Below are 71,882 nucleotides of genomic sequence, written 5' to 3' on the forward strand. Positions count from 1 at the left end.
ATGGGTTTGTGCTTTTGAACACCCTACTATCTACTTCTGTTAGGTCCATGTTTTGAAAAACTTAGAAGTTCATCATTGTTCATCAGCTGCTACCAGAGGTTCAGTAGGAATTCTCTCACATGTTAGTTGGAAACATTAAGTGGATTTTTTCCTGAGTAAAGGGTGGAAGGAGACATTTTATTATTCTAGGGAAATCTTATGAGAGACAAATATAATGGCCTAGGATCAGAACACCTGCATTACAGTCAGGCTGGTGTTCTACCCAATGCAAGGCATGTACTATTGGGTCGGGGGTCTGCCCTTGCCCAGCCTCGCATGCCCATCTGTCCGCTGGGACAGTAAGGCCTGGGGGACACAGGTTGGGTGTGAGGATGGCAGTGACTGCGTGAGCTACGCACGTCTGAGCAAATGTCAACAGATCAGGTGGACTTCAGATCAGGTGGACTTCTGTGCCCCTTAGGTTATTTTATCATTATAGGCAAATCTCACATACAGGATATTATTGTAGGTAAGAAAAGAGTTTGCAGTGGAGACAGAATCACCCTGGCTGTGTAAGGTTGGAGACGCAGGATTTTATTAGTATTTGTTCCTTAAAATTACTCTGAGGGATAGAGTCTTCCTCTACACAGCCCATATTAGGTTCCAAATATAATCTGATTGGAAGACTAGAAATACAACATCAGCAATACTCCTTGAGGGTTCTTGTCAGTTTGACAGATTTGACAGGCAGACGATTTAAATTTATTAAAACATTTTATTGGGCCCAGTCGGTGTGGCTCAGTGGTTGAGCATCTACTCATGAGCCAAGGGGTCCCTAGCTAGATCCCAGTCAGGGCACATGCCTGGGTTTTGGGCTCCATCCCCAGTAGGGGTTGTGCAGGAGGCAGCTGATCAATGATCTCTCTCATCAACATTTTTATCTCTCTATCCCTCTCCCTGCCTCTCTCTCAAATCATTAAAAACATATTTTTCAAAAATTCTATTGGGTGTTTTAAAAAGACAAGGGGTTTTTATACTGTAAGTGGACTGTTTTCACCAGCTTATTAAAATAAATGCATAAAGTCAGTTTTTGTTTAATTCATTAACATGAGAATCAATACTTAAAAATTTCAATCCAGTCACTGATGCCTGTATTCCTGGATAGTTAACCTGTTTCTCAATCTTTGCATATAATGTGGGATTTTTCCTTTTTAAAGCAAATGAGAAGGCCATACAAAATGGAAAAATTTGCCTGCATTACATGCTAATTTTCATGGCAGTATTTAATAAAGTACTGGCAACTTCAGAAAGCTGATGCATTGTGCTAGAGGCCATTAGAAGCATCTGAGCAAATTCAGGGTTTCCTTAGACAAGAAGCTTAGATCTGTTTTTCTTCAAAGAAATTCTATTATTTTTATTGAAGGAATATTGTCAAAGTTAATAGATTTCCGTCTTTTTTCAAAGGCCATTTGAAATTAAACACAGTATGCTTTACCACTGAAATATTTACATAGACTGCCAGCCAGTATCATATAAGAGATGCCAATTTTCCTCTTTGCAATAGTTCCACCTCAACTGCTAATTCTACCTGGGAAAATGGTCTTAATCTGGAAACGTTTTGCACACTGCCTCTGACCACTGTCCTCATGGATTCTGACTTCTGGCTATGTTATTTTTATAGCTCACCTTGCCCTTCAGAAATAACCTGTGGCCCTGGCGGCTTGTCGGTGGCCTTGACCTCTTTCCTTGAGTGAGAGCGCCTTATCTCTGAAGGGCTAAGACCATCACTCCTTCAGGCCCAGACCAACTCCATGAGGCCCCTGAGCTGCACAGCTTCCTGCTGGAGAAGGTGTCCTAACCCTGTGAACTGAACTTAGGCAATCAGTTCACCTGTCAATCAAAGAGCTTGCCTACACTGGGAGGTGAATTAATGGGTAAATTAAATGCTAATAACCTGCCAATCTCCAGGGTTCTATAGCAAAAAGGTTTTACTACAGTCTTTTTAAATACCACTTCTACAGAACTTGGAGAACAAAACTCACTCTAAAAAATTCTGTACATAAATGATAGAAGATAAGCTATTACCTTTAAATCACACGAAGAAATTGTCTATTTTTCCAACAAAATTGTGTATTTGTCTTACAAACTTCATTCAGCTCTTCTGTGGCAGTCAGTGACTTTCATTTCTTGAAACTGATGTCATTTCCAAATGCTACTTCCTTTGACCTTAACAGTATTTTTTGAAATGATACCTTGGTAAGACCCATATTCCAGACTGTCGTGAATTAGGGCTAATCGCGTGCCTGTCTTCTTTACCAGCTTGGGTTCTTGACGGTTAGATGACCTACATGGCCCAAACAAAGGCCTGCCTTTACTAGGGACCCCACACATGTTTAAAGAGTTGAACTGCCATTAGAAGATTAGTTTAAAAATAGCACTTTCCTGTTCTTGTGGAAGGATCTTTGCTTTGGAATTAACTGAATTGAAATGATCCACAGACGTAGAAGCATGGAACAGACAGGAATTTCAAAGGGAAGGTGGGGGTGGGTGGGGAGAAATTAACCAGGGAATTTATAAGCATATATGCATAGCCCATGGACTCAGACAATACTGTGGTGAAGGCCTGGGAGGGGCGAGTGCAGGGTGGAAGGGGTCCATGGGGGGGAAAAAACAAAACCAAAGGGGACAGCTGTAATACTTTGAACAATAAAAATAATTTTTAAAAAATAATTAAGTCAGCATTAGCTGAGCATCTAATATGACCAGATATTCGCTACTACGGAACCAAAGTTCAAAATGCCAAGATTAAAACCTACTTCAGAATGCAATCTGCTTATGATACCCATTAACTTTGTGTCTGACATAGCTTAGGTGCTGAAAATTGAAATGTGAAGTGATTAGAGTGAATGGTAAGTATTTGCATAAAGAAGCTCAGTGAGAATGGGTCAGTGTGTCTGCTGATGCTGTTGAAGTCAAGGGCCTTGTGGGGGTAGAAGCACCACAGAACGGCTGATAAATAACCTCTGGGTTGCAAAGGATGAGGCAGCTTTTGGCCTGTGGCCCAGGAGGGACGAAGGATGTTACACACACACACACACACACACACACACACACACACACACATGAAACAGGTCAAGTGAAGGCCAGCTGCTAGAGGCAGGTGGTTCAGGGCAGATGACATAGTGAGAATGCCCTGCGATGGATCAGGGGATGAAGCCTCAGAGGTTGGGGCACAGGGGGCAGAAGGGGCAGCAATGACTGATGCCACACGGCCTGGATTTTATCTGGCAACGTATAGAAAGCCCTGGAAGGCATTCAGGAAGTAACATGGGCAAAACAGATCTGGGCTGTCAAGCAACCTATTTTGTTAGTCGGTAGAGGACAGAATAACTACCTCTCCTCCCATTCCCTTGGGTAGATCCTGTCTCATAAAATTTGCACAATAATACAGATGCTCATGGGGGAGGAGGGCACTGATTTTGGGTATAAGGATGTTTCAAGGGTTGCTTGGGATATACTTATACTGAAACGACTATCCCTTGTTTTTCTGACATGCAAATGCAATTGAGTGGCCTGTACTTTTATTTGCTAAATGGGGCAACGCTAGCCTTGGATTCTCTCTGGCTCAGACCCAGAGCGGACACTGCCTCTGAGAAGCCGGACCAGGAGGAAATAAAGCTCATGCTATTAGGAGTCGGGAGATGTTTTACAGGATCATGGTCAGTATGATCTCCCCCTGATCTGCTCATTCCCCAGGAGAATCTGAAATCTGAAAACAATGGGCTTGGCAGTGAACAAAGAGCTGGCGTGTTGCGGGACTGCTGGAGGGGAAAATAATTGAACTTAGAATAATAACTTATCTGTTCAAGCAAATGCCAGTACACTTAAAATAAGGAAGCCCTGGAGTTTCCCAGCATGCTCAGAGCGCTGATGTCTGTACCACAGGTTGATGGCAAGAATTTCCTGAGGAAGTATGCAAGCGGTGGCCTTCTATGATCTTTTCTGGTTTTTGAACACTGGCTGTAGCTCACAGTAGCTTGTAGAGCATTGATTTTGTGCTTGGCATGTAGGACGTTGCTCCTACTCACACCTAATATTTTACAAGCCTCTCCCCATTGGACCAAGTTAAGTTCAAAGCTCATAAAAAGTTAAGTTCACATAAAAAATAATTGGATCATAACAGCCACTGGGCATAGCAATTATTTGGAAATTTTAATATATAAGTGAATAATTTTTATTTAGAAAAACTTCCATGACTAAACGCCATCAAATCTAATTTTCCCAGAGAGGTAAGCTCGTATTCTAGTAGGTTTTCCCCTACATAACTGAAGAGAATTTTTTAGCAAGAGCTTCAATAAGCTTCCTTCTGCAGGAATAATTTTGTGATTTCATGCAAGGAAAATCTCTCCTGGAGGTAAGTGAGAGATGAAGCTGTGAGACGTTCTACTCGGAATCATTAGTTTTCTTTCCTCTTCCAACCAAATGGCCAGAGGACATTTTCTCTTTGGATTCTTTGATTGTTTTTTTTTTTCTAGAAGCAAGCAGAATATTCACAATACACTTTAACTGAAATTTGCCTTAAGCCTTATAAATTGTATGTCCGTGAGCCTTCCGAGGTGGGAAAACCCTAACAATTTCAGTTAGAGAAATTTAGGCTCCCCTTTACTTAAGCTGGGTTGTGGGATTCCTGGTTTTCCTGGGGATAAAGTATTGCTGAGGACCACTTCTAATAGACTCCACAGCCTGACACTTACTGAGCACCTACTAAGCGCCAGAGATGGATTACAGGCCACACCATGGGGAATCCTTCACCTGGGCCCTGCTAGTGAAAAACCCACCTTCAGCAAAAAGGGCAGACAAGACTATTTTTCCTTTTCTCCAACATACTCAAATATTTAAATGTTTCACATTGCAAGCTCCAATGAGGTAAACATGCAACATATGAGCTATGATATTATGAAGAATTTATAAATTATTAAATGGCGGGGAAATAAGAGCTTTACTATCTTATTCTGTTAGAATGGAAAACAGGAATCCTGTTAAAAAGCTTATTAGCTTATTCTCTCATCGCCTAATCTCCGCACATCATCTTGCGTCTTATTTTTCAATTACTTCCTAATCTTTACAGCTTTCCTTTGGATCTTGTGTCTTTTTGGTTAGAGAAACAAGGAGAGTATTTGTCTAAATGTGAGACTAAAACTATCTGCAAGTCCCGTATTTTCTTCTTTTTATACTTAGTTTTAGGCATAGCCACCTTGCTGCCCCAGGTCCTCCTTAGCGCTTTGACCCCTAAAACCTTTCCTCTTGTTTTTCTATTTTGTTTTAAAATAGTCCGTATGCATGCATGTACATATCGAGATAAATGTATCTCTGAATGATATCACAATTATGAGCTGTAGTTAGAAATTTTATATATATATATACGTACACATATATACATATGTAAGTATATATGTACATATTGGCAGTATGTACATTATATATATACTATATATACGTATATTATATATACACACTAGAGGCCCAGTGCACAAATTTGTGCATGGGTGGGGTCTAGCCGGCCCACCCTGATCTGGCCGATTGGGCTGGGCCAGTTGGGGGGCAGGGGACACGGAAGTTGGCCCCACCCCGTGGTCGAACTCCCAGTCGAGGAGACAGTTTGCATATTAGCCTTTTATTAGATAGGATTGCTGATAGTTAACAATTGTCAATGACATTGAGCTGGGCTTTAGACATTTCCTAAACACAGTTCTTGATGTTTCTGGAAACCAGAAAGCCCGTACTTTCACCTGCAAACCCTTTATGTGCAGGTGGCAAAACATCTACGAAAGGCAAACCTAATCCAATTTTCTTCATCTTTTTAAAAAAGAGAAAGCAAAAAACTTCGAAGATATCCACGTGGGTAAAAGGAAATTAGGTTGCTCTGCTTTGTTTGTGCAATTCATTTAGTCGCAGTGAAACTAGACCCCATCCATTTATAAGAGGACTCAGACACTCAAGTCTTAGGCATGTTGGACACACACAGAGAATGTAATCGTAAAGGTCATCTGTGAAGACCCTCAGGGTATACTAAGTACTCAGGTAATGCATGAGTTTGCAAACCCCAGTAGCATGCTTTTCTGGAAAAAAATCATTCTTCAAACAAAAGTGTTCATTTTAGAAACAACACAGAGAGGATGAAAACATCAACATTTTAAAAAATCTAATCCCATCGATTAACATCTTTGAACTTATGGCTGCTTCTGTGTTTGATGTTCTGATCTGGCACACATGCTTTCTAACCATAAGTGAATCTATATCGCTCTTTCTGGTAATGAAACAGTCATGACAGGTACTTCTATTTTAAATATTGAGGATATATATATATATATATATATATATATATATATATATTTGACTCATTGATATACTTTTAATTATTTTTGAAAAATAAATGCAATACATGTAACTTCTATAGGATTTCTTTTTAAAAAATAAAGGAATACACTTTGGGAATAACAGCATTTCAGGGCTGGTTCATTTAAAGTATGCTTAGCCACCCTCCTTCCCCTCCCGCCCCCCCACCCCCACCCCCCAGCATTTAAAAAAAATAACAAGATGTGTAGCAATGCAGTCCTTGGAGAAAAATATTTTTTTTGTAGTTTGCTATTTCAGAATCATGCTCTGAAAGTGGAGAGAAGGTGGAGGTGTAAGGATAGTTTTCATCTTTACTGGAGAGGGGGCAGGACCCACCCCCAGCTCAGCCTCACTCAGCGCATCACCAAGCTACTGGGAAGTTCTGTTGCTTGGTGATAACTAAAACCCAAACTAAATGCCTGGCTTCTCTTCAATGTTAAGGGGCTTCAGGCTCCATTTCTCTAACCCTGATAAAACCCAGCGGTATTATATTCGCTTCTGATAAAAGTTAAGTGTGCCCCTGCCACCTTCAAAAGGAATGTCTAGCTTCTTGGTTTCACTCCCATCGTTAACAACACCTTAAAATATACATATTTTTCAGGATAAAGTTATTAGATGATATTTTGATAATATCTTATCCTATGATTCACTATGATTAGAATTATTCTGACACTGGCTGTTATTAACACTGGCCCACAGATAATCAATGATTATTTCAACAGGAATCTGAGAAATCTTACAAACTTTTCAAATTCCCTGTGCAACCAGTGTTACTGTTGTGAATTTGTAGAAGTGTCATCATCAACCCAATTCTTAACAGGCAATATAGTCCTGAATGCTATGTTGGCTGCCAAGCCCATTTTCTTTCTTTTTCTTTTTCTTTTTTTTTTTTGCCAGTCTAGTCTCGGCAAGTGTAGACCCAGTAAGCCATTCCTCTGTTGAGTAACCCACTTCATAAGAGACAAATCAGCCCCAGCTGGTGTGGCTCAGTGGATAGAGCATCAGCCTGCCTACCGAAGGGTCCAACATTCGATTCCAGTCAAGGGCACATGCCCGGGTTGCAGGTCCAATCCCCAGTGGGGGGCATGCAGGAGACAGCCAATCAATGATTCTCTCTCATCATTGATGTTTCTATCTCTCTCTCCCTCTCCCTTCCTCTCTGAAATCAATAAAAATATTTTTTAAAGAGACCAATCAGATTATGTGCCATCAGAGGAAGTGAATCTTAGTGCTAGTGCGATAGAGACCGATTCATTTCGTTTGCTGAAGTCCCACCCTCTGAGTGACAGCTGGAGGACAAATGTCAAGAAGGAGTCCTATTGGAGCAGTTGCTTAGGATGGTGTTTAATACAGCAGAGAGCCAAGGTACAGGAGGAGGGCACAGAAAGAATGCAGAGTGTGCGGACACAGTAACGGACCGCGGCTGGGGATCTGCCATCTGTGACTTGAAAGAGGCGTAAGTGAGGGGACTCGAGGACTCTCAGTTCTCCATACATGCAGAGGTGAGCGCGCTAGTACAAAAGTTTTGCCATTGTATGTGCTGAAAGGAAAGCATATGCATTTAAAACATTTTCTTAAAAAATAAATCACTCGATAGCTGTAAGAAAAATACTCTAGTTCATAGTCCATTGACCTGACCTTTTGAGTCAAGATCAGGGAATGACTTCAGGATGAAAACCAAAACACAAAACAGAAATGAGTCATTGACCACGGAAGAGGCAGTTCCAGTCTCAGCTAACCTCGACTAGTGTTTATTGCATTATTTCTGAAATGCCAAGAAACTGGCTTTGGCCATAATATTTGCTGTCCAACTAAATCACAGCTGTCAATAGGCAATTGCTTGCGATGATTAGCTAAACACCATTATTTGACAAGTTCCCTGACAAGGGACGCCAGATGCTGTCGATGTCTGACACACACGGAATTAGTAAGTAATAGTCCACCCGGCTGGGCTGCCGAGCAGGGAGAGAAGGTGGTACATTGTTGCCCAGGGAAGGGGTTTCAAACAGCCTTAATTTTTTGAAAAACACACGTTTATACAGATCCTACAAGTCCTTTCTGGTGTTTCAGGAATGACTTGTGGGACGGACCACAGAGAAGGGGAAAAGCCACTAACTCTAGATTCATTTTTTAAAAGGAGATTAAGGGAGGGAGGAAGAAAAACAGAAATGGGAACGTGGGATGGTAATGGTTTCCACCACCTAGAAAAGGAACATCATGGAACCTGCTAGCAACATCCACCAAAGCAGTAAACCCCTTCGCTGGCAGAGATTCAGTACAACATTCACATGAATTAGCAACGCCACCAGCACTTAGGGCTGCTGTTTAAAGAAACAATATTCAAAAACAGAATTCTCAGAGGATTTGAGAACAGAGTGAAAAGGCAATGCTAGCTAAGCTCGTAGCTAAGTCCACTCTTAATGGCCCCCAGTATTTAAACTATCATGGAGTAAAGCCATGAAAATAAAAATTTCAATTTGAAATTTTATTAGCATGTTGCTAAAATGGTCAATAAAAACATCAACACGATATGCTTGGTTGACATAGTTGGAGCACTGCCCCCTCGTTGTTTAAAACTTTATTTGCACTTCCCCACCTTCTAAGATTTCTGTTAGGAAAAGCCAAACTAAATAGACCGGCGCTGGCATTGTCATAATGCTGGTTTCTGGAACACTGCCTGTCTTCTCGCTCCCTCTCCTCCAACCCCTTTAGAAATAGGATGATTTTTGAAATGCAGCCCAAGGAGGGAGCAATGTAGGGTGAAGAACAACAAGCGCCCTTCTCCTTGCCTGGGCCAGGCCTGCGCCATTTCCCTCCTGGGAAGGGGACCGGGAAGGCTTCCCTCCCGTCAGGCTGGGGGGCCTCACAGGGAATGCGGGGTGCGAGGGGGTGGCGTGCGCTTCCCTGGGTGGAAATCATAGGAAACAAACACTGTCTAGCTTAGCCCGCAGCCTGGAATACAAAACCCGCAGGCCTGGGGGCTGGAGAGCTGGAACAGTCCCGGGCAGCCTCGGGGTGACCCGGAGTCCCGAGGTGCTCTCTCGTGGTGGAATGATTCACAAGTGCTTAAGGGACAGGCTCGATTTCTTGGAAATCCTGCAATCTGGGTACACATCCATACCGGAGTGAACTGCGCCCTGAAAAGATCCACCCTCGCCTCCGACAGGTCTTTCTGCGCGTTGGGGGCGGGGATGGTGCCTCTCTGGTAGGTGGGGAGGTCGTTTCTGAGCAGTGACTCGTGGGGGCAGGCGAGTCCCTGCTCCCCTCGGCCCATCCTCCCTCTCCCCCTTCTAACGCGAGGGGAAATGCACACTGGTTCCCAGCAGGATCGCCGCCACTGGGGGTCTCCGCCGCGCGCGGCTGTCCGTGCAGTCCAGTCCCGTGGCCGGTTCCTGAGACTTCAGGCCACTGGCTAGAGGGGTGCGCGGGGGCCGCTTGGGCGCTGGCCCCCGCGGCGGCGGCAGATGCAGGAGAGGACTGAGGTGGTGGATCCTTGGCCGGGGAGCTCTGGCGCTGGGAAGGAAGCGGGCGCGGGGAGACAGGGGCGCCGGCGGCACCCGCGGCTACTCCTTGTCGTCCACCAGGTCGGCGAGCTCCTGGAGCACCCGCAGGCGGCCGCTGGCGTCGATGCGGCGCTTCTCGCGGATGAGGTCCTCCAGGCTGTGGAACCGGGCCGTGTGCACCTTGTTGTCGCCCAGGTGCACCTTGAGATAGTACTGCAGCTGCGGCGGCGGCGCGCCGGCCGGCACCTCGCCCCCGGCCTTGAACTCCCGCTTGCCGAAGCGGCACCAGGCGGCGAAGCTCTCCGAGTTCGTCCAGCAGATCTCCTCGCTCTTGAGGCCCAGGTGGCCGCAGGCGTTCTGCACCACCAGCTCGGCCAGCAGCGGGCGGTAGCGGTACCAGCTAGTCACCACGCGGCCCACGTTGGCCGCGCCCGCCGCGTACAGGCTGTCCTGGCGGATCTCGCCCCGGTGCAGGTGGATGACCTGCCCGCCGCCCACGTACACGGCCCAGTGCGGGGCGGGCGCCGGCGGCTCGGGGGCCGGCTGCAGCCACAGCAGCTCCAGCAGGTCGCCCGGCTCGCAGAGCGCAGGCAGCGCGCTGACGGCGCAGACTCTCAGGTCGGCGCCCTGGGGGCCGCCGCTCACTTTGGAGAAGATGCATTCCTGGCCCCGAAAGGCGGAGAACTGAGTCTCGTTCAGGACCAGCTGGTGCAGCAGGTGGTGGTGGTGGCGGCTGGGGCTCTCTGGGCAGGGCGTGCACCCCGGGGGCGCTTTCACTCCAAACTTGTCCGGCTGGCCGCGCTCGTCCAGGTCCTCCTCCTCATCCGAGAAGAAGTAGGCGACCCCGACCCGTAGCTCGTCCTTCTCGATCCCAGAGGGGTCCCCCGTGGGCAATTCGCTGTAGTTGAGGTGGGTGATGCGGTCCAGTTGGTTGCCCATCAATGACGCACGAGGCAAGGGCCAGGAGCGGGGATCTGCGAATCCAGAGGAGAGGCAGAGACGCGATCAGTCAGGCTGCCCCTCCCCCGCGGGACGTGTGGTGCCCCTGGGACTTGCCCGCCCACCCAGGAGACCTTACTCTAGTCCCTGCGAATCTCCCGTGTCACCCCAGGGGGCAGGCCTGGCACGGAAGTCACCGGGCCGAGGAGCGAGAGTGGACGCCACCAGACAGCCTGGGACTCCTTCCGGGAACTGGGTCCAAGTCCCCCGAGAGAAAGGCAGGCAGGCTGGAGGGTGTGCAGGGTCCCGGTGGGGAGGACAGCGTGGGTTGTGGCGGCGTGGGAGACCGACTCCCAGGAAAGGGCGGAGGGGTCCATTGGCAGGGAGAAGGGGCGCCCAAGGCCCTAGAGCTGCGCTCACATTTCGGTCCCCGCCCTCTCCAGCCCACCGCTCAGTTTTGCACCGGGTCGCACGCCTTCCCTGCCGGCGCGGCGCACAATGACACTGGGACAGACTCCCGGGCGCTTCCTTGACACACCAGCAACATTTTGCACACTTGGGGTCTAGACACAGGCTGGTACCCTGGTGCGATGTTGCCACATAAGCACACAAAGGCAAACCTTCACGATGGCCCACTCCGACCCCCACATCCGTACACAGTCCCAGGCCCACGCTGGCACGCACCCTATCTGTGCACCTACACCCCTGCACGGCACATCTGGCCACCGGGTGCACGCCGCCCCTGACTTCTCGCCTTCGCCCCAGCACAGTCGATCGGGCTGCGCCAGGGCGAGGCTGCTCTGTCTAAAATAACCGAACAAAGAGGCAAGGGAAGGAAGGGGGAAGCCAGCGCGGTGTACGCGTGTGGGTGTGGGTGTGGATTGTGTGGGGAGCCCACTTTCAGCCCCCCAATCCCTCTCCCTCCTACCGGGCACAGGGTCCAAACCATCGAAGAGAAAACGTCTCCAAGGCAAAGAAAGCCGCCTTTCCGTACCCGTGATTTCCCTGCTCCCGAAACCCCAAACTCCTTTAAAGTCTCCTGGTCCCCATGGGTACTGCGAGGCAGTGGTGGCAAGTGGGTCCTGGGCGGCGCGTGGGGCTGCGGCGGCTCCGCTCTGCCCCTCGCGGAACGGTGCTGTGGGGCGCCCGGCACGGAGCCCCTCGGTCTGCGGTCGCCGGGCTGGGGCGCCCGATCCACCGGCACAGTCCCGACTGGATTCTGGTTTCCCACGGCGGAGGCGGCGACTCTAAGTAGCCGGAGCCCGGCGTTCCAGGGCCCGCCCTGCGACGCGCTCATTGGTTGGGGCAGGTGCCCAAGGTCTGTCAATCTCCGCGGGAGGGGGCGGGGAGTGGGGGGCGGGTCTCCAGCGCGCGCTCCGCCCCTCCCGCCCCGTCCCCCGCGCACCCGGGCGCGCGCCACTCGGGGAGCGGGGGGCTGGGGGCGTGAGCGCTGCGGGAGCGCGCGAAGGACACGCCGGCACCCGCGCCCCCAGCTGCAGCACCCGCTGTACCTGAGAGCCTGTCCGCCCGCGGTTTGCGTTCAGGGAGTGAGGACTCCAGCGATGAAGCTGAGCCTGGGGGTGGGGATGGGGAAGAGACCCCGGTGCACTCCGGGCGCTGAGGCAGCCAGTGGCTGGGAACCACATTGTCGGAGGCAGGCACCTGGGCCCTGCTGGGGCCCCGGGCCTGGGTTCCTGATGGCCCCGGGGCTGGTCCTGGTTCCCCAGACCTTTCCCTGCCAGGTGCATTCGCCTTTGAAATTGCACCTATGACGTGAGGCTCCTCTCCGGGCATCGGCGCTGGGTTTAAAAGGAGCCCCGTGTGAAATGCCACGGGAAAGTGAGCCCTGGCCAGCCCCTTCCTGTCTATGAAAAGGGTGATCACAAACGCCGAGGGTAGGACATCATAGTGTTTCTGAGGCCCAGCACCATCTTTGCTAAAGAAGTTTTTTTAGCTTTCGTGCGAGAACAGTGTCCAGCAGTAACTAATGATTGCATTTCTGGATGGAGAGTTCATGAGTGAATGTGCTCTGACTGGGTACTGGATGCCAAAAGGTAACTTTCATACAGATGGAATTCTAGATCGACGGTTTAAGGAAGCTTGTAAAGTTCAGCCTTAAAGAGTTCTTAGGCATCTGGTTGCCCTTTCAAGACGACTGGCTGCAGCAGCTTTGCTGCGAATGCCCCCTCTTTCCCAACAGAGAGCAGGGGCTTCCTCTCTGTGCCCCTTGGAGGCTGTGCCCGCTCTTGGGTCTCTTACCCTGTTTAAGTGCCAACCTGTGCTGACTTCCTTCCTCTGCACAAAGTGAATGCCTTGTGGATTGGCTTGTGCTCTGCACAACTTTGCATCCCGGGCCCCTTTCACGTGCCAGGGACAGCAGGCTCCAGCAGCAAAAATAAAAATGGGAATAGCCCATGTGGATTGACCATGGGCAGGTGGCTAGGCACTGTGCTCAGAGGGTTAAGCAAATGAGTTAATCTTCACGCTTCTGGGGGCGGGGGGGGGGGGGGTGTTCACTTTTGAGAATGTAAGTTGCCATCCTTGGAACTGAGCACAAGTTGTGATGATCTTTAATATATATATTTGTTGTAAATAATAAACAACTTATTTTGGCCCTGAAGTTAAAAGGATTGAACAAATGGCTGCAACGATCAAGAAGTACAGTACATATCTGCCTATGACCTGGACTCCCGGGGTCTCTGGGAGGGAGGATCTGAGAGTTCATTGCTGGGGTCTGAGAGGAACATGTTGAAACCAGCTCAGGATTTATTGTGGAGTAGCTTTTTAAAAAAACCCTCTGTCCATGTCCAGATCCAATCTGTACACAAACATTTACAATGCATCTGCTCGGAAGGCTGTGTTCTGTCCTACCTGTCCTATCTCCCTGTGCCCCGGGGGACAGAAGAACAGGCTGTTCTCAGCATTCTTGAGGATAATCAACACACACTATTTCCAGGGCTTCCAAACACAGCGTCAAAAGGTTCAAACATCAACATGCAACTTTGCGCATCTCCTTCCCAGCCCTCCCCTGTCTGCCAGGATAAAAGACTTACTGCTTGAGCAGCCACCAGGGAGAATAAGTTCCCTGACATCCCTCCCCGCTTTGAAGTATAAGGCAGAGAACACCTTGACTCTGAGACACTGGAAAGAGGAGCTAAAAGTAAACAAAGGAAAATGCACCTGCTGTTGTAGCCTTTTGGCAATTACGACAAAGAAGGAAGAAAGGGGCCGCTCAGCGCTCAGCGGAAGGTTGGTGATGAGCCTAACTTTTCTTTTCATCACAACATATTGTTTGCTAATTGTTTCATTCGTCTGTTATTTCCCACCCCTCCTGCCTGCTTTTGCACTGGAAAAACAAACAAACACAGTATCACCAAAAGCAGAATATATTCATCAAAAGCAAACTCTGGAAGCCAGCTGATTATAATTCGTTTTCAACGCTTTTGATCGGGGTGAGCAGGTGACCAAGTCTGGCCAATGGCATGTGGGTGGAAGTTTGGTAAAATGGGTGCCAGGCTGGGCCCCTGAAACCATTAACACGGTTTTCAATGGACACGCCATGTGAAGATATTCCATGCACCCTCATTGCCCACTTGGCCATATGCGGGGATGCATGGTAGAGCTCCCAGACTCTAAACGATGAGGAGCCCCCAGATGGAAGGAGACACGGGTCCCCGAATGACTGTGTAGAGTAGAAGTTGTCCCCTCTCAAACATCCGCATTGGACTGTGATGTGAGGGAGAAATGAATACAGTTGGGTAAAGCCACCAAGAATTGCTGTGGCTATTTGTTACAGAGGTTAGCCTACCCTTTATTTTAGAACGAACTCAGAGCACACAGTACCCCACTCGCCTCCGTTGCTCTCTTGGTGTCTGTTCGCACTGGTAGGGTTGACTTTCCATTGATGCACAGCTGATGACCTGTTCCTTGTTGTGATAAGTTCTTCTTTCTTTCCCCTCCCATCTACTGCGCCTCCTGGTTTCCCTTCAGCTCCCCTGGCTAGTCCTCTTGGCATGTTTTGTGGGCTCACTTCAGTCAACCTGTGCCTTCCATATGGGTTTTCTTTGGATTCTGTTTCCAGGTTCTTCCCAGTGGATTGTCATGGTGAGATCTTGTCTGCTTCTCTGTCTTTCATCATAGTTCCCTGTGACAACTCCCTGATGGAAATCTCCAGGCTGCATTCTCTCCTGAATTACAAACCCAAACCCAGCCGCTTGGAAGACGTGTCTTCTGGCTGTCCACAGGCCCCAAAAGGGCTGGCTGTCCCAGGCCGAGCTCTTCTTGTACCTGGGAACGTGCTTCCTTTCAGGTGTTTCCTTTTGTGAACAGGCCCCGTCACGTCACCCTCCTGGTTTTGTGAGCCAATGCCTGGGCACTCTGGGTCACTTTTCCCTTGTCCCCAGGCCCAATATCACTGTTCCCAACGCCTGTTGTCTGTCCCTTATGAATATCTTTCTCACCTGTCTATTTTAGTCCATTCCTACTGGGGCACCTTAGTCCCAGTCACCGGGAACTCCCATGGAAATTGCTGCCGCAGCCCCCTCATTGTGACCCCTGACCCCAGTGTTGCTCCCACGGCCATCTCCTACCGGGAGCCGGTCCATCCTTGCTGTTTCAAGGGGCCTGGCATATATGGCATACTGTTCTTAATATGTTTGTTCACCTTCTTGGCACTATGTGTTTTAACCAAGGTCACCTCTCTGAGAAAGGTTGTTTCCCCAGGTAGGGATTTTCCCCTGAAGTTAGGGAGGGAATAAAACCCCTTAACTAAGTGCCAGGCAGGTAATTAATCACTTTAACTACGAACAATCATGCTTAAGCTACATAATCTTTACTCCCTGGAATGGCGATAAGAAACACCCTAACCTTTGTAATAGAGATTGATAGGATTGAATCAACTGGTATAAATACAGATGTAACAAGACAGCAAGAGACAGAACTTAGAAGACAGAACCAAGAGACACAGAACCTAGACACAGAACCTACACAGAACCTAGAGACAGAACCTAGCGAGAGAACATGGCAAAAGATCCTGGACAGAAACTGGCAACAGAACCTAGAGACACAACCTAGTGAGAGAACCTGGCTGAAGAACCCGGCTACCGAACCTGGCTGGAGAACCTAGTGAGGGAACATGGCTACAGAACCTGGCTGGAGAACCTAGCAAGAGAACATGGACACAGAACCTGGCTGGAGATCCAGAGCAGAACCTGGCTAGAGATCCTGGCTAGGCTGCTGATCAACTGAACGCTGCCTCCGTGTTGTTCCTTCTTCGCCGACTCCGTCCACACCTTTGGGGACCCCTGGACCTGCTGGGGCTGGACCCCAGCAATCTCCCACTGTTGCCAGAGGGATTTCTAAAATGTACATTCTGGCCTGGACAGTGTTGCTCAGTGGTTGAGTGTCAACCTCTGAAGCAAGTGGTCACTGATTCGATTCCTGGTTATGGTACATGCCCAGGTTTCCAGCTCAATCCCCAATAGGCAGTATGCAGGAGGCAGCCAATCTATGTTTCTCTCTCATCATTGATGTTTCTATCTTTCTGTCTTCCTTCCTCTCTCCCTAAAATCAATAAAAACATATTAAAAAATAAAATGCACATCTGGGGGTGCCTTCCTGCCTGACGCTGTACCCTCCTCAATCACTCTCACTGATGTTAGGAAAACATCTGAAGTCCATGTGCTACATCAAGACCAAGGCCTTGTTTTTCTGCTTCCCCTCATCTTAGACTACTCAGGGGGTCTTGCTTCTTGCTTCTGCCTTACTGATTACGCTGATTTGTTTGTTTTGACCTGTTTCCCTGCTCCTGTGATACCCATGCTCTTTCTTCTTTAAATATATTTTTTTGATTTCAGAGAGGAAAGGAGAGGGAGATAGAATCATCAATGATGAGAGAGAATCATGGATTGGCTGCCTCCTGCACACCCCCTACTGGTGATCGAGCCTGCAACCAGGGCATGTGCCCTGACTGGGAGTTGAACTGTGACCTCCTGGTTCATAGGTCGACGCTCAACCACTGAGCCACGCTGGCGGAGCACCCAGGCCCTTTCTTGTGTTATTGCTCTGTTTCCTCTGCTAGAATTCTTCCCTGCCATGCTCCCGGGCAGATTTCCTGTAGATTTCTTTTCCTCATGGCAGCCTCCTTCACTCACCCCCAGCTCCCACTGCATCCATTCTTTCAGACTGTGTTGGCGTTGCCCAGTTCCATGTCAATATCCATGGTGAGCTCTTTAGGAGGAGGGACTGCATGCTCCCGCCATTACCCCAGCACTCAGCTCTCTCCCGGCTGCAGGCAGCACTTTCATCCATAGGCACTGAATACACTGGAATTAATAGCAACAGCTCTTGGGGTTGGGAGGATCTCTCTCTCTCTCTCTCTCTCTCTCTCTCTCTCTCTCTCTCTATCTCTCTCTCTTTCCTCTACTCACCCTTCCATATCCCACTTAAATTTCCCTAGACCAGTGGTCAGCCAACTGTGGCTCGGCAAACTGTGGCTCGCAAGCCACATGCAGCTCTTTGGCCCCTTGAGTGTGGCTCTTCCACAAAATACCAACTTCTGCGCATGGGCCACGAAGTTTCAATTGCACTGTACATGTGCGCCTGCACATGGTATTTTGTGGAAGAGCCACACTCAAGGGGCCAAAGAGCCGCATGTGGCTCGTGAGCCACGGTTTGCTGACCACTGACCTAGACCTATCCCAGAGGGCAGGACGTCTGTGGTAACCGTATAATAATAGGGAGAGAGACGCTTTAGAGTTTAGTGAAAAAGGAAAAGTGCTTGTTGGGAAACAGGACAGAATCAAGTATTCGCTTTGGTTTGCATTTCACTTGTTCTTCGAGGCGTTCCCTTTGGTGTCGTGTTTTTTTTTAAAACGACCGGTGCTGATTCATTTTGTTTTCCTTGCCCAGGCCTAGGTTTATCGCAATGAGGTATTTATTTATTTTCCAGTTGTCAAACGTTTAGATCTAACTACACACATAGCACACAGTTAATGAAGTATGGCTTCTATTTAAAAACATGTACTTAACATACCACTCACATACTCCACCTGTTTCTAAATGACCCAGGGCGAGGAGCACTGGGGCTGGGTGTTCTCATGCTCCTATTCCATCATCCCTCTTGCTTTAATGTTGTCCTAATTGCTATCTGTGTCTTGGCCTTTGATCCTAATACCCCAGCTTGTGCTCTTCTCATTGGGCAGCTTTCCTGTGTGGGTTCTGTGTCCGAGGGCCTGGATTCAGATCCTGCCTCCACCATCGCCAGCCACGTGGCCTTGGGCAAAATGCCTGACTCATTCATCTGTAAAATGTGAGTAGTAATCGTGTTCTTCTTTAAGAGATTTTGATGAGTATGAAGTGAGATACTATATTAACAGCACCTTGCACAGCATGTGGTCCAGAATAAGGTCTTCATAACTGTCAGGTAGGATTACAGATTTCTGTCCTACTGGGTCCGACATTTTCCTTTGCCATATTCCTCCTTTGTAATATTCTGTATTATTATTATTATTATTATTATTATTATTATCATTATCATTATTTATTCCATTGGAGCACATAGTTAAGCCTGGAGATCAGACCCAGAACACAGCTTAGCTAATGTCCATTACATTAACTTCACATAAGCTCACAATTCATTGAGCTGATACTCTGAACCTGACACAGGGCTTGAGGCCTGGGGCGTCAAAGGTGAAGAGACACATTCCCTGTTCTCAGTGGAGCTCACGTTGTGTGTGGAGTGTTGACCAGGATACGATGCTCTGCAAACACGTAGAAGCAATAAATGAACACGTGAAAGTGAGACCGAGGAGGAAAGCCTTCACTATGGGAGGAGTGGGAGGCGGTCTCACAGAGAGGCTCTGCATGAATACAATGTTTCTGACCAGAAAAGAGAGGAGTCCTTCCTGTTAAAAGGAGCAGTGTATAGAACATGCTAGAGTCATGAACAATCTAATGTTCTCAGGAAACCTCACCGTGGTTTGGTGTGGTAGCATTGAACACAGACATGCATGGCCAGGAGGGAAAGGGGCCCTTCTGCTGGAAGGGGCTTTAGGAAGGCCCTCCTGCCCATGGTGCCAGTTCACACTGAAGGGAAAAGAGGCCAGAGACCGAGATCATTGGCGAGGATGTGGCAAGAGAGCAGGCGTCTGGGTCAGCTTGCAGGGCTCTGACAGGTGCACAGAGGGCGGCTCCCGGAGCAGACGTTTGTATCTCACAGACCTGGAGGCTAAAGGTCCAAGATCAGGGTGCTGGCTGGGCAGGCTCTGGCTTGCAGAAACTGCTTTATTGCTGTGCAGTCACGTGGTAGGGAGGAGGAGGGAGAGTGGGGGAGAAAGCAAGATAAAGAAGGGAGAGGAGGAGGAGAAACAGGAGGAGAAGGAGAAAGGGGAGGGGGAGGAGGGTAAGGAGGGGGAGACACTGGAGGAGGAGGAGGAGGAGGAGGAGGAGGAGGAGGAGGAGGAGGAGGAGGAGGAGGAAAAGGAGGAAGGGGAGGGGGAGGAGAAGGAGGAGAGGGAGGAGGAGCAGGAGGAGAGAACCAACAGCTTTCCTGTCTCTTCTCATGAAGGGCATTAACCCTATCATCAGGGCTCCAGCTCTCCAAGGCTCCATCTCCAAGTACTGTCACCTTGGGGATTAGGGTTTCGATGTATGCATTTCAGGGTGACACAAACATTCATTTCCTGGTACCAGCTAAGTGACCCGAGGGCCTGAGAAAAGGCAGAGGAATGGGGACACAGAGGAACGTGTGGCTTTGAGACATCCTAGAAAGCAGAATCAATAGGAATTAGTGGCATTTGGGTGATTGGGTAATGAGCTGAGCTGAGGGACTTCCAGCTTTCTGGATTGGACCCCTGGGTCACCCCTGGGGTTACCTGGACGACCTGGACGAGCAGACCACAGCGCTGCTCCATGAGAAGGGATTTCAAGTCCTTTCCCTGTGGCTCACGACTTTCCCAGATATGATCCATCACACCTGCTTCTGAATAGCTGTCCTCCCTGTTCCCCAGCCGTGGCTCAGAGGGGCTGTCTCCTTGCTGTGCCCCCCTCCCATACCACTGCTTCCCGCCTCTGGAGTTCTGATCACAGCTCTCAGTCCACATGGCACTCGCTCTCTATTCTCCACCTACTCTCTCCTTGCAGATGAGTCTGCTCTCACCTGCCTCAGGGAGCTTTCCCAGCCACTCAGAAAGAGCCGCTCCCTGCTCCATCTGACCGCCCAGTACATGTAACTGGTTTTCCGTGGCACATACAGCACTATGTTCTCACCACCGTCTCTCTTCCCGGCCACACAGGGAGATGCCTTAGCTCCAGCTTCTTTGTAGTAAGTGTTTTCACCCCATGTGCCCACGCCCTCACCAAGGGGCATGTGAGCAGAAGCAGCTAAGCATGTGGGGAGCTCTCCGGCTTTGTCTCTTCTGTCTGTGCTTTTGAAGGAAGAGTTCTAAAAGGGAGGAGAATGGATAAGTTCACTTCAATTGGCCAAAGAGAGCTAATTGGCTTTATTTTTAAATGTATCTTTATTGTTGAAAGTATTACATTGACCCCTTCTAGCCGGCATCTGTTTCAGCCCCAGGCCTTCACCACACTATTGTCTGAGTCTATGGGTTATGCATGTATGCATATAAGTTCTTTGGTTAATCTCTTCTCACACTCCCCCTCCCTCTCTCACGCACACACCTTCCCTCTGAGATTCATCAGTCTGTCCCAGGCTTCCATGTCTCTGGATCTATTTTGCTCCTCAGTTTATTTTGTTCTTTAGATTCCACATATGAGTGAGATCATGTGACACGTCTTTCTCTGGCTGGCTTGTTTCGCTTAGCGTAATGCTCTCCAGGTCCCTCCATGCTGTCTCACAGGGTAAGAGCTCCTTATTTTTTACTGCTGCATCGTATTCCATGATGTAAATGTATCACAGCTTTTCTTATCCACTCACCTACTGATGGGCCCTTGGGCTGTTCCAAATCTTAGCTATTGTAACTTGCACTGCTATGAACATAGGGGTACATACATTCTTTCCGATTGGTGATAATTGACTTTAAATTAGGCTTTATGTGAGTGACCAAAAACAAGAACAACTAAAGCTTCCTATAGTAAACTACCAAGATTTGGGGATTCATTTGTTAACACAGCAAAGCATGACCTATCCTGACTAATCTGACCTCTTAATGCTTGGTGTCCCCTGTGGCGTAGGAACAAACCAGGGATCCCTTTGTCATTTCACGCTGTGCTTTTCTTCACTCCTAGTAAATATCTTTTGAATGAAATTGAACCTTGGTTTGATGACTTAATGAAAAAAGACTCTCAGATGGGAGATAAAGTGATAATCCAGTATTTACAGCCTCATCCCACTTTTGTTTGCTCCACTTAAAAAAAAAAATACTTACCTGTCTTTATTTAATGCCTTGTGTACCTGCAAGTGTTTCCTCATATTAGAAAATGAACCATCTCAGCTGGTCAGACCTTCAGAATCTCTGCTAGTCATATTCCACTGAATTACCCTTTGCATTTATGAGCAGAAGAGAGATACCGAAAATTAAACTTGTCTCATTCTGATTACTGAAGTCCTTTGGTAGAAGAAGTAAACTTGTACTTGTATTTTAATTTTTTTTAAGGGACGTGGGAATGCTGACCTGAGCCAAAGTGTAGTTAGGCGTTGCTATGCTACCAGCGAGACTGGGGCCACTTCCCTACTTGTGTACAACACAATCCTTTATTGCATTCCCCCTTAATGTCTCTGTTTGGATGCAACGCCACCAATGTGAAATGTGTATATATTGTTTCCTGCCCTTGAGGACCTTCGTCAAAATGAGATATTTTAACTAAAATGAGACACTCACAATTTCCTCCTGCCCTGTATTTATTTTGTCATAAAACCCCATGCATCCAGGAGACTGTGATTTTTCAAGTTTATTATCTCAAAAGTGATTTTAGAAATATTACCAAATAATAATACACGATTGAAAAGCAAAGGAGAAATCCCGTCTGGATGACAGTAGCTATTTATAAAACCCTCCAGCCATCTTCTCCCAGGTTGAGGTCCAGGTGGAAATGCTCAGGTAACTCACAGGGCTGGTTTCAATAGAAAATTTGAACCAGAGCACTTTCTGGTGTGTTTTTGTTGTCTTGTGTTTAAATGCAAGTTGCACGTTGAAACCAAATTCTTCTGATTTTAGAAAATTTTAGAAAGTGTATGCTTATATATAAATATATATATTTTTCTGCTGAGGGGTCTTTCTGGAAGGAAGGGAGGGAGGGAGGGAGGATGATGAACTAAAAGTTTGTCTTCTTTCCTTTTGTCAACACTGTTGTCCTAACTGGAGGAGGGGAGGAGAGTGGGGCGGGGGGGGGGGGGGCGGGGGGGGGAGGGCGGGGAGGAGGTTAGACCTGGAGGTGGAATCAAGAGACTTGGACCCTTGCTGAGCCATGGGCTCTCTGGGTGGCGCTGCATTACACATGCCTTCTTCTGGGTCCTCTGTTGATCATGTGAATTAGGTAGCTTCTGAGGCTCCACGTGGCAGTCCACCAGGAGTGCACAGAATCAATCAGAGAACATCCTCCAATCCCACATTCCTGGGCTCCGTTAGGGACCTATTGAATCAGAGCACCAAGGGGGGGCCCAAGATGCCGATAGTCTATAGAGCTTTTTAGACCAGATTGGCATGGATCCATGAGTCAGCATCCTATGGATGCAAGCATTCCATAAAGTTTTGGTGATGAATGGGAGAGGGAGGGAGGAGCCAGGGGCCAGGACACGAAGTCTTCAGTGGGGACGTATAAATAGCCCGAGTGGCTGATGGCTGCAGAAATGTGTCACCGACAGGCCTGGGCACACTGAAGCTTAGGCCTCACACCTCCTCCATCATCTTGGCCAGGCTGTGTGTGTGTGTGTGTGTGTGTGTGTGTGTGTGTGTGTGTGTGTTTTATAGAGTCTGTTTTATAGTGTCTGTTTGAAGTGATGATGATTGTTTTTAAAATACAGTCTGGGCCTCTCCACAGGTCCCCAGCCGCTCTAAAGAATGGAGTAAAACCCGTTTGCACCTCATCCAGTTAGGCGACCTGTCTTAGATGGGCCCCTAACAGAAGAATTAGAGCAGCATGGAGAGAGTGGAACCAGATTGTGAAAACCGGTAAGCCTGCCCTTTGTCAGGAGGCGACTCCATGCTGGTCAGCCTGCATCGATCAATATCTGTAGGTGCCATTCCATGCAGCGGCTTTAACGTGGGCGAAGGGAAAAGGAGGGAGGGAGGCAGGAGCAGGGCACAGCCAATGTCTTTCTGGGCTGGGAAGGGAGCAGAGAGAGATCTACACACCACTGTAAGGTAACGAGAAGGAGTAGGAGGACCAGAGCCAGTACAGAGCGAGCCTGGGATGCAGAGCAGGGGCCGTTGATTGTGGCCGGTCAAGCGGGGAAGCTTTCCAGAAAGGGACCTGTCCGCTGGGCCAGGATTCTCTTGTGCTGACTTTGGGAGGGTCCCGGAGGAAGATTCTAACTCTAATTATTACTGGCTCTTTTATTTTGTTTTGTCTCAAGCAGTAGGAACTCCTTCCTAATGGACTAATCTATGAGGAAGGCCTTACCGTGTGGTCCTCCCTGAAATGCTGCATGCGCCCTCTTAGAGCCATGCTGTCTGTCTGCAGGTCTGTGTCATTTCCTCTCGGGACTGTCTGCTTCTTGAAGGGAGGGACTGGCTCTGCTGCGGCTTCGATGCTCTGCCTCTCCTCATGGTGCTGGGCACACAGTAAGTGTGGCATTGATGCAGGTGAATAAATAAAATGATTCATGCAGATCAGTGGGATACTCATGATTCATGGCTGAGGACATTGGTAACTGTTCAGCATTTCAGTTTAGAGGTCGCCACAGTGTGAGGGGAGGCACGTGGCTTATTTGTGTTTTACAGGTGAGGACCTACCTCAGGCTCAGAGAGGGGGAGTGTCAGGTGAAAGGTTATTGAGGGAGATGGGGGCTTAGTGAAATGATGCTACAATAAACAAGACACATCCACAGCTAGGATAGGTCCTGACAAATACTTGGTCTGAATTGCATGAGAACGCACAGGCAGGAGACGTTTCAATGGCAGACAGGGGGGCTGGGGCAGGTGGGTGGGGTGGAAGGGACATGGACTTGGAGCTCAGGAGATGTAGGTGTTGGTCCCCACTCTCCCAGAGGCTTACGCCAACTGGGGAAGGTTGTTTTGTCCTTGTCTTCGCCTCGGTTTCTTTATCCACAAAAGGAGAGAAATAGTTGATTTGTAGTTACTTGTGGCTCAAATATGCTACTGACACAAATCTATGGAGATACCATACTAGAAGACAAAGACAGCCTGAATTATCTCCGAAAAATGCCATACTTGACTGATTTTTATGATGCAAAGCATTCTTTATAGGTAAAATTATATTTAAATCAAATTACACCCCCCACCAAGATCCTTCAGTGTTGGGGGCCTATAAAGATGATTGAGAGATGATTGAGATACAGAGGTCATCATTGGAGCTGTTTGTAATATTTGTCAATGTCATGTGATCATGGAGTGAGGATGAAGCTTGGGCCACTGACTCCCAGGCTCTCTTCTCTCCTGTCACCAGGTCTGCCGATGGAATAGTGGGTCACCTCGGCTCCACTAGCCTGATGACCTCAGACACATGCTCCGCTTCTTCCTTTAAAATCAGGACTAAAATGACCAGCCTCGTCTCTTGCCTCTTGCCAGGGAAGTCTTATGAGGGTCACGTGAGATCACCTATGTGAGAGCATGTGGTGAGCTGTCGAGCCCTGTACAAAGGCTTCAGTGAGTGTAAGTTAGTCATTGTGGCCTCTGGTCATCCGTGTGGCTATGGGGACAGTGACCCCTACCCTTGCCAGGATCACTCGGCTCTGGCCTCAAAGTTGGGCTTAGGGGCGGAAGTGAAACTCTTGCTGTTGGCTTTAGCTGAATCCCTCGAGTTAGCTGGCGTGCTTCCCAGAACCTCATCAAAACAGAGCAGGAACCAAGGGGGTGTCCAGCCAGAACGGAAAGTGAAACATCAGGCCTCAGCGCTGCTGGGCGCTTAACAGCATGAGAGGAGTCTTACTTCTCCGTCCTTATTAGGGCCCTGCGTTATCACAGCGTGTGACCTTGAACGAGTCACTTCCCTCTCTGAGCTCGAGTTTCTTGCTCTTTCCAATTTTAGGAGTTTGAGGGGGTGATTTCTGGATTCTGTCTGTCCTGGTGACTTAAGAAGGTTTTTAAATGAACGGTCAGCTCACATATGAAACAGCGTCAGGGCCCCTCCAGCACTGGTGCTTTAAGCTCCAGGGAGGCGCCTGGGTAGCCTTGTGCTGAGTTGAGTGGGCTTGATTGGAACACAGGCCTGCTGTGCCCTTGGAGAGGTGACACCAGCTCAGAAGCCTTGAATGTGAGCTCTTTAGCAGCTGTGAGTCACAGAGCTCTGGGAAAGATCGGAGTCAGGCCATATGAGCTGCAAAGCTCACCCCCCTCGCCTGCCGCCAGAAGACTGCTCTGCCTTCTGTACCCCTGTGGGCACCACGGCCCGAGCTCTGTACTGCAGACGCGCTGCCCCTGAGGCAGGGATGGACAGCGCACACCTACCAGTTAGGGGGCTGGATAATTAGGCAAGAACGCAGGGCGCAGAGAGGAAAGGGAAAGAAAAGCAAGAATGTTATCATCGTGATAACAGCACAGTGGTTTCCGCTGGCTGAGAGGGAGGCAAGGAACCCTGCCCTCTGGTTCTGGTTCAGAAAACATTAGTTCTATGTTATTCTTTTTATTTTTGAGAGAGAGAGGAAGGGAGACAGAGAGAGAGAGAGACCTGTTGCCTTCCACATGAGTCCCAAAAGGGGCTTAAACCCACACCCTGGGCATGTATCCGACCAGTAATTGAACCTGCAGCGTTTTGGTGTGTGGGACAATGCTCCAACCAAAAGAGCCACCCAGGCAGGGTTATTTCTTCTTTATTTAAACTTGGAGGCATTTATGTGACCGATCACTTTCTGATTATTCATTAAACGTTCACTGTTTTATGCACCTCACTGTGCCATATTTATTGCAGTTTTCAAGTGTGAATCTATTCCTTGGTGCATGCAAAGCAGGTAAAGCACTGTCAACAAGCAAACATTTAGTAAGTGTTCTTACCAGGGCAGTGGTCCTGCGGCCTGAGGCAAGTCGGGAGCACCACCCTCATCGCCCAGTCAGACCCCATGGGCTTACGTGATTCCCGGCAGGAAGAGGTGCCTTCACACGTGGCTGTGCTTGGGAAGAGTTGCAGTTCTATCCCTGGGTCCGTCTGTCAGTGGAAAATATGTTTCTAACGAGCCTTATTCCTTTCCTTTCTCTCCTTTCTCTCTCTCTCTCTCTCTCTCTCTCTCTCTCTCTCTCTCTCTCTCTCTCTCTTCTCTTTCTCCCCTGCACTTTCTATTAACAGACATTATTAGGTCCTTGCCATGTGGCCAACACTACTGGGTATAAAACCAAAGATGAAATGACAGGGGATTCTGTCCTTCTGAGGGTGAGAAATGTGCCATGGATAATGGGTGTGCAGACAGATCAGTACCTTAATGTGGTAGAAGGTCCAGCCCCCCATATTCTTATCTGTAGGCCTGGAGTTGTGTTTTGGAGGCATTTGGGCATATCCCAGGAAATGGTAGTAGTTGCCATTGTCATAAAAGAGTGTTATCAGCAGGTCCTAGCTGGCAAGCCTATGGGGCTGGGGTTTCTAAGCTGGCTTCTGAAGGGCAGGTGTGATGGTAATTGACAAGGCAGAGTGGGAAGGACATTTCAAATCTAGTTTTTGCAATTTAAGCAGAGTGATTCCTTCCCCCCCGCCCCCACCCCAGCCCCTAGAAATACAAAGGGAAGGGCCAGTGGCTTAGGCTGACCTGCTAGGCAGTATTACCATGTGTGCTTACCTGCTCACTACACCATGCCTCCTTGCTTTATGGAGGACCTCCTGGAATTTCACGGTAAGCCAACTTCCTTGTTGTTAGAATAAAAAAAGTAATGCTATATCAGCTTAACCTCAAACACTGAAATATGGTATGTAGCTTTAGCAATTGGTTGTGGATTTCTATCTTTTGTGGGGTAGCAGTTTGCTTTAACATAATTTTCTCTTTAAATGTTTTATTTAGTTTGCTCCAGCTTTAAAACACAATGATAATATAGGGGATGCTTTCTTTAAAGTTCATATTTATTTGAGTCAACATGCTAACTACATCATGGGAGTTACTTAAAACCTTAGGTGTATATGCTAACTCTTCATTCCAGAAAATTCAGTGAATGTGTCTGGATTCACAGCCAGATATAGACGAGGTTACCGGGAGCTCAGTGGCAGGCAAGGTGACCTTCCGAGCTCCTTGCAAAGTCCACAAATGTCTGTCTTCTACATCTGCCTGCTCTCTGTGCTACTCTTGTCCTGCTTTCTGCCCCTGGCTCCCTCCCTGCCCCTCTCCAAGTCCTGTCCCCTGCTGGACCTACTGTCCAGATCCTGTCCCTTCAATTGCTGAACCCCATCTATGCATTTCCTCTGGCGGGACCCTTGCTCCTTCCCAACTTCTTTCCCCTAATTCCTTCCTAAATAGTCTACATGGATCTCTGATTGGCAGAGCCCGTGGTTCTGAGCAGAAGGTTCTTCCACGTGTTTACCTCTGGTTCTCCTCTACACAGAGCAGAATTCAAATGTCAACCGCATCTGTATGTCACAATAAAAATAGCCACATTTTCACCTCTCCTGTCTGAAGTGTTGGTGACTCCAATTTTAAAGGAATAATTGCTGACAAAGTGCCGCTCAGCCATTGCTAGAAACGTGTGTTCTTACTGGTTCTTTCCCCGGGAAATTGCAGGAATGGCATGCGGGAGAGAAGAGGGTCAACACATGACCGCTAATGTGATTAATTAAAGGGCTTAGAAGAAACGACAGTAGGTATTTAGTGGTACCTTGGGGGTGGGGGGATTAAAGCTGGTTAAACACATGGGTGGAGGGGGCAGATTAATGAATGACTCAGCGGCTGTGAAAGGGGTTGGAGCATTTTTCAGTGGAGCAATTAATAAACATCTCTTCTGCCACATTATATGTGAGGGAACGCACTTTAATCCTTTAAATGCTTTCACCCTCTGTAATTAGGTAATTAGTTTTAGGAAGCAATGTAACAAATGCACAAGGAGAAAGAAAAACAACAAACGTAGATGAATACATAAGAGCCTTTCATTTTATATCAAATCAGTACTTTCTAATTTTCTTTCTTTTTTTGTTTTGTTTTGTTAATCTCATTGGAGGATTCCCCTCTGTCCCCCATTTATTTTTAGAAGGAGTGGAAGGGAGGGAGGAAAGGAGAGAGAGAGAGAGAAAGAGAGAGAAAGATCAATTTTATTTTTTAAGTTACATTCATTGGGGTGACATTGGTTAATAAGATCACATAGGTTTCAAGTATACATTTCTATGACCTGCATATTGCATTGTGTGCGGTAGTAAAAGGTAAAGGGCCCAAATGTATGGTGATGGAGGATGATTCAAATCAGTACGTGCTTCCTATTTCTTCTCTTGTTCAGGTGTCACAGTCTTCCCGGGAGTCTCACTGCCTTTCCACAAGGGGGGGCTGGTTTGTGCCCCGAAAGAAAAGCACGGCCCATAGTACCGAACTAGGAGCCTCCTGCACCCCCATTAAGTGCTTTTTAGTATAAGCCAGATAAAGTGTGACGCCTCGCCTGACCTTTGCCAGGTAAGGTACTAAGTGCTTTATGGATGTTATTTCATTGAATCCTCATAACAACCCTCTTCAGTAGATACTACGAGGTAGACGCCATTCTACCCATTTTACAGATAAAGTAACTGAGGCCCAGGAAACTTACATTGCTTGAGGATATATACTCCTCATGAACAGTGCACTTAAGATTTAACCCCGTACTCAAGGGACTGTTATCTTAATCCAGCTTTGTGATTCTATGGCCAATTTTATATGTTCCACAGGGTTTCCTGGAAGTTAAAAAATTAGTGAATGGACCCAATTAAACAAGAGTCCTCACCAATGTAGAACTAGATGTTTCGGAAGAGCATTGAACAAGATCTCTCCTACTTTGAGAATGCCTAAAGGGTTAGCTTCCATCGGCCTGGTTGGGTATTCCCCTATGCTCTTCATGTAGCTCAGCGGTTCTCAACCTGTGGGTCGCAACCCCTTTGGGGGTCAAACGACCCTTTCACAGGGGTCGCCTAAGACCATCCTGCATATCAGATATTTACATTACGATTCATAACAGTAGCAACATTACAGTTATGAAGTAGCAGCAAAAATAATTTTATGGTTGGGTCACAACATGAGGAACTATATTTAAAGGGCCAGAAGGTTGAGAATCACTGATTGTAGCTGAAAACATCAAGTCATGACCTTGTAGCTCTGTATGTAGTGCTTGCCCTGACACTGAGCCTGGGCAGACCCCGTGAGGGGACCATGGTGTATGGAGGCTGGAAGCCTGGAAGTCCTGGCTTTGGGAGGTAAGCGTAGAATGGGGAGAAAATGCGCGTCCATCCAGAGTGTCCCTGTTAAATGGTTTGGAGTCGGCCCGCTCCCCATTCTCTACCTGCCCCTCTGCTGTCAGCAGGTTCACCGCCTCACACATGACACTGTCCCCAAGGAACACAATGGAACTCTCTTCTCATCCTCCACTTACCTCTTTGCTATTTCATCTCTTGGATACCAACCTTCTGTTTTCCTATTTGGTTTCCGTTTCCAACCTCTGTTTGATTTCTCTGTTTTGACTCTTCATGCTCTTTTTGGACAGATTTTTTATTTTTCATCCTTTCTTCATTTCTTGTTTCCACTGGGTGAACATTTAGTGGCATGTATGCTACGCCTTGGCTGCGCAGACATGAAGGAGCCGGAACGCCCACCCACTGGCAAGGCGCTCACAGTCCATTAAGAGAGGAAGACCCAGGGCAGCAGGTGCTGTGCGCAGTTGTTATGAAAAATGAACGCATAGTTACTGACGAGACCCCGAAAGACATGCGTGCGTGAGGAACAGAGTGCCCGGTGCACGGGGAAGGCCAGTGGGAGGAAGTGACGCGGCCTAAGGTTAGGAGGGCGGTGGGTGCCCAGCCCTCTGTATGTTCCTGCTTCTGTCACCTCAGACAACACCGTGGCTGAATCAGTTCATCAAGCCCTTGGCATTGTTGGCCTCTGACTCTCCCGGTTCGGCCGGTGCCCCTGGGAAAGGTGGTGGATACCTCAGGGCAGGGTCCCCTCCTCAGTTCTCCTCCATGGTTCTCAGGGCTCTTCCCCCAGTGGGTTTTGTTTACTACTCTGTGAACCTTCAGGAAATCCCACTCTTCAGTCTCCTGCCCTGTGTGCCTTGGGAACTGGGTGTATCTTTCTATAGTGAGACCCATCTCTTTGAAGTGGGGCAAATTCCCGATTTTGTCGCTGCAGTCCTTTGTCCCCAGTATACTTCTCAATTGCAGAACCAAACTTACTCTTTAAAAATTCCCTCTCAGTGAGTATGATGCTTCCCCCTCCACAAGCCTTCTCCATTTTCTAGAACTTCTCAAACTTAGCAAAATGACAGCAGTGCAGCCTCATGCGGAAAATCTCCATCAGTCTGTTATTCTGCTAGGTATGGCAGGATTCACTTCAGGAACCCACAGCGGCTGTTCCAACCAAGAGTCACAATTGAACAAAGCTTCATTCATCCGAGGCTAATCCAAAGTTGATTTAGACTTTAAGGTTAAATTGATGCAGCGAGTCACTGGTTAGATGAAGCCGACACTGAATAATACATACTTTAATGCTTAAAAACTATAGTTTATTTGGGACATCATATTGTACTTTATCTCTACTTTTTTTTTTTTTCTGGAAAATGTTAAGTGGCTTTTGAACATCAGAAATAAAATTTTGATCTCTCTCACCCTTGATCAACAGACCCACAGATGTTCATCTCTTAAGTAAGGAGATTGCTGGGAGTTTCCTTGCCTTGTCCAGGATGTGGGGCAGGATAGGTAATCCATGAAGCTTCTCCAGGAGGTATTAGGGTCCTGAGCTGCCTTTCTCAACAAGCCCCAGACACCATGCAATGGATTGAGTTGTAAGGTTTGGATTCTAGCCAGGCTCTACTACCAACCAATTCAGCTACTGTCCAGAATCACATTTCTTCTCTGGACCCCACTTCATTCTATCTGTAAAAATGAGGTAGGGTTTAAGGGGAGGGGCAGGAGCCTCAGTGGTTCTCGAGGGGGAACAGGCAGGGAACAGTGCCCGTCTCCTAGGGGCTGAGGGGAATTATGGTGATGTCTCTGGCTGCCACATGACTAAAGGCAGTGCGGGAGCCTGGGACCAGGTACGTTTTGTTCAGCGTTTCACACACGGAAGAGTTTTACCAACTAAAATGCTCGCCAGTCCTCTTCCTTCAGAGAAATACCAGCAAATGAGCTCTATTTTTTTTTTTTCTGGCACTGGTTGTCCTGAACAGACTACACTGAAGCTTATTTTGCCTTTTCCTAGAAGTTCCCCATTCCAGAGAGAATTATCTAGAACTTAGATTCAAAGTGCCAATCCATGAATGTCCTGTCTTTCCTTTTTCACACTTCTTTGAAATTATGTCAGGATTCCCCAGGCTTTTATCTATAATTCCATGGTGATCAAATATATACAACTGGAGGCCCGGTGCACAAATTTGTGCACCAGTGGGGTTCCCCCTGGTGGTCAGTGCACATCATAGCAAGCGGTTGAGCAGCCTTAGTATATCATTAGCACATTATGCTTTGATTGGTTGAACAGACAACTGGACACTTAGCATATTAGGCTTTTATTATATAGGATAGCTTCACTTTCTGTCATTGCTGTTTTCAGCATCAGGTGAACTGACTTTTCCTTTTCCTTTTTCTTTTATTCTTTTTTCAAAGGGAAAGATCATGGGAAGCATTTCCCTTCTGAATCGGAGGGCTCTTCACTGAGCTAAAATGCCCTTTATTTTTACAGTTCTTTTCAATGCTTCTTTGTTCCATGAAGCCTTCTGTTGACAGTCTGCCCAAGAGGCTTAATATGAGACTTGAGGAGGATGGATGAGAGATTGAAGGTCGAGGAACAAGTTAGCAAGCCTGGCATTCTTGCTGTTTCCTCTTCCTTTTACCCCTCATTCTTTATTGTTCCACTGAGATTGAAAATCCCTCCTCAGTAGCTTTCAAACATACAAATGTTAATATCACTGTCCTATTTGCTCATTGACTTTTGGCATGAATTAAACAATAGGTGTTATACAAGAAGAACATTTTGACCATGAAAAATTCAGATGTTAAATCCTAAAGCATTTCACCTGTACTCCCCCTGGCTCTCCCTCCTCTTCTGTCTCACCCACTCTCTCCATCTTCTTTTCCTGCCCCCACTTCCCTCTTCCCTTTCCCTTCACTATCTCTGATGACCCGACATAGTCTTTTCATCCAGGTGGACCAAGTTTTCTGAGTCCTTACTTTTGCAAAGAGCACTGTGCTAATTCTGGGATGAAGAAGAGAAATGGGCCGAAACCAGTTTGGCTCAGTGGATAGAGCGTCGGCCTGCGGACTGAGAGGTCCCAGGTTCGATTCCAGTCAAGGGCATGTACCTGGGTTGCGGGCATATCCCCAGTAGGAGATGTGCAGGAGGCAGCTGATCGATGATTCTCTCTCATCGATGTTTCTAACTTTCTATCTCTCTCCCTTCCTCTCTGTAAAAAATCAATAAAAAAATATTTTTTTTTAAAAAAAAGAAGAGAAATGGTCTAGATGTCACTCTCAAAAATCTCCCTTTTTGGAAAGAAGATGCACATGTAACAGCTGGTTCTAGCTGACTGTGTTTTATGTAATAGTGGGGTTCTCTCCAACGTATAGAGAGCAGCAGGGAGCTGCTGGCCTTGCTGGGGAAGTTGGGAAGGGCCGTGTTCATTGAGTGTCACTGGGAGATGTCTGAGCAAGTGACTCAGCAGTTCCTGGGCAGTCAGGGTAGGAGGGTGGTTCCAGTAGAGAGGGAAGAATATGGAAAGTCACTGAGGCGTGAGAGACCAAGGCACATGTTGGAGCAATTCAATCATCCATGTCAGTAATAGACAATGCGGAGAGAGGAAAGCTGAGGTCAGTCCTGAGGACCCTGGCATCTCTACTGCCCTTTGGACAGTGGCTTCCTAACATGTTCAGCCTTGAAGATCCTTGACGTTTTGCATGGAAGCTCACAATGTACTTGGTGGCTTGTCTTGCTGACACAGGTGAGGGAGCTTCGACTGGCTTTCTCCTTCTGGAAAACCACCAGAGCAGAATGTGGTCACACTTGTGTTTTTTAGTGGGCTCTCAACAATGTAGTGTTAGAGGAAGAAAGCTGCCCCCAGTTGGGGAAAATGGAAGGGGCATTCACTTTTTTGGATTTTATTCTAGATGAAGGCCTGGACCTGTCTTTCTACTCAGGAACCCGGGGAAGCAGCCTTCCAGAAAAAGAAGTGCTGGCGACATGAGCTCACTCTGCTAACATGCTGGAAAGCATTAAGAAAACAAAATAAAACGTTTAGGACTAAAATTATGCTTCTTTATGTTTTCTAGGCTTTTGAGGCCTTTTAGTGACAGACAAGTCCATTTGTTTTTTGTTTTGTTTTGGGTTTTTTGTTTGTTTGTTTGTTTTTATGTGGGAGCAGGATTATCTTATTACTAAGTGCTTTCTGCTTACAGGAAAGCTGTAATAAATAATAGACCACTGCTGGGTGCACAGGGGTAAGTGCATTCTTGGGAAATCAAAGATGGGGAGGTTTGGGTGGAAGGAAATTTCTTACAAACATAAAAAGTGGGTTGATTTCCATCTCCCTGGGTAGCCTTGACTCTAAACTGGAACTTGAAAGCATCAGAGAGAAAAAGCTTGGGTTCCTTTTTATTTATTTATTTTTTTAATTGATTTTCTACAGAGAGGAAGGGAGAGGGATAGAGAGTTAGAAACATCGATGAGAGAGAAACATTGATCAGCCACCTCCTGCACGCCCCCCACTGGGGATGTACCTGTAACTAAGGTACATGCCCTTGACCGGAATCAAACCTGGGACCCTTGAGTCCGCAGGCCAATGCTCTATCCACTGAGCCAAACTGGTTCTGGCAGCTTGGGTTCCTTTTGTTGACATCCCTACCTGGGATACCTCAAGGGGCAGCTTTGTGCCCACATGAGTGTCTCCCATCAACCCCCACTTGATGTGAGGGATTCTTAAATCCTGAGTTCTGTCCAAGGCAATGCCCCAGTCTTGCCTTCCTACCCACATCTTGCCTCTTTTCTGCCCTGTAGACAGGTATGCAAAACTGAGACTGTGGTATGTTTGAAGCCTGTTTTGGTTTTAAATTTCCTTTTTCACAGAGTAATACATCTTCACTATGGATACGTTTTAAAGATACCTAAGTGCATAAAGAAGAAACTACAAGCTGCTAGTAATGCCTTACTCCCACAAATAATGATTGTGAACATTTTGGAATCAATCCTTACATCCTTCTGATTTTTTTCTTACACGCACATCTTACAATATTTATTTAAGAAATGAAATCATGTTGCACAGATTGTTTCATAACCCAGTTTTCTCATTTTACACACATCAAAACCAAAAATAATTTTAACACCAATAAATAGAAATCATTCTACAACATAGTTTTACGTGGGCACCTGCTATTTTGTTATCCAGATAAGTTCCAGTTTATTTAAGCAGACTCTTATTTTCAGACATTTGGCTTCCCATCTTGCCCTGTAATAAACAGTTCTAAGAAACATCCTAATTTCGCTCTCATTGGTACTCGTCCCCTTAGGAAAGTCTACTCAAGTGCAATGTCTGTGTCAAGGGCTCTGTACACCATCACTGTTGTTGGTGGGCTTTGTAAAGGTGTCCTCAAGAGGGAAGGCAATTCTCACTAATACTCCAAATGTGAATATATGAGGACATTTATTTCCAATCACTATTACCAGCTCTAGTAAATGTTTTGGTCAGTTTAATATCATTTAAAATGCCTGGGCCTCCATACCTTCCTCCACTCATTGGGTCTGGTAGAATGTACTCACTCTCAAGGGGATGTGGTGAGGATTCAGTAGGTGCTCACAGTTGACTTAAGCTCATTTTGAGAACCCACCTTAGAGAAGTAGCTCACTGATGGCCTGTACATTTGCACTCTTAGAGACTGCAGGAGGATGGGGTTACTTACAGGACAAGGATGATGGGATTACTTACAGGTCAAGGTGATTGCCTGCACTCTGAGGGCTGTCTCTCATCAGGTAGAGGGAAAGAGATGCCTCAAGAACTCTTAAATCAACTGGAAGTAGTGGGAACCAGGTGGGCTTGAGTGATGCTGGAAAGCCTAAGGAGGGGGCCATTTAAAGTAGCCCCAATCATTGGCAAAACACTTGGGAACATAAAAGGTATGAGGAGAAAAACGATCCCTTCTGAGCTGTTTCCACTGCGCTGCATTTTGGAGTTGTGCCTTTGGCCTGTATGGAGCGTGGCTTTTAGTCTGGCTCTGGAAGCCAAGTTTGTCATGGTGACCCGTGTCTGGCCTGCGTAGTCAGAATTCTGGCCCAGCCGTTTGGTCGCTAATTGAATTCCAGCTATTCTCTAAACCCGTTTCTGGGTCTGTCAGCAAGATGATGAGACAGGCAGGGTTGCAGGAGGCTTAGATGAGATAGTATGTTAGTCACTTAGCACAGAGCTTGGGAGTTAGTGACCATCCCTATGTGGTAGCTGTTATCCATGGACGTGGGCATTCTGCCCTCAGCTTACACAGAGGCTACCTGGACCTTCTGGAGGTGACTCCCTGGGTCACCGAGGGGGCCAGATGTCGCCCAGCCAGCGTCACCACCTTCCACAGTGTCCTCCTGAGCAGAGAACTGTGGGAGAACTTTCCTCCCTGGTTCCTTGAATGGGATCATTCCCGCTTTCTTTCCTGTGATGCTCTGTCTTCATGAGCCTCACCATCTACTGTGTCTCCATCCTGTTTTGATGGTTAGAACGTTACAGGTGAGTTTGTGGCGGGTCTCTCTCTAACCTGTAGGGCTTCAGGGAGTCTATTCCATACCCCCGTCACCTGCTGCCGATAACTGATCATTCTTCTATTCTGCTTTTCTCAAACGTAATTTTACCTTGAATGTACCTTGCATACACTTTAAATTGCTTTTAGAACAAGACAGGGTAGAACTAAGCAAATAAAAATAAAAGAGAAATTAAAACACCCAGGGTGCACCCACTCCGAGGTAAATCCTATTTACATATTGCTATAATTTTCTTCCTCCCCCCCCCTTCCCCTCTAATTGCTTTTATCGCCATTCACCCAACCATCTGTCCATCCGCCCATCAAGCATACCTGCAGGCACCCAATGTAGATTTTCATTTAATATTATGTCAGAGACATCATCTTCCATCATAAAAAGTTCTTCATAAAACCGCTTTTAATGGCTGTCTAGCCTTCTAGCATATAGATAAGCCATAGTTTACTTAACTATTCTTCTGTTGTTAAAATTTAGGTTTTGTTTTTCTTTGCTGCATAACATTTGTCTATTTTATAACGATGATTATCACCATTCCCTATACTTTTGTCTAACGCTTTACTGTTGTTTATTACCAAGCACTTTCATTTACATTGCTGGCAATGATCTCCCTCCTATTAAAAGAAATAAAATTAAAGCATACAGTAATTGCTATTTGTCGGGCAGAGTCGGGAGTTAGGAGGATGGGATTCCCTGCCTCAGCCCCTTATAGTCTAGCAAGTCTGTAAAACACAGGATGGAAGTGCCTTCTCCCTTTGGCAGGGCAAGAGCTTCCGGAGAAGTGGGTGAGGAACAGGTGAGGTTACCAGGAATTCCTCTTCTCTTTCCCCAGCTCCCCGAGGCTCTCTCTGGCCATCTCATTGGTCCAAGAAGGGGAGAGTCCTGGCTGGGACATGCTCCTGTGGGCTTGGTCTTCATAGAGTTATCAAACCTTCCTCAAAGTGCCGATCCTTCATTTCCTGGTTTTCAGCAAAAATACTGGGATCTTGACATCCCCAGGTATTTTGAGGGTTTTGAGTTTGATATTTTCCCACTCAGTTGGGTGAACACCCAAGGGCATTTCTCAGTAGAGGGCCTTTGGGCATTCAGCTTTTATCTTTGGTTAAAGATCAGGAGTGATTTAAAAGTCCCCTAAGAACGCTCTGCCTGTAGTTTCCATGCCTTGTGACCATGACTTCGGGCCTTTTATGTGCCTCTGTGGTTATGTAGCAGGTTTTCCCTTGATCTACTGACTATTACGGATTCTATTGCTGTCGGAGCTAGGCTCAGACCTCCTTCAAAGCCACCGCATTCTCTGAACACATCCTCCAGTCTTGGATTTGTGTGAGCAAACATGGCTCTCGCTTGTGTTGTTTTCCAAGAAGCAGACCTGGGTCCACCCCAGGCTCCAGCACCTGTCAGAAGCATCACCTTGACCACCAATTAGAACTTCAGTTTTTATATCCGTCATAAGGACAATTTTCCTTCCTCATGATGTCATTGTGAAGACTGAGATATAGGTGATTAAGATATCATCTGTGACTTGACCATCACAGATGATGGCTGAAGAAAGTCTCCCCAGCTTGAGGCTGGGCACCCCTAGGTCACGGCCGGTGCTGGATTCCTTTGTCCCTCTGCACTCCTGGTCCCTCTGGCAGCTTCTGAAATACCACTCTGGGGCCAGCCAGCCTCCCTCAGCACCCCACAGGGGCCACTGCTTACTCTGTCTTACTGTGTGACAAATTGTTTGGAACCCAACAAACCCTGGGCAGCACGATTTCTGACTTATTTTATTCCTAAAGTGTGCCTTTTTAAGTCACGTTTTCATGAGGAATGGGGCCGGGGTCTAGCTTGTTTTGTTGGTAGATTGTGAACAATAAATAAATGGCACCTGAGTTCATTTGAATAAAACAAGCCAGGACTCTCCATCCTTTCTTCTCGTCGAACCCCACCGCTGCCAACTGCAAAAACGCCCTTGATCCCAGATTGCTCAGTCAACCATGAACAATAAAACAGAAGCGATGTCTCTTTCTAAAAATGGATCATTTCAATGACTAATTTGAAAGAGCGCTCATCTACCAGGAGAGCTACTTGGAGACCCGTCGTTGTCACCAACTAGCTGTGAGACCTGTCACACTCGTTAACCTCTGGACCCTCTTGTCCTCTCTTAATAAGCAGAGGCTGCGGCATACACATTCTATAACCCTAAAAGGGTGCCACGTCATTAACGACACAACATGGGCAAGTAGTGACTCCTTCGATCACACTTAATTTTGTTTTCACTGTATAGATAAACCTCGACATTTAGAAAGCAACAGAATTTTGTGACTCTCTGTGTAGCCATTTGAAGTTAATTAGGCAGCGAGACTTAATTACCTACATTAGTTTAGCCTGGTCAAATAAAATGAAACGGTTTCTGCACGTGGCCTTCCAATCAGCCATTAACTGCAGAAACGGAGTCAAATATTCATGCACTTGGTCAGCGGCTGCCGGCTGCAGGGCTTTCATTCAGGGTAGTATTTCCATCCCAGGCTAAAGGAGTTTCCAGCTTTGAGGAGAAGCTTGAGCAGAATCTCTCTTTTTTTAAAAATTTTTTTAAATATATTTTATTGATTTTTTACAGAGAGGAAGGGAGAGAGATAGAGGGTTAGAAACATCGATGAGAGAGAAACATCAATCAGCTGCCTCCTGCAGATCTCCCACTGGGGATGTGCTCGCAACCCAGGTACATGCCCCCGACCGGAATCGAACCTGGGACCTTTCAGTCCGCAGGCCAATGCTCTATCCACTGAGCCAAATCGGTTTTGGCCAGAATCTCTCTTGAAATGAGAATGAAAGAAGCTTAAGGACCCAATGTCCTGTGCTCCGCCCACTCCCACACAGTATGTGACAGGGCAATTCTCAAAAACCTGTCCTCAGGCTCCTAAATAACGGATATCTTGACACCCCTCTTCCTCAGCCCTGAAAATCTTGCATTTGCAGAAACCTCTGCCTGAAGTTACCATCAGAGAAGTGAAACATGGAGGAGTCGGAGCATCCTCATTAGAATACAATGCTTCACACTGTCTGGACCCCGATGTAACTTTTTCTATGTAACATTTTCTATCTCCTTCTCGAGTGACTACGCAGTGGTTCTCAACCTTCCTAATGCCGAGACCCTTTGATACAGTTCCTCATGTTGTGGTGACCCCCTATTTCATTGTTACAAATTGAACATCATTAAAGCATAGTGATTAATCACAAAACACTACGTAATTATATATGTGTTTTCCGATGGTCTTAGGCAACCCCTGTGAAAGGGTCGTTCCACCCCCAAAGGGGTCGCGACCACAGGTTGAGAACCGCTGGACTAGAGCCAAAGGCCTTTAGGGGCCGCCCCATTCTCCTCCTTACTTGGACTAACTCTGAGAGGGTCAGATAAATACAAGTGTTGCCCAAAGGCACGCAGCAGCGAGCAGCAGCAAAACTAGAACTGGAATGCAGGCTTTGGACTCCCAGTCCATTTCCACAAAGTGCTGTGCTGGGTCTGATGGAGTGGCATTTAAAATTCTGGGGGTGGAAGGGAGAGAATTTCAAAAGATTAACCAAAAAAAGAGAGCTTTCCCCCCATGGGCCCGAAGCTCTTTGATGCCGGAGAAGCGGTGGAAATGGATCTTGGTTAGTTTCCCTGGCAGCTCTGCGGACTTGCATGTCCCCTTTGTATCTGGGAACGTGGTGAATTATTCATGCAAACAGAATCTATTTGTTCGGAGACTTTTCAGAGGAAAAAAAAAGTTAATGGCAAAAGTAAGAGAAGGCGTGATCGTGGCTGCACAATCCTGAACAGCCATCTAAAGTTGGACATGGAAGTCTTGGCTGGAAAAGGAACTCGCAGGAGACACTGCTGAGAGCAGATCTCTGTGTGCATGGGGATTCCCCCGACCCCATCACACTATTCCTTCCCTCTCAGGGCTAGGCTAGCTCTGGAGGTCCCCACCTTTGAAATGTTAAGATATTTAAGTGCTATGCGCCTCCATCACAATGAGGTGGAATCCATTTGAATGCACTGTGTTTCTTAAAGGGGCAAAATGTGATTTGCATGCTGTAAGATGTCAGACTACTTTGGTGAGGGATGACGGGGAGTTCTTGAGATGAAAATATCTGAAAATAGAAACTATTAACTCTGTGTGGCATTGCTCAGCAGGTAATGGGCACTCACTTCCCAGGCTCTGGCTTAGCGTCTAGGCCAGTGGTTCTCAACCTTGGCTGCACATTAGAATCACCTGGGAATCTTTTTAAAATCCTGAGTTCTGGGCCTCATCCTCTGGAAATTCTGTTTCTTTGTGATGGGTGGGGCCACAACATGAGTCTAATGTTGCCAGTGTTATTAAGTGCATAGAGCAGGAGATTTCAACAAACACCGGACTCCTCCGGTGCCCTTGACAGATGCGGTGTCGAGACCCGGTTCCGGGGCCACAGGAGCTGGCCCTCCGGGGATGTGTCTGACCAGGTGCACAGCTGACTTCCTCCCTAGGGGCTCTGGTACAGGGAACTGTTGTGGAGGATGGAGACTCTTCGGTTTCTTTATTCAAAGCCACTTATTCCCTTTAATGCATAGGATTTAATTGGAGCTTAAATTAGACTGAAACAATGGTTGGAGGCCAGTGTGTGGCTGGCCTTGCTTTCCATGCCCAATAGTTGAGGCTTACTCCCTAGGAAATGGGTAGCTAATGAGACACTCTCTGGGCAAAGTGAAATACCAGATTGATTTTTAGAAAAATATCCCGGCAGCAAAGGGGAGGACGGGCAGCAGTGAGAAGAGCCAGTCAAAACCCAGAACGGGTCCTCAAGGACTATTTCTCATCGTGTAATGTTGCTGCAAGATCATGGACAGGAAGGAAAACGGCTGATGTACACAACGGGGGCTTCCACTCTCTCCCACGAAGAGAGAATCGCGGAGGGGTACTGTCTCTCTCTGCTTGTTTGCCCCTGTTTGTGGAGAACTTGCTAGTGAGCTGGTAGCACAATGACCTTGGTGCGTCCCCTGGCTCTCAAGTTTGAAGGCAGACACCTGAAGGTGTGAGACCTGGACGGCTAGCCCCGCCCCCAATTCTGATTGGGTGGGTCTGAGTTGCTGCCCAATAAGCTTGCGTTTCCTACAAGCTCCCAGGAGGCTGATGCTGCACCTGCAGGGACCGCTGCATGTGAACTCTCCCTTAGGCCGAAACCCCCTTTCTCCTTTCTCCGGCAGTCTCACGAATCAGTATGTTGTTTTTTTCTTTTTTCTTTGAGTTTTTAAATAAAATAACCTTATGCGGCAGGCACGGAGGGTCGGGTTGGGGCCGCTGTGTGGTTGGTCTGTGCCTGGGGAGGGCGGGCTCCGCTCCAGGTTGGGGGTTCTGTGGGCTGTGGAGGGAGAGGCCAGGCCCCGAGACCAGATCCTGGGCTAGGAGAAGGGGTCCTTCACTCGTGGGCCTTTGCTTGAGGACAGGGGAGTGCTGCATCCACAGGGGCCTTCCTCCATCCTAGGGTCCAAGCGAGGACCTTCCTGGAGGCCTCTGCTGTCTGGGAAGGGGCTGACTCTTCTGGGGCTGGGACCAGAACCTTCTCCTTGGTCCCCGTCACTGCTCCTGAACTCCCCGGTCAGCTGCTGCCCGCTGCCTTCCAGGTGGGCTCAGTGGGCTCTCCTTTGCTTTCTTTAAATATGAATTGATCTCCTCTGTGCTGGCTTTGCTTTCATGGGGAGAGGCCCCCTGTTCCAGCTTTCCAATCTAAGACCAGGTGTGTAAGTCCACGTGGACCTGCCTGTGGGGCCAGCTGCTTCCTCAGGTGGGGGTGGGAGGAGACTAGGAAGCTCAGTGGGGCCCAGGCAGCCACCTCCAGCCTAAGTTCACCATTCGGTACTTCTACTCCCTGGATTTCTGGACAGGACAGTAAGAGGGGTGAGTACTAGGTTTTGGGCATCAAATATCTCATTATAGCTTTTGTGCCATTTGGAAAGCAAATTACCGTATGGAGAAACAGTGTTTGTTCCTATGAGCTGATAAGCCAAGCTTTGGCCCAGAAGGTTGTGTGCAGTATTACAGTGACATTATATGACTGGGAATTTTAATGACAAAAAGCAGCTAAACTGTACACCTGGAATGTGAATAGGTGATGTTTTTGGCTGTTAGACTTTGATCAGCTTTCCAGAATTCTGTCTCGATTCTGTTTTTAATTTCATTTAGGAAAAGGGGGCTGTGGAGACTTAGATTCTGTCCGCTTCCAGACACTGTGCTGTGCCCAGCCTCCCGGGGTGGGCAGCGCTGCTTTCTAGCTGACCTGGAACTGACCGCGTTCATCTCTCAGGCTGGGCACAGCCCAGGATAGAATCTGGAGGTATGTGTGCTTGGCCCTGAGCAAAGAGGAAGGCAGGCAGGCAGGCCCAGAGACCCAGCACAGGGCCAGCGCTGCAGGAGCCGGAGAACAAAGGGAAGCAACTTAGCAAGTAGGGTGAATGTTTCAAACCTTCACTTGGCCGGCCGAGAAGGAAAAACAGGCGCCGGAGCCCTCAGAGACGGCCCCTCTGTGATAGAAAACCAAGCAAAGAAAGACATTTTGCCGCCAGGAAAACAGAACAGGTTGGCCAAGGCCTGGACAGTTCAGAAGCGGAGGGATTGATTGGGAAGCTTTGCGGGGAGCGCCCGTGGTCCAGGGCATGTTGATTCTCATTGGCCCCCAGAGGTCCCCATGCTTCTGGAAGCTCATGAATTTGCTGAAGGTGATTTGAAAATGAGACGAATGCAGAGAACCAGAAGGCTGCCCTAAGCGGTGCGCTTCCTAAGCTTTGGGTAACAAGAGCAGGGGGTAGAAGCAGCCCTCTTTCACCCGCAGGAAGACGCTCCGCCTGGGCCTCTGGGGTGTGGGTAACAGCAGAGAAAGCCAGGCGCTGAGGTTGGTTCGGTGAGCTGCCTGCTACAAACCTTAGCAAGGCGAGGAAACTTTATAAGAAACGGCCTCGCTGGACGGAGTGGACGCGGTTCAGTGTTGAATGCTGGAGCACAGTTCACAGGGGAGAGGGGGTGTCGGGGGCCAGATCCCAAGAGGGAGCATCTAACTGTGCTGGTCTCAGTCTTAGGAGGAGTTAGGTGAGGCCCAAATGCCACTCTTGGAGAGTGGAGGCTGTAGGATGGAATTTTCCCCTCAAGAAATCAAAGGTCCTCAAGAAATAAAAGGGAAGTGAATTCCTTTCTGCTTCCCGTCTCAGTGCAATAAAACCACGCCCACCCACTGGGCCAGTGCAGCCTCCCAGCTCATGAGCTGAGCAAATGGGAAAAATCTGATAAAGGCTGCCTGCGGGTCCCATGACCCTAAATGGGGTGAAGTGTGTGTTGGGGGGAGGGGGTCCCACTTGTTCTGAGGCCCAAGTAGTATTCTCCAAACCACCTTTAGTAAGAAACCCTGCATTGGTGGTTCTTAAGTATTTTCTACAATTAATAAAGCTGTTACATAGATCCCAGTTGATTATCAGCTCTTTGAAATTACATGCAAGGGTTAAACCCAGTTGATATGTGTGTGGGAGGGATACAGGGGTGGGACAGGTCATTGGCAGCCACACCAACAACACGTGGAGGAGGGAAATAGAAATCCTTAAGAGCAGATGCGTAATGATGTTAAAACACTTCTCTCATCCTACCCGAGCGTGACCTAAATGAATAGCCACAGCTTTGTAAACACATACGCTCTTTCACGGAGTCTTCATCCACCAGGCTGTGATCTTCATCATTATCATCTTCATTAGGAGCAGATGGCAGCCAAGTGTTGCCTACACATTTGGAGAATGTTTAAATAATTCCTGGGAAAACACTCAGGCCGCCTAATCGAGTCTTGGAGGAGCTACAGTGGGGGCTGGAGGGCGGGGGGTTCATTTAGGAAGCAGTAGCTTCAAGAAATCAATCTGTGCGCTGAAAAGACGAAGTGTTTTTGAAATGGATACAGAGAGCCTTTTCTGCTAAAATCTCATCCGTCTCACTGGGGTACATTTCTGAACTCTAATATGTTTACTTGCTAGTCCTGGTATAAAAAAGTGTGGTTTGTTACAGATTTGGAAAATGTGGGAAGCAAACCCGTGTGTATCCTAATTCCCATTGCCCAGGTGAAATCACTGTTGAGAATCGGGATGAAGGTTCTTTCATCTCATACAGCCCCGCCCCACACACAGGTGACTGTCTGCCAACCTCCCCCAGGACATTCCGGGGCCTTCCGTATAGTCCCGGGCTGTCCTTGCCTTGTTGTTTCTCCCTGAGACAGGCTGCTCGCACCGGGCCAAGCTTTGATGTCTGCTTCCCTTCTTTTGAAAAAGCAGATCTCCGTGTTTTTGAGCTTTTGTTACACTTTTGTTGCATCTGTTGGGCCAGGCAACCTTGAGGGCAGGAGGCACCGTGTTCTCTGAAGGGGGAGATTAAGGAGGCGGACCCGACCCTGTTGATCTGCTAAGTATTTGTGATTTTCTGAATTCAGCATATTTTTCAGCCAGTTTTCCTCAGATAGCAAAAGGTATTTTGAACTCTATGAACCCCTTTTTTTTTCTTGTTTTGAGATAAAAAGATGAATAGGAATAGCCTATGCCTGTAATCCTTCCAGACAAAACCCTCTCTTCTCCCATCACCCTTTTTGTTCCTTCACTATAGGTTAAAAAGTCAGCGGAAAGATTTTTTGGCATATTATTTTAGATCCCCCATATAAAAAAAATCAGTTGCTGCAACAGCCTAATTTTTAAAGTATGCTCCTAAGAGAGTGTTCTGAAAGGAAATAAGTTTTTAAAATCTTCTTTGTCATTAGTAGCAGCTTTTTTGTTGTTGTTGTTTGTTTGCTTCTATACCAGCTGTCCAGGTATTTCACTCTTTTTCTTTTCAACAGTTAAAAAAATAACTTGACAATAAGCTGTAGCGACTGCAGGCATAAAGTAGTGTTTTCCTGGACAAAGAGAGGACACTTTTGTCTAGCGTTCCTTTTCCAGTGCTTTTATTTGATCTGTGCGGGAACCTTGTGGTGTAGACAAGTCAGGGCTTCCTTCTGTTCAGTGAGAAGGAGCCCGATTCACATTCCTATCTTTATTTCCTGTTGACTAGCTAGATCTCTGACTCCCTGGGCCAGTGATGGCGAACCTTTTGAGCTCAGTGTGTCAGCATTTTGAAAAACCCTAACTTAACTCTGGTGCCGTGTCACATATAGAAATTTTTTGATATTTGCAACCTTAGTAAAACAAAGATTTATATTTTTGATATTTATTTTATATATTTAAATGCCATTTAACAAAAAAAATCAACCAAAAAAATGAGTTGGCGTGTCACCTCTGACACACGTGCCATAGGTTCGCCATCACTGCCCTTAGACCACACATCCACCCCTGAGTCCACTGATGGGCGGTGGCTGTGGTGCCCTCAGGACCACAGAGCTGGTGACTGGCAGGCCTGAGGCCTGAGCCAGGTGCCCTTTCTCCTTTGCTCTTGGCACTCACGGCACTTTGGATCCAGAAGGACTGAAATTGTTTCCATTTAGGAGACTACAGACACATCAGCGACCCTTGACCGGGGAGCTTTGCCTGTAAAGGAACCTCTTGTTCAAGTGTGGTCGCTTCACAACCACAACAGAAGGGGTCAGTGCCCCAGCGCAGAGCATGCCGGGAGGATGGGGGAGAGAAGCGGACCCCTGGGTGTGGTCCCAATTCCGGAGGGTCCTCTGTGGGGATGTGATTCTGTAGAGCGCGTTATTCGTTAATTCGACAAATACATATGCCGGGTGTCAGAGGCTGCTCCAGTGCAGCAGATGAAGCTGTGAGTGAAGTAGACAAATAGCCCGGCCTCCCGGAGCTCCCATTTCAACAATCGTCTCAGCATTTAATTTTTGTTCCGATTCCTGTTTCAGCCCGCCTTCAGCACCATTTATCTGAATGCTTTCACTATAATTGATAATTTTGGTGGCAGGACAATCGTTACTATTTACTGGATGCTTATAACATGCCAGGCACCACCTACACAAGTCATACGTTATCTCATGTGAGCCTCAGAACCACCCGCCTAGCAGGCCGGCATTCTCATCGTTCTCGCTCCGGAATTAGTTCAGAGCAGATGCAGCTTTCAGCTCAGGTCTGTCTGCCTCCCCAGCTGTGTCTCACCACTGGCCACTGGCGTATCTTAACACATTGCGTACCGCATGGAAATCTCTACGACATACGCCAGGGACCGCACGTTTTTGGGCAAACTGCACGTTATTTAAATCATCATAATGCACTTTAGGTGTTGTTTTTCAATAATTATAACATTTTTATTAAAAACAATTAAACAATTAGAGTTCCTAGTACTTTTTTAACGTATGGTACTGAGTAAAACATTTTCCTCTATGAAGAGGGGCCAAACAAAATTTACATAAGTGTCTAGATTCGCTCCTTTTTCCATGGGCGTGAAACACGAGAACACTCGTGAGCGGTCCTTAACAGATGGCACGCGAAACAGGAGAAAACTCCTGAGCGGTATGAAATGTGTTAAACATTGTTTACTTAGCTTGCAGGCCCAAGACACTTGTTCAAAATGAAAGTTGAAATTGCTCTTAACGTTGTATCAGATAAATTCAAAATAAATTAGCTTTCAAATCTGAAGGAAAGATATGTTTGTTCTTTAAGCCCCATCGTAAGGTGGTGCATTAGAGCTGCAAACTTTAGGGCAGACAGTGATGCCTCTATTTAATCACTTTTGTAGCTTATCACGTATACCTCTGTTACTGTTAAAAACTATACAGAAAACCATTGTCCGCAGTCATCCGAAGTCCTGTGTGGTGGTTCAAGAGAGTATTCTGAAAAGTAGACTATATTGCCAAGGCTAAAATGATTGCCCTTAGATTTTAATTGTTTTTGAATTTACCTTTGATGGAAAGTGCACGTTGTGACTTAGGAAGCGTGTGTTTAAAACATTAGTCTGCATATATCGTGACAAGGGCTGGCGTATCTGTGTATGAGCTTCTGCACAGACCTCACCCCAGATCTTTGTAGAACCCCTGGTTGACATTTCTCATAACTTTCAAATGTTCACCCATTTTAATCTGTTTTCTTCTCTTTTCCTCCCTCTCTGCCTTTCCTCTGTACATATCTATTATGGTAACTCTGCGTATCACACCATTAAGAACTGAAAACGGACCCAGGCAGCCCATATGAGTCTAACCACGACTTCAGTCCAGCTTGGGACACAGCACTGGGTTCCAGGTGGTTAGAGGAGGCTCAGGTCACCACAGATGTGCAAGCAAGTGTAACGCGTGGGGAAAATAGCGAAGAAGGTCAGCTGGGGTTAATCGCTGCTAGTTATTGAGGGATCACCATATGGCAACCACTTCTGCTCAGTGGCGTACATACATGAACTCATTCAATCCTCATGGCAGCCCAGTCTAAGATGCTTGATGCTGAGAGAGGTTACCTAGCCTCTTTGGGCTGCCCTGCTTGTAGGTATCCAGTCAGATGGGAGTCCAGGTATCCGGATCATTTTATTTCTTTTCCTCTGTGTGACATTATCATGAGGATTCCGAAGTGGGAGAGATCTATGCAGAGTGGAGAGATGGGGAGGGAGGCTTCATCTCCAGCTACACTTCATTTCTACTAACATTTCAGTCCCACTTACCTCACTTGCCCAGGTGTAACTGGACAGCTTTGACCATCTACTATCTTAATCATATTGAGATGAGCTAAACCAGATAGCATTACTAATTATAATTAGTGATCTAATCAGACAGTTGTAAGGATCACACTTCTCTCTATTGAGCATGTCATCACCATTCAATTTGAGCATATTTTATTAGGTTCCTTTTCATTTTGCTTGTCACAGCCATAGGACACACAGGCATTTAGAAAAATGTATTTTGACTTGAGGTGCTAAAATGTCAATACCAGACTCTCATAGCTATGTATGTATGTTGTAATACCTCGGGTAACCACTACATATCCTATTCAAAGTGATATATTCAAAAACACTGTGGGTAAATAAAATGAAATTACAAATATTCAACACAAAGGAAATGAGAAAGCAAGCAAAAATAAACATACAGCAGGTGAAGGGGAGGGGCCCCCGGAGGGCGTCTAAGGGCCTGGCATGGTAGAGGTCACCTGAGTGATCCTTGAGTGTATGTTTCACATGCTCTTCACAACAAAAGTTAAAAAGCATGGGGCGGGGGCACCTGGCCGGTGTGGCTCAGTGGTTGAGCGTCGACCTATGAACCAAGAGGTCACGATTCAATTCCTGGTCAGGGCACATACCGGAGTTGTGGGCTCGATCTCCAGTGTGGGGCGTGCAGGAAGCAGCCGATCCATGATTCTCTCTCATTGATGTTTCTCTCTCTCTCTCCCTCTCCCTTCCTCTCGGAAATCAATACAAATATATATATATTTTAAAGAGGCGTGGGTGGGGTGGCTAAGCCCTGCTGTTCTGTGGGTACCCCTGGGAAAAGCTTTCTTCCTTCCATTGAAAGCTAGGGACTCAGCCGCCTTTCCGTCTGTCCTGTCTCTGTCTGTCTGTCCTTGAAATTCTCCTCTGGGCTCCTCTCTTGTTTACTGTCCCCTTATCTCAGCCCTTAAGGGAGGGGTTGTCCCCTTAAGCATTCCTCTTGGCTGGTGCCTTCTCATCACCTCCTCAGTAGGCGCCAGCCTTTCTGCCTTCATCCTCCGCTCCCCTTCTCATCCACCTGCTGCCTGGGTTTCTCCTCCGCTCAGGCCTGGTGTCTCCATAGATTTCTAGGGTCACTCAACTCACTCCTCATATCTGCACCCAGATATCAGGTTAATGGGCAGTATCCTGCCAAAGGCATCCGTGGTCTTGGCACACAATTCACATGTGTGTTTCTGATGCCTTTTGTTACTTGAACTTTTAGCAACATTTGGCAGAGAAAACCACTCACTTGCTTTTGACACTTTCAAACCCATTGCCTGGAACTCATGTTCTTGCTTTCTTCTTTCCTTTGACCCGCTTCTCTCAGTGTCTCACTCAGGTTTCTCTCTCTCTGCTTTTTTATTTTTAAATTCCAGAATTGTGTCTTCTGCATCTCTTCCCTTTACGCAACAAATATATTCTCTATAAACTTAAGTATAAAAAGAACCTGAACCCCATTTTTTTCTTCCCCAAAGGATATTATTTTTGAATTTACTTATAAAATATTATTCCATAGTATGTACTTTTAAAAATAAATGATTCAAAAGTTACCTGTGATGTTAAGCAATGTTTATTAAATGGAGATAACTGAAAACTCTTTCGGTGGCAAATGTATTTCAGGTAACTGCCTCCTAGGGGCCCTGTAGCCACCTCGAGCTGGAGGGGAGTGTGGGGCGAGGAAGGGACATTAGCCATTGCTGGCACCTTCTGAAGCACAGATGGGTAAGCCGAGGGCCGGAGGTGCTAGAGGACTTGCGCTAGGTGATGGCTCAGGCCCTGGGCCCCTGGTTCCCAGGCCGGGCTGTCCCAGCTGGCTGTGCTGTGCCGGAAAGCGTGGGGAGCTAGCTGCCTTTCCCTTTTCTGAGCCAAACCCAACAGCAGGAAGCCGAATGGCCCATTAAAATTCTACTCACTCCTTCAAAGGCATTAAAAATTAAAAATCTATCTCTTTTGTCAAGTACCTTTCCTGTTATTAATTAGCTAATCACAACAGACTCAATTGATTAATAACCCTTATTACATGCCTTTCCACCTTATTGATAAGGTCCGTCTGGGTACTGTAGTGTGTAGGAAGGAAAGTTTATTTAAAAATTATTAGAGCATTGAAAATGAAGGTAAATAAAACCAGCCGGGTCTCCACAGGAGAATTATGGGAAATCCATGAGGGGGGAAAATTACTTTCAATGGTAATTTTAAGTAGATTCACTCTCCAGCTTTGAGCCGACAGAGGATCGCATCTTAAATACCAATTTCATTCTCTGACGGCAGAAACACTGTGGAACAGCTGGAGTCCAGGCAGGGAAAATAGCCTTGAGTCGGGAGAGATTCCAGAGCACCCTGTAAAAACCAACGCCTGGTATTTTTACGTCTGTCATTTGTCTGGAAAGGGAGGCAAGTAAATATTTAAAAAACAAAATCCAGAATGTTCTTATTTGTTCAGGCAAAATGCAAGGTCAGTAACTGAACTCCTGAGAGAAGATGCTTCCAGGAGACAGGACACTGCAGTGATGTTTTAGCTCCTCATTCCTGCCGGTTTGCAGGGCCTGCACGCTTGCCTCATCTAGAACAGTGTGTGATCAGCACAACGAGAGGCAGGCTACGCCGCTGGGGCTGGCGGAGGGAACTGGACCTGAGGGGCCCGAACCCTTTTAGCCTCCCCTGGATGTGCCCAGGATCGCGAGAAAGCAGGCGGTTTGCAGGCTGGTGGCAGGAGCAGATGTTTTCTCTGATGCCTACCATCTCCGCAGATGGTACAGACAAGGTGCAAGGAAAACTGAATAGTGAGACGTTAGAAATAATCCCTTATGCGTCTATGATGCACTGATATTTTACAAAACATTTTCACTCAGTGCCTGAAACTAACCCTGTGGGGAAGTGCAGGTGGGGGATGTAGGGTTTAGAACCATCAAGGAGCTCGTTCAAGGTCATCCAAGTGAGGAGTCCAGATTCACCCTTCCTGTCACACTCCACTTCCAAGGAAACAAACCCGCCTTTAAAAAGGAGAAGCACCACTCAGTGTCTTAGGAAATGCTTGCATCTCAAAGTCAGCGCGTGAGCACACTCATGTTGCCGGCAAGGTGACTGTCACTTTCTCCAGAATCTTCTCATGACTGAGGACTCGGAGACACTGAGTCCGGGAGTGGGGGCTTAGAGATGAGGGTGTGAAGTCCAGTGATCGCTCCAAACCCAGCCCAGACCTAAGCCCAGGGTTTGGCTTCCAGTTGAGTGGTCTTTCCAGGACAACTTGTTCCTTCTCCAAGCTTCTTACATTTTCAAAGAGGATAGTCACAGCAGCGTTGTCTAAGCCTCCGAGGACTGGGGAACTACAGGATGCAGACAGATCAGTACGTGTTTGGAAAGGTGCAAAGAACCGAATGAATACGGAGCAGTATTAGGTCCTACTCTGGTCTTCATGAATAGAGCGAGGGGACTCTCCGCACTGTCGATGGCCACTTGCAGTCATGCTGGGGCCCAGCTGGCACCCATGCCCTTCCTCTTCTCTGGCTTCAGTTCTGGCAGCATCTTGGCATTTCTTGGGTTCTGTTCTCTAGGGAGGTTTCCTGATTGCGTTGGGTGTTCCTGAGCTTCTAGGGAGATCTCTTCCACTCTTGTAATTGCCAAATGCTGCCTGACCTTCTAAGCTGCCTTACATTTGCATTGTATTCATATAAAACATGTGTCAATGAAGTTCAGCATTTATGTCCCCAAGCCCTTAGGACTTCTGCCTCTTTGTCCTGCCTTGTGATTACCCTGCGTTCCAGAGCATGCCATGGCACAAGGAAGGATTTGGAGAGATAAGGGGTCCACACACAGATAAGATATATTCAGTTAAAAAATGCTTTGATTTCCGAAGTCCACCTTTGGTTATCTGAGTGGAGCAGAAAGAGAGGAGGCTTGGAATGTGGAGCCTGGAGCTGCTATCTGAGTTTCGCCACTCACTTATGTCTCTGGTCAAGACATTGCTCTGCGCCTGCGGGGTTAGATGGTGTCTAAGGACCAGCCCAGGCTGCAGCCATTGTAGGGTTGACATTATCCTGAAGTCTATGAAATTCTCGTCAGCTGTCTATTGCTTCTGCATCCATGGGAAGCAGACCACACACACACACACACACACACACACACACACACACACACACACACAGTTCTCCATTTTGTTTTTGGAAAATACTCTGAATCAAGTTCTTAGAGCATTTTGACAATTTTCAGGTAGAGGTTCCTAATCCTAGAGGTTTGGGGTCATCAGCTATGTCCTCATTTATTTCTGGCTCTTCGCTAGTGATGGAGTGACAGGCAGTTTAATTGTACATTAATGAGGAGTTAATTATGATTAACTGCCTTCACGGCAGCTAGTAATTACTAGATTTTAAAGGAAAGGCTACTTAAGTTTAAGACGTTTACACAGCTTTTCAGGATGAGAAAGGATGGACTTTGTCAGACCTTGAGAGCAGCGCTGACAGTGGCTCCAAACTTCCCATTCTTTGAACTTTAGGACCGAATGCATCCTGTAGATCAGGTCATTCATGCAACAGAGGCCTCTTCTAAGAGGGGATCAAAAACATGTCAGACATTGGCGTGGACACCGGAGATTTGAAGTCAGGCTTTCCTGTCTTATTAGCACTTGATCATTGACAAATTTGAGGTGTTTGAGTTGCGTTCTCACTGGGTGGTTGTGAAACTGAAATAAGATAAAAGATATGAAAATGCTTAGAAGTCACACACGTGTACAAATAATCTACCATTTCTGGTAGCGAAAACAGCAGGTGCAGTGGCCTGAGCTGTGGTGTGAAGGTGGACGGTGTGTTTCTTTAACCACCGCACCTCTGCACACGCTGTGCCTTTGCTGGGGAAGGAGTAGATGAGGCTGTAGCTGGAGTCTGAGGACAGCTGGTTGCCCCAAGAAAAGAATAAAAGCAGAGCAAGTGCTGAAGAATTCCTCCTTGAGACACTGGATGACTCATTAAGAAGCCTAGATGCTGAGTTCTCACCCAGCTGGGCCCATGTCCCCATGACTGAATCCCAAGTGACAGATGATAGAGACTTAGGACGCAAACCATATACCAATTTAGCCAAAGTCCTCTTGGGATTTCACCTCGGATCCTGAAAGCGGAGAAATGACGCCATTTCCTGACTTTGCGATGCAATATTGAGACCTGTTCTAGTGACGACTCTATTTGTATTGATTGACTTACGGTATGGGGATTGCCTCTGGTGGCAGTGAGGGTTGTTTTAGGGGGACCTTGGAAGGCTTCTTGTTTCCTGTCCCCACATTTTCCACTCTGATACACAGCCTTCCATCTCACATGGTGAGACTGGGTTTAGGAAACCAGGCCCCAGCAGGAGTTGAGGCAGCCATGCTACGTTGGGCTGTGCTGGATGGGCCGGGGTCCTTATTTCTATAGTACCCGCAGAGCTCTCTGGAGCCTGGTAAGCGGAGAATATTAAGCTGTGTGAACACTGAAGGTCTTTCCGGGGTTCATGTTCTCTTGGAATTTGAGGAGTCATCGGGGCAGTTCATCCTCCCAGGACAGCTTCTGGTAGAGAGTAGGGTTGGCAGTGCGCATGTGAAGGGGCCAGGACTGTGTCCAGTGGATAACAATAGACCAAAACAGAACTGTCACGAATGGCTGGCTCTGCTGGGACAGACCCTTCCTCTTGTGTGCTCAGTGCGGAGCTCCACGCCTCTGTGTGGTCCAATGTCCTGTGTGTACATACTTCACACACTGCCATTTCCTTGCCCCAGTGGGCTTCCAGAATTCATCTCTGCAGCAGGTTAATCTTCCCAGGGTGTGTCCCGCCCAGGAGGGCAGGTCCTGTGCCAAGCTTTGGCTTTCTCACTTTCCCACTCTTACAACTCACCTGTGTGGTCCTGCTGGGAATGGGCCAACATTCCATAGGTCCGGGCTCCAGATGGGAAGATAGAGGAGGCAGTTTGAAAGGAAAGCTGTTCATGTAAATGTGGCAGACACACTTTGATGGTAGAAACATGCATTTTTTTTTATCCTCACCAAAGGATATGTTTATTGACTTTAGAGGGAGAAGAAGGGAGTGAGAGAGAGAGAAACATCAATGTGAGAGAGAAACATCAATGTGAGAGAGAAACATCAATGTGAGAGAGAAACATTGACCGGTTGCCTCCCCCCACCCCCCATATGTGCCCTGACTGGGTATCGAACCTGCAACCTAGGTATGTGCTCTGACAGGGAATCAAACCTGCAACCTTTTGGCATAACAACGTGCATTTCTATTGTCTGAAAAGAGCCAACTAAAACCTCAAAAATGAGGCCTTGTAACGGGAAGATGGACTCAATAAAAATCAAAACCTTAAAGTTTACTTAGAACATGTAACTTGAGGAACAACCATCCGCTGGATTAATTATGAAATCATTATGGATGTGTAACCAATGAAATTATCTTTTAATGCTTTGATGCTTAACCTCCCACCTCTTGAAATAGAGAATGAAATCCAAAATGAATATTGACTCAAGGAAGACATCCTGGTTTCAAAGAACAGTCTTGCTGCCTGCTGCTGCTTCCCAGGCGCGCTCCCCGGGCTTGCTCTGGCATGCTTGGCCATTATGCAAGAGTGATTCAGCTTGTAAAACCAGTTTGCAAATACATGAATTTCAGAGATCAGTTTCACAAGAAGACAGCAGAGTGATCAAAGTGTTCAGCTGACGAGAAGGGAGGGGGCTAGAAACATTAGGAGATAAGAAGGGACACACATGCAGGGGAAGATGTGTGTAGATATGATCAAACCTGCAGGCAGCGCTGCGGCGGGGGGAGGACTGTCACACACGGCGGTCACTCCGTGATGTTGGGCGCCTGTGGACTCGTGAGGGCTGATGGCAGCTGTGGGCACTTCTCTGCTTACACAGTTCTTCCACTTCATGGCACCGCCTTTGATCTTCCCCACAGTCTGCTAGGGAAGCAGGGGCAGGATTGCAATTCCCATGTCACAGATCAGACTGAGAGGAGAGTGACTGGTCCAGGGAAGTTGTCTTTAGCACAGTCATGATCCAGTCGGGTCTTGCCAATGAGCTACAGCTTCCCTCTGCATTTTGCACTCCCAGCGACCCTCTCCCCATAAGGGGAGTCACTGGTCTACTGTGGTGTAGCAACTATTGAAAACATTTCTCCTGTCTTAGGGTAGAACTGATATGTGGATCTTGGAGTCAGAAAGACTTGAGTTTAAATGACGGGCCAGCCATCTAGATATATCTTGATCGAGAACCAGCCATTGCACCTTCCTGAGCAGGGACTCTGGGCATGGCTTTCCTGGATGTTTACTGCACTAACGCAGTTTCTTTGTATTGCCCTATGCCTAATTCTTTGATGTTATTTTCAGAGAGGGATTTGATAATCCTTTTGTTGCCTCAAATTTAGGGTGACCCTTCTTCAACTCATAGATAACTTTTTCTTTCAAAGGAACAGTTCTGCTTTCTGTCCAACTGTCCTTTGTAGAATAATAGATTCCTAGAGAGACGGTAAGAGCTGGAGTGACTTAGAGATGATCAGCCCCTCTGAGAGATGAGAAGACCAAGGCCTCATTAGGTTAATTAACTTCCCAAGATGATACAACCAGTTAATGATCGAATATCTTGCCCTTTTTCCTTTGTTATACTATGTCTTATACAAGTAACCTTTTTCTCAGTGTCACAAGGATCATTATTAATTCAACAATATATTTAGTGTGAACTGAGTTTTTTTCATAAACTTTTATCTGAGTCGCTGATAAACACATTTAGAAATTGATCCTACCTTACTTTGTAGCATTTTGTCGACTCTTAAAATTAGAGGACAACCTACGCTGGCTGATGTTGCTCAGTGGGTTGAGATTCAACCTATGCACCAAAAGGTCACTGGTTTGAATGCTGGTCAGGGCAACTTGCCCTCCCCCCCATTTTTAAAAAAAATATATATTTTATTGATTTTTCACAGAGAGGAAGGGAGAGGGATAGAGAGCCAGAAACATTGATGAGAGAGAAACACCGATCAGCTGCCTCCTGCACACTCCCCACTGGGGATGTGCCCGCAACCAAGGTACATGCCCTTGACCAGAATCGAACCCGGGACCCTTGAGTCCGCAGGTCGACGCTCTATCCACTGAGCCAAACCGGTTTTTTTTTGTTTTTATTTTTACAGGATAACTTAAAAGTGATAGGCCTTAACATCTCACACACGTGGAATTTCCTTGGCAACGTTCTGATTGCTAAACATCTAGTTCCTTTATCAACTCCAGGGTGAGGGGGCAGGATGAACTCGAAGTCATTCCGCTTTCTCTTGGCCCATTTTCACCCAGTGCCCCCTGCCCAACCCAGCCTGTTCCCTCTTCCTCTTTGTTTGTCTATGCCAAAGATTAAATCCTTTATTCTCACTCTAGAAACATTTTTCTCAAAAAAAAAAAGAAAAAAAAAAGAAAAATCTTGATGTCTCCTTAGCTTCCTCAATCCTGTTCTTTTGAGCTTGTTTGTGTCATCAATTATTCAGGTCTTTTAAAAATTGCAGCTTACTGCAGGGCTTGGAGAACTGCTTGTAAACTGAACCATCTCACCTGCTTTGTTCTCATTTGGGTGATTAGCCATTGTGTATTACCTCTTTTTAATGTCACAGCAACCTCATGGACGAGACAGTGCAGGTAATATAGCTACGTCTGATGAAACGAAGGCTGAAAGAGGCTCTTTGATCCATAGGCAGCCACACAACCGGTAAGAGGGAGGTTTTAGGAGGCCTGCTGATCTATATCGTACAAGCTCAGTTTTGTTTGTGACAACATTACTCCACATTAAAGCAATGACTTGTACCCGTGGCTATGTTTGTGGTTGGCAGCACATGTGGGGGTGGGGCAGGGGGAGTGGGGGCTTGGGATAGTTCTTTGTGCCTCTAAAATCAATCCTGTATTATGTACAGTCTCTTCTGATAGTCACCACATATTGCATGCTTTTTAATTTTTTCCATTTTGTCTATTTTGAGTAGCTAATGTCCTTTCCCTCCCCCTGCCTTCATATCTGGCTTAGGTCTCTTAGGATGGAAGCACAGTGTTTCCCCCCAGACTGTGCACAGCTCCCTGAATTCATGACAGCCATTTGCCTTTGATTTCCACGCTGGAATCTTGCCTATGAAATGTGTCCAACTGTTCCTAGGTAACTTCTCAGCTTCAGACCGATTCCAGTCATGTTGAAACAAAACAGACTTGGGAGACATACGCTTAGATTTTGAGGACTGGCATTTTTTCAGTAGGTTCTAGAATTAGAAACGAGTCGAAGAAGTGGTAGAGAAGAGTAGGCAGCTCTTGGCAGCTGGCACATTGGAGGGCCGTGAATGGGGTGGGAGGAGAGCAGGTACATCACTCTACTCTCTGCCTCATCTTCAGCCTCATTGCTGGCAAGTTGGGCATCCTGGCATCGACCTGCGCCTCCCCCCGTACAGCCAGGAGACAGCACATGTGAAGTGCCCCTGGTGAGCAGAAACAGGGGAGGCCCTCAGCCAATGACGTGAGGCATGAAAAGTGCTGTAGAAACAGCAAAGGCTTCACTATTATTGTTAGTTCTTTCTTGGGTGCTTGGAGTTTCACTCCTTAATTAGGGGCCCCTCCCTTAACTTTTTAGAAGCAACATTCAACCACCAAGACTGCCTTTGATCTCTCTGAATAGGCCACAACCAGGCTTTTAAATACTAGATACAGTTATAATCTCCAACTAATCACAGTGCACATGCTGACAGCTTGCTGCCTAGAAGGGGTGAGGATCAACCAGTAAGTATCCTTACTCACCAGTTGAGTTTCTTCATGCCTGGATTAACAAGATAAGAAGTGTGAGAATGGCCCAGCCGGTGTGGCTCAGTGGTTGTGAGTCAACCCAGGAAGCAAGAGGTTGTAGGTTCAATTCTGGTCAGGGCACATGTATGGGTTGCAGCTCCATCCCCAGCAGGGGATGTGTAGGAGGCAGCAGAACTCATCATTGAACTATTTATCTCTCCCTCTCCCTCTGTCTTTGAAATCATTCATATGTATATATATAAAAGCCTAAGCACCGTTACAACCGGTCACTGTGATGCACACTGACGACTGGGGGGCAGACGCTCAATGCAGGAGCTTCCCCTGGTGGTCAGTGCGCTCCCACAGCGAGAGTGCCCCTCAGCCAGAAGCTCACAGCTGGCAAGTGCAGCTGCAGGAGCAGGAGCCTCTCCAGCCTCTGCAGTAGCACTGCGGGGGGAGGGCGGTGGGGGGGCAGCGGAGGCAGGCGGAGTGGGGCTGGGATGAGCAGCTGTGGAGCTGCCCCAGGCCCTGGCTGGGCCTCCTCCCTGGCCGCCTGCCCCTTCAGCTTTGGCACTGCTACATGCCCTGAGGGGTCCTGGGTGGCAAGAGGGCGCAGGCCAGGCTGAGGGCCTCTATTGTGTGTGTGTGTGTGTGTGTGTGTATATATATGGTGTGAGGATGAGCTCTTACTTTCTTTCCCCTTTGGGGTAATTTTCCTGCAAAATGAGTCATTCCAGCTGTGCTACCTGGTCCCTGGGTGGGGAAGGGGAGGTAGGCAGAGAATAAACAGGAGTCCTCAAAGTATTAAATGGCAGGAGCCTTGGCAATAGGCAAATGCGTCAATTCAAGCCCAAATTCGCCATTTATTCGTATAAAATAAGAGGCAAGTTCTTTTCACCATAAGTCCTATTTTTCCCCTTTAGAGAAGGGACACCATATTGCCTACTCATTGGGTTGCCATGAGATCAACATAGAGAGTAAGTGCTAAGTGAATGTGAGTTTTCTTTCTAGACTTTCAGTATATGCACTAAGGTCTGCCTCATCAGGGTGTATTTCTTCCAGGAATCTGCCCCTCCCCAGTGCCAAACAGTGAGCATTTCCACTTCAGTTTCACAGCCACCTAATGGCCAAAAAGCAGAACACATTCTTCACGCACTATTCATTCATGTATTCAACCCGTTGACACCCTCAAGGTCCTCAGCTATGAGATGCAGGCTAATTGGAAATTATTTTTCATGTTAAAATATTAACCACTCTCCTGTCCTGCATGGAAGAGCCCCATTGAATTAATGATGGAGCTTGTGAGCTGTTTTGTATTTTAGAAACGATACACAGCATTCAGATGCTTTGATGAGACACGTTTGAATCATTCCTTTACACTGGCCAGATTCTTATGACCACCCCATCAGGTATTTCACTGACACTTCCAAAAATACTGAATATTGAAAACTTCCTAAGCAAATACTCTCAAGGTTTTATTATTATTATTATTTGCATAACTAATTCACTTCATTGTACTGATGGGGTGGTCATAAGATTCTGGCCACTCAGTGTATATGTTCATGTGTCTAAAAAGCTTGCGAAACTATTTTACTTGAATGCAATATGTATGTGTGCATATGTGATGTGGTTTCGTCAGGACTCAGGAGATGTCCTAGCTCCTTTTCCGTGAGGAACTCACAGTATGGTTCTTGGCAAGGAGCTTTAAAACATCATGTAACTGTTTTCAAAATCTAAAAAGATAATGCCTACTCCTAGTCCCCAGTTTTACTAAGGATATAAGACCATAAGAAATAACTAAAAAAATGTGTGGTACACATATACAATAGAATGTTACTAGACCATAAAAAAGAGTGGAATCTTACATTTGCAACAGCATGAGTGGACCTAGAGGGTATTATGCTCAGTGAAGTAGGGCACTCAGAGAGAGAGAGAAATACCATAGTATTTCACTGAAATGTAAAACAAGCTCATAGACACAGAGAACAAACTGATTAGTTGTCAGAGGGGAGGATGTTTAGGGGACTGGGTGAAAAACGTGAAGGGATTAAGAACTACAAATTGGCAGTTACAAAATCACGGGGATATCAAGTACAGCATAGGGAATATAGTCAATAATCCTATATAATAAAAGGGTAATATGCAAATCTACCGAACTGCGGAACAACCGGTCTCTATCATGCGTACTGACCACCAGGGGGCAGATGCTCAACGCAGGAGCTGTCCCTAGCCTGCAGCCCCCGCCTGTCAGTCAACCTCTTGGTCCCTTCCCCAGGTTGGCAGGCTCCGATGGCCCTACGGGGAATGGGAAACGGAGGTGGGTGGCGGTGGGGGGCTGGGCCAGCTGCCGGCAGCCGGCAGCCGGGAAGATGGCCCTGATCACAGGCCAGGCCTAGGGACCTTCTGCATGCACGAATTCTGTGTGCTGGGCCTCTAGTACTGTAATAAATACTATGGTGCCAGGTGGATACTGCAATTGGGTGGGGGGGGGGGCACTTCATAAAGTATATGATTGTCCAACCACTGTGTTGCACACTGGAAATGAATACATAATAATGTTGCATGCAAATTTTAATTGAAAAATACAATTTAAAGTTCTTTAAAAAACGAAAGACGTACAGAAGAGCATGAACGTATGTAAAAATAATCACATTTGTGATTATTACTCCTGGCAGTGTGTATCAGAATCAGGTGTTGTGAATTTTAAAAATCACAAATCACCTCAGACGTATTGAGTCCTCTCACCCTCACTTTCACTGTCCCCCAACCCACACTCACTGGAAATGGATAGAATGATACAGAAAGAGGTATAGTTGAGAGAGACCACCCTGAGTTGCACACAGGAGGCATATTTTCGAATGGAAGCTGCTAGCTGTGAGTGACTTGCAGGCAGGAAGCAGGGGTTGCATCTGAACTGCTTACCCCTCAGCCTGAGATGGTGCTTTAGCCACAGTTAACCCTGAGCACAGTGTGACAGGAAGGCGTACTGGCTGCGGGTAGGAGATGCGGTCAGGATATTGGGGTTTTAGTGTCAGCTCACCCATAGCTGTATGACCTTGGGCAAGTCAGTTTCTCTCTCTCATCTTCAATTTACTGGTGATATGGAATTTTTGGACTGGAACCCAGATTCTTTGTTCGCCAGAGTTGTATAATGAATCCATCGACAGAAGGTGGTATAGCAAAAGTGGAGATTTATTGAAGAACAAGTACAGACTCCCACATGGGGAGAGGGAAAGAGTCCCACTGAGTCCCTGTTCCCTATGGCTTATAAAGGCTGCAGATCTTGGTGCCTTGATGTCCCCTCTGATTGGTCACTATTCCCTTGGACTGGTTACTATAGTAACTCCTGAGCTCAGAGGTTGAACCTCACATGGGACATCATGTGAGGTCCCCCCCCCCCCTTCCTTATTGTTTTCCTCTTCCCTTTGGGCTTTGTTCTCCTTCTGGATGAAGGGATTCCTTCTCTTTATTTTGTAAATATAGACCTTTTGCTATTCCCAGCTCTCATTCTATGGAAATGTACCTGTTGCAGCTTTTCAGCTTTTCTATTCTATGGAAATATACCGTCTGCTGCTCTGCAGCCCTGTGTTACTTCCATGGTCCCCTTAATTTCTAAAATTTCCTAAAACCTGTCTTTTTCACCCCTAAAAATTCCTATTTCACTGACCTGCAAAAGAAGGTGATATGAGTCCTAGCCAGTTTGACTCCATGGATAGAGTTTTGGCCTGCAGACTGAAGGGTCTCAAGTTTGATTCCAGTCAAGGGCACGTACCTAGGTTGCAGGCTCCTCCCTGGTGGGGGCACGTGCAGGAGGCGACCAATAGATGGGTTTCTCTCACATCAGTGTTTCTCTCTGTCTTTCCCTCTCTCTTCCACTCTATCTAAAAGTCAATGGAAAAATATCCTCCGGTGAGCATTAAAAAGAAGAAGGAAGTGATACGATATGGTGGGCCTTAATGTTTTCCCAAGTACAGATTCTTGGGAGACAGATTTGGGCTTGAATTCTGGCCTCAGCTTTTATTTCCAATCTCTTGCCAATTAAGTGGCACCTCGTCTGTTAATTCCCATCTGTTTTCTTCTCCAAAGGACAATGTTCTGTGTGTCTTCCCAGCAACATTGACTTCTGGTCTACCTCCTGCCTGTTTTGCTTTCGATGAGTTATACAGAGTGGTGAGGAGTAAATATTCAGTGAACGGAGGGACAGCCAAAGCTGTGATCGGCTCCTCGGGCTTTAAAAGGCCTGGAAAATGCAAACTCCTTAAGACAGTGCCTGTGAGAAGATAGTGGACTGCTAACCGCCCTGTCAAACGCATAGCTTACAAAGTACCTTCAGATACAGGATATGCTTTGACCTTCCCAGCTCCCTGAGAACCAGCCAGACATGGGTTGTTTTCCACTTTTCTCAGGGTGCCTCTGAGGCCCAGGAATTTTAAATGAACATGTCTACCTACTCTACTGGCTTCCTGTTTATGGACAAGGGCGACCATAATTAGTATCATGTCTATGGTGTTCTTCGCTGTTCAAAACACTTGTCATATAATGTCATGTCCCCAAGTATAATACTTCCAAGTTGACTAATCTTTTAATTTTGTTTACAGCCCATTGGACAGTTGAAGAAACCCAGTGTCAGAGAAGGTAAATTGTTCATCCAGCTTTATGGAAACAGTAAGTAGTGGATTCAAGAATCCAATTCTCTGAACTTTTTTCTTTAATGCATTGGAAATTGTATTCACATTTCTTTAATTATGTCTGGATCTCTAGAAATTCGTCAACTTTGCTGGGGGGATTATTTGATAGAACTGACAGAAATTAGGCAACAAGCAAAGGGGCTGCCCTATTAATACTGATTGCATTCTTCTTGGAAGTATCAAGACATACAAAGAGAGATGATCTCATCAATCCAAAGGATTCTTAAAATTCAGTTCCACTCAATGACAAAGAATAGTTCCCAAGCCGAGGTGTCACCAAATTAAGTCCTTAAATACGGGTGATTTCTGAGCCACCCATCAGTCTCACCCCGCAGAGTGGCAGCTTACTTCAGTCTGATGTTCTCACCTGCCTGTGAACTCTGGATGTTGAAAAAGGCATTGTTCTGAATGGGTGATGGCTGCTGTATTCCAACAGGAGTTATAAAAAAGGAACCAAATGTGCAAATTAGCTATCTCTGTCCCAGGTCCACCCATATTTCCCCTTGTTTCTCAGGGAGGTGGAGCCGGTTCATCGGAACATTTTCAGGTCTTGGTTGGTTGTGTTTCCTTCCAACCTTTCTCAAAATATGTTACTAATGAAGTTAGAGTTTCTCTATTAATTTGTTATAGTCTTGCACCAAAATGCACTTATGATCTGTCATATTTATACCTTATATGTCCATGTGTATTAATTTAACTGCCATGTATCTTGTGATAAGAACACATTATAGCATGCGTCTCTCTCTTTACACATGAGAAAAAGTGGTAAGATTATTGCTAATAGGGGTAAGAAACTTGAGAAATTGACCCTGAATTCAGTTCTGCCAACTATAGGACTCATACAGGATTTTATATCTACTCTACCTGTTTGCTGTCTACTTTAAGATACCCCTTCTCTGGCTGCTGGTTATAATCATGGACTTAACTTCTAACCATTTGAGAATTCTTAGGCGTGTGGCATTTACCCAAAATGCTTAGTGGCACAGAGTAACTGCAGCTTTTTGTACAACTAACAGGTACAATAAGAAAGACTCTATGATGGTTTAGCAGCTCTGAAAGGAAAAATTATCTCAGCTCAACTGTGCTCCCTCACGTTTGTGCATTTAATCCGGGTTCCCCTTTATGAGTTTCTGCTCCTGCTCGGAGGATTCTTTCTGCTGCTCTTTGCTCTGCTTATCGATGTACTGTATGTGGTTGAGTCTCCAAATGAGAAACAATAGGGAGAAAAATAAACATTTACATGCGATGATTTATTGTCAAAATGGTTATGGTGGTGAGTGGGGATTCACTCTAGTTTATGAATAATATATTTACACTATTACATCTCCTGGTAAATGTATAAGATTGATGTTCAAAAGAGAGACCTTAAGTATGATGAATGGCTACCACAGAAAGGTAGTCAATCTTTATCAACCTCCATTCGCAGTGAGCTGGGATGCTTGCAGGAATGCCGCGAGTGGTTTCCAGCGGGTGCTTACTGCTATTTTCTTTCAATTCCTTTGGAAAAAGAAAGATCCTGAGAGCTTTAGACCCTTTTATAATAACCGGGGTGGGCCCAGCGGCAGTGTGTGCTGGGACTAGTGAATACAGAAGGGGAGGCGAAAGCTACAATCCAGTTAGAACCGGGGCCTTTGAAGTGGCTGAAGGGTTGAGACGCCAGCACTTGGACATGGACGGTGTCCAGGCAGGCAGCGAGTTTCACCTACATTCGGGCTGGAGAACTGGACGCAGACAGGGCCAGGCAGCACCCGTTTTCCCTACAATGACTTTTTGTGGCTAGCAGCAGTGGAGCGTGCTGGTTTCTTTATGTGGCTTATGTTTATTTTGTGCAGACTGTGACCTGAGCATTGCTACAGGCATTTGGATACATTAGATAACGAGGTGGACAAGTCCTTGCCCTTAGAAAATGTACATGTTTCTGGGCAAGAGACAGAGATAAATGACTAAGTAAGCGTGTAGGAAGTCGGGTGATGAAATGCCTAGGCTGACAAGACAGGGTCAGGGAAATGAGAGAGAGGGGTGGGTACAGGGAACATGTATTTTTTCACTTTAATATTTGGGAAGCCCTTGTTGATAAAGGGATGTTCGCAGAAACCAGGAAGGAATTGAAGTTGCAAGCTCCTTGGTACCTTCGAGGAGCATCTCCAATTTGCTGAGCTTTGAGGGACCATGAGGCAACTGGGGCGGGGGGTGGGGGGAGGGGGGGGGCAGGAGTGGGGGTGGGGTGGACTTTGTCTCAAGGGCAATGGGCAGCGACCTGAAGGTGTTTCAAGTAGTTGGAGGGGGTGTTGTATATGATCAATTTGTTTTAAGCGAATTGTTCTTCCCAATATAAGTTGGTTTAAATGTGCACTTTGAAAATGATGATCACGCCCCATCGAGAAAACCAGGGGAGTTGAAAACCTGCGGATTTGTCATTTATCATCCTTTGGAACGACGTGGATTTAACAGCCATCGGTGCTGGCTGTGTGCCAGGAACTCATCTGAGCCCTTTAGGCTGTGATTACCTAGTTTCATTCTCAGGAGGAGGCTAGCAGTGTAGGACTCTTATTATTTTAATATAACAAATAAATGAACTTTCCCAAATCAGGGAAGAGGGTTAGAACCATATAGTCAGGTCCTCAAGGAGCCTTCGAGGCCATGCGAGGCCTTCCCATTAAGGAGGAAGAAACCGAGGTCAGAAGCGGGGTGCTCTGTCCACGGTCACCAGCAGGTGCAGCGGGGTCTGGGTGCTGGGGCCCCAGGTTCTGCACTGGCCTCGCAGCCGGAATCCTTGTACCGCTGAACCCATGCCCCCAGGGGTCCTCCTGCCACATTATTCACAGATGAAGTTTAGGGGTGCCCTTTTCTCTGTCATCGGAGAGGCCCAGGAAATCACGACTCTCGCTGAGGGGTGACATGTCACCATTCGTGGTTAATCCATTTGGTTAATCACTCCCGCCAGCCCCATCATGATCTTTTTCAATCAGAATGGGCCGAAATGGAGCAAATTGTGTTACTACCTTTTCATGGGCGGGTGTGTCAGAGGTTTTCACACCACGGGTGTGTCAGAGGTTTTCACACCACACCCCTCCCAGCCCCCTGGGAAGAAATGCTGGGTCGCAGTGGCACCAGGAATTCATGGGGTGAAAGGAAGGGGCTCTGAGGGCAGAGTGCAGGGGCCCGCCAGATGGCTTTAGTTCTAAATTCGGAGCTGGCGCTAGAGTCCTTTTATTTTACCCATTTCAATTCCGGCCATTCCCCTCTGATGCCTCCGTGCTAGGACGTGGCGAGCCCTGCACGGCGTATAATGTGATAAACACACGTCTTCCTCTGCTTCGGTGGCTTTCCTTCTGTCTGTCTGTCTGATTGCTTCTGAGCCTGCTGTTTCCAGGAGTCCTTCCTGAATCTACCCCAGCAGCTCTGAGCCCTCCTTCCTACTGTGCTCTCCTGGCAGGTGGGGCAGTTGCTGTAGCTCTTTGCAGACCCTGTCATCTGTGTGTGCGCCGGAAGGAAAGCCAAGTGAGGTTACGGAACACCTGGATTCTGGGTTCAGGTACCGTTCAGTAACCTGGCAAGACCTGGGAGGATCTGTCAAATGCCCCCCCGCCACACCCCCCCCCCCCAAATCTGAAATGCAGGAGCCTGTGATTTTGCTGGAGTGCAATCATTCACAGTAGGAGCGTGAGCCCACGATTTCTCTCGGGATCTGTGCCCTCCCACTTCCTAAGAGGCAAGTGCTCTCTCATCGGAAGGTTCCCTAAGGGGGTCAGACGACTGTTTACTTTCTGCATGACCTTGGATGAGTCCTTTCCACAGGCTTAGCCTTGGCTTCCCCCCGTAGGAGATCACCTTATTGTGGGAGGATTCAATGAGATAAAATGTAAAGGGACAGCACAGCACATGTGATGGCTTTAAACTTGAGTTGCAGCCACACAAAGGAGATGCTCAGCAGTCGTTACAGTGGAGGTTTCATCTGCCTGGATTTGACGTAACTGTAACTGTCAGCCCACTCTGCGGGTCCTTTTGTTGCAGAGATAGATTCTAACACATTTTAACTCAGTGGCAAGGCTGCTGCTGAGTCTGCGATCAAGGACGTCCTCAAGACTCCATCATTAACTCAGGGTTCAGTAGAATCTCATTCATTCTTTGGAATAGTTAGCACAAGGAAATGCATAACTAGACTTGCAGTTCCAACATAAAAAAAAAATCAACGACAATAAATATATCTGTATTTGTTAAAGATATTTTCAATAGACCATAATGAAATTTATTATTATGCCACCATTAGAACTAAATACATTTGCAGATGGTAAAGGATCAGTCAGCTCAACTCCTGTGAAATCACCCATTCAGATCTGCCCACTGCAATCCATTCAGGACCGATTTGCAGCAAATTAGCTCAAGTGCCTTCACATTACAGCCTTTTGCTAAGGACACTTTCCTGCTGGGTCCTGTCTCTTGCTGGGTCTTCAAAGCCCTCCTTTGTTTTTGTTCTTGAGTCAGAGGAGCTTAGGACAGTTTACAGTAGCCCACTAGCACCTAATGAAATTGATGAGGAATGCAAAGAACATGAGCTTCAAGGCCAGGAAGTTAAAAGTTGAGTGTGTTTGTAGTCAGCCAGAAAACGCAGTGAAGAGCATAGGGCGAGGCATATTCCTTCTGCATGCATTGGCCTACATCTATTGACTGATCTCCAGTGTGTTAGAGGTCAGAAAATGAATAACCCTTGTCTTGGAGCTAGTCCTAGTTTGGCTGGAGTGACAGGAATTAACCGTGTGCTGGGGGTGTATGTGAAGGATTCGAAACTCCAGTGGTGTATCTGTTTTCTGCGACTGCCATAATAAATGACCACGATCTTAGTGACTTAAAACCATGCAAATTTACCATCATGAAGGTCTGTAGGGCAGAAATCCAAACATGCGTCTCACTGAGCTAACATCGAGGTGCTGGCATGCTCATTGGAGCCATCTTCCTCGGCTCGTGACCCTTCTCCATCTCCAAAGTACAGATTGAGTCCTGCTCCTTCGTGTACTGTCACCTCTTCTCCTGCCTGCCTCTTTCACTTCGAAGAACCTGTATGAAGTTGCTAGGGCTGTCCTGATAAAGTGCAAAGTCACAAACATGGTGGCTTACGCAACAGCAGTTTGTTGTGTTACAATCTGGAGGCTGGAAGCCAGATTAAGGTATCCGCAGGGTGGGCTTCTTCTGAGGCTGTGAGGGAGGATGTGTCCCACCCAGACCTCTCTCCTGGCTTCTGATGGGTAAGTGGCAATCTTTGGCATTCGTTGGCTTGTAGAAGCATCACTCCGACCTCTGCCTCCATCTGCACGTGGTATTCTCCCTGGGTATGTTTGTTCACGTCCAAATTTTCCCTCTTTAGGGGGGCACCGGTCACATTGGATTAGGGGGCCACCACACTCCAGTATGGCCGCGTCTGAACTAATTATATCTGCAATCACCCTATTTCCAAATAAGGTCACAGGCAGAGCTACTTTGGGTTAGGATTTCAACACATGAATTCCCAGGGGCACAGTTCAACCCGTAAGAGGACCCTGGGATTGATACAGGGCTGATCCAGGTATCCAGGAGTATCTCCTTTCTAAGACCTTTAATTCAGTCACATCTGCAAGGTAACAGGTACCGTATTCACAGGTTCCGTGGATTAGAATGTGGAATTCCTTAGGGGGAGGGGGCTGCCTCTCTGTCTACCACAGAAGGCTACTGCATCAGGTCTGATTGAAGACCTAAAGGATGAGGGGGACTTCATGAAACGGTGGTAGTTTTTGGCGGAGGACACTACAGGCAGAAGGCGCTGTGTCCCCAGGACCTTGTGGAAAACAGTAGTGAGTCCAGGAAAGCACATAGGCCTGCGGAGCTGGAAACCTTTCATTCTCAGGCTTCTCTTTGCTCAGTGTGCCCTGGCGAACTCTCCTGGCCATCTTCAGGCGCCGCCTCCTGATTTCTATGGCACCACCACCCACTGATTTCCTTTCAGCCTGCTGTGCGATTTCTTTTCCCTGCTCCGGAGCTGGCAAGCCACTGCTTCTGGCCACCCTGTGCTGCATCTCCTTTTGTGGATAAAGTGTTCTTGGCACACAGACACACCCACTGTTTCTGTATTGTCAGTGGCCACGCTCACAAGACACTGGCAGAATTGAGTAGTAATAGGTGAGGCGGTGTGGCCTTCAGAGTAAAAATATCTATTGTCAGCCCTTTTAGAAAAATAAAAAATTTTCCCAACCTATGGTCTAGTTTGTCGGATTCTCCTCCTCCTGACTTCAGAGGGCCCCAGAATTCAGTGTTGTATTCATCTTCTCTTCCTGTCCACATGAAGTAATCTTAGCCAGTCTCCTGTCTGTAGCTCCCACCTCCTGGCCGATGCCACGCACATTGACCTGACCGTTCGGACCCCTTACCTGTGAGTTCCACCTACAAATAGCAAACGGCCTTCTCAGCATCTCCACTTGGATAAATAATAGGAACCCCAAATGTCATGTTTCCTTAAAAGAACTCTTGGGCTCTCCCAAACACCCGAACCTGCTTCTCACTTGTCAGTGCCACCATCCTTTGCTCCATCGTTCAAGGTGAATAGGTAACAGAAAGTCTTGATTCTTCTCTTTCCTTCACCCCCACATCCAATCCATCAGCAATCCAGTGAGCACTGCTTCTGAAATGCCCCAAATCTGAACCCTTATCACTCCCTTAGTGTGTCCACAGCTGGCATCCCCGTGCTCATCAGCATCCGTCACCTGTAATCATGAATGACACCCGCTGTTCTCTGCTTCTACCCTGCCCACCCACTCCTGACAGTAAATCGCTAACCAGCAGCCTAGTACTTTAAAAACAAAAAAACAAACGAAATCTGACATTTCTTCCTACTATGGCCTCAAATTTAGATAAAAAGCTATTCATATTCCTTATTTTGATACACATTGCAGAAGTTCTTTCTAGAAAATTTGCTTCATTTGAACATTTGTAAGCCCCAAGGGTGGGAAGGTTATGTAATCATAACTTCAGCAGCATTGGGGATTGCCAGTCTTTAATTGTTATGAATTTTATTGGGGAAATATAGCTCACTTCTGTTTAATTTGCATTAGTTCGATAATTGATACAGAGCATCCTTTTATGTGGTTATTGCTCATTTATATTCCGATTGGAGAGGAACTTGATGCTCCTGTGTTTGCCCTCTTTTTTTGGACTGTGGAAGTTTTCAATTCTCTTTTTTTCTCTTGAGTCAGGTTTATTGAAGTATAATTATTTTAACAGCTTTATTAATTTACTAGAGGCCCGAACCATGAAATTCATGCAAGAGCAGGCCTTTCTTCCTTGGGCTACCGGCACCGGCTTCCCTCTGGAACCCGGGACCCAGGCTTTGCTCCAGCCACCGGCAGGCACCTGGGACAGCCCCGGCTTTATCCGGAATGACGTCCGGAAGGATGTCTGGTCTAATTAGCATACTACCCGTTTATTATTATAGATAATTCACATAGCATAGAACGCAACTACTTAAAATGTGCAGTTGGATAAATTTTAGTACGCTCACAGGTTAATTCAGTCATTCCCACCATCTAATTTTAGCATATTTTCTTAACCCCAAAAAGAAACTCTGTACCCATTAGCAATCACTCCTTATTATCTCTCTACCCCAGTCCCTGGCAAGCATTAATCTGCTTTCTGTTTCTAGAAACGTGACAACTATGAATATTTCCTATGAATGGACTACTTTAACTTAGCATAATGTTTAGGTTTTCCCATGTTGTATCATGTGTGAGTACTTCATTCTTTTCTATTGTGCGATCATATTCCATTTTAAGAATATGCCATAATTACCTATTCATTTATCAGTTGATGGAATTTCTATTGTTTCTACTTTGGGCTGATATGAATAAACACTGCTAAAAACATTCACATACACGATTCAGCAATCCCACTTCTGACTATATACCCAGGAGAATTAAAAACAGGGTCCCGAGGTGCTCTCCCTCCCAAGAGCATGCCCACACCTTTCCCTTTTCCTTCCCCTTCTCCCCCTCTCTTCTCCCTACTCTCCTCCCCCAGGCACGTGAAAAACACACACAAAACAAACAAATAAAACAGGGACCCGAAGAGATATCTGTACACCATATTCACAGTGACTTCACTCACAATAGCTAAAATGTGGGAGCATCCCAAGTGCCTATGGAAGGATGGATGCATATAAGCCACATGTGCTTTACACATACAATGAGTTTTATTCAGCCTTAAAAAGGAGGGTGATTCTGACACATGCTACAACATGAATAGACCTTGAGGACATGATGCTAAATGAAATAAATTCATGACCAGAAGACAAATACATTGTGATCCCACTTATATGATATATAATGGAATAAAACAATTACTCTTTCTTACTCCACCTTGCTCGATGGAGCCTGTCCAGTTACCGCAACATGCCCGTGAGCACCTGTGTCTTCGTCCTGCAGCTAGACATGCTAATCACTAGTGAGATCTAAGCTGGAGCCTAGGAAGGGCTGAAATGACCTCCTCGCCCAAAGCTCCCTCCCCAAGGAGATAAGGAAGGCATGTACAGAATTTACAATCGTTTCTGGAAAGATTTATGGGAACCTCTTGACTGAAACCATGGCGCCAGGGTTGTTTGACCGAAAGGAAAGAAGTTTCACCACCCCCCATCGACATGAGCTGATCTCTAGATGTCTGTAGCCATCATCACCTCCTGACTTCAAACCCCTCCAGTTCCCCCTTCCCCTGGCATAAAAAACACACACCTGAATTCTCTACCTTCTCAAGATGGTTCCTAGGACTCTGGTCCACCATGTTCTGGGCTTGATGGCTTTCAGAATACAGTCGCTTTCCTTGTCCAGTTACTTGTTCCTTAACATTGGCAGTGAGTAGTTGTAGCTTTAGCTCATTTACACTTAGAGTTGTCAGAATCCTGGAGACAGAATGTAGAATGGTGGTTGCCAGGGGTTGGGGACAGAGGGAAATGGGGAGATTGTTGAATAGGTAGAGTTTAGTTGTACAAGATCAGAAAGAATTCTGAAGATGAATAGTGGTTATGTTGTATAACATTATGAATATATTTTATACCACTGAACTGTACCCTTAAAATGGTTAACAGGGTAAATTTCATGTTAATGTGTATTTTACCTGAATAAAATAATTAGAAAATAATTCATACACACATTTTTTGTGTATACATAGATTTCTAGTTCTTTTGGGCATATAGCCAGGAGTGGAATTGCTGAGTCTCATGGAAACTCTGTTTTTAACATTTTGAGGACTTGCCAAACCATTTTTCAAAGTAGCAGTTACATCTTTTCATATTCTTACCTGCAGTGTATGAAGGTTATAATCTCCACAGCCTCATCGACATGGTATCTTCTCTTCTTTTGAATGTAGGCATCCTCATTGAGATGAAGAACTGTCTCATTGTGGTTTTGATTTGCCTTTGTTTCTCTAAGTCTAATGATGGTAATTATCTTATTATGTGCCTATTAACCATTTGTGTTTCTGGGAAAAATGTCTAGTCATATACTTTGTTCATTGGGTTTTAATATTATTATTGAGTTGTAAGCACTCTTTATATATTCCATTATCAAACAAATGATTTGCATTTTTTTTTTAATCATGTGGATGTGTCTGCACTTTCTGGATGGTGTTATTTGTAGCATTTTTTAATTTTGACAAAATAAATATATTTTATAAACAGAATCATGCCATCTGGCAGGTATAAAAGTTGAATGCAGGACAATTCAAAATTTTTAGTGCACAGTTCTGTAAATTTTGACAAATACATATTGTCCTGTATTCCCAACCTAATCAAGACATTGAGCAATTCCATCACCCCAACAAAATCCCTTGCACTACTATTTTCTATCCATAAATTTTTGATTTTCTAAGACTATCATGTAAATAAAATCATAGATAATACAATATCAGATGTGTCTCTGGTTTTAGTGAGTGGAATTCTATCAAGCAGTTCTTTATATTTGAGTCGGCCCATGTTATGATCCCTGCTTTTTT

The 71,882-nt window shown here is 46.7% G+C and overlaps 1 protein-coding gene and 1 long non-coding RNA gene across 2 annotated transcripts; one reads left to right on the forward strand and one right to left on the reverse strand.

The window, feature by feature from the left end:
- Nucleotides 1-7,694: 7,694 nt before the first annotated feature.
- LRATD1 (LRAT domain containing 1) lies at nucleotides 7,695-12,040 on the reverse strand. Its single transcript, XM_081101492.1, has 2 exons — nucleotides 11,812-12,040; nucleotides 7,695-10,852 (listed from the first exon to the last, which is right to left on the reverse strand). The coding sequence occupies exon 2, from the start codon at nucleotides 10,815-10,817 to the stop codon at nucleotides 9,939-9,941; it is 879 nt and encodes a 292-aa protein (XP_080957618.1). The 5' UTR covers nucleotides 10,818-10,852; nucleotides 11,812-12,040; the 3' UTR covers nucleotides 7,695-9,938.
- Nucleotides 12,041-18,034: 5,994 nt separating this feature from the next.
- LOC308526242 lies at nucleotides 18,035-33,323 on the forward strand. Its single transcript, XR_013996526.1, has 5 exons — nucleotides 18,035-18,126; nucleotides 20,578-20,675; nucleotides 22,815-22,945; nucleotides 28,355-28,524; nucleotides 33,192-33,323. It is a non-coding gene; the product is annotated as an uncharacterized lncRNA (long non-coding RNA).
- Nucleotides 33,324-71,882: the final 38,559 nt, after the last annotated feature.

This window comes from Myotis nattereri, assembly GCF_964212035.1.
Source record: "Myotis nattereri genome assembly, chromosome: 10".
Lineage (NCBI taxonomy): Eukaryota > Metazoa > Chordata > Mammalia > Chiroptera > Vespertilionidae > Myotis > Myotis nattereri.

Coding starts and splice junctions, on each gene's coding strand:
- LRATD1 (XM_081101492.1), bottom strand. CDS start 10,817: ATGGGCAACCAACTGGACCGCATCACCCACCTCAACTACAGCGAATTG.